General features: G+C 39.6%; 1 protein-coding gene, 2 long non-coding RNA genes and 1 other non-coding gene across 7 annotated transcripts in view; 1 reads left to right on the forward strand and 3 right to left on the reverse strand.

The window, feature by feature from the left end:
- Nucleotides 1-9,098: 9,098 nt before the first annotated feature.
- On the reverse strand, nt 9,099-31,003 carry LOC131216966 (uncharacterized). Its single transcript, XR_009157152.1, has 3 exons — nt 30,759-31,003; nt 12,619-12,750; nt 9,099-9,284 (listed from the first exon to the last, which is right to left on the reverse strand). It is a non-coding gene; the product is annotated as an uncharacterized LOC131216966 (long non-coding RNA).
- Nucleotides 31,004-55,172: 24,169 nt separating this feature from the next.
- Nucleotides 55,173-55,244, reverse strand: TRNAP-AGG (transfer RNA proline (anticodon AGG)). Its single transcript has one exon. It is a non-coding gene; the product is annotated as a tRNA-Pro (tRNA).
- Nucleotides 55,245-57,053: 1,809 nt separating this feature from the next.
- On the forward strand, nt 57,054-62,940 carry LOC131256314 (uncharacterized). 4 transcript variants are annotated; one of them, XR_009176749.1, is made up of 4 exons: nt 57,054-57,113; nt 57,568-57,615; nt 58,469-59,084; nt 62,176-62,940. It is a non-coding gene; the product is annotated as an uncharacterized LOC131256314 (long non-coding RNA). The 4 variants fall into 4 exon arrangements; XR_009176751.1 differs by having other exon boundaries at nt 57,054-57,102; XR_009176744.1 differs by lacking the exon at nt 57,054-57,113 and having other exon boundaries at nt 57,128-57,615; nt 58,469-59,583; nt 62,344-62,940.
- A 4,619-nt stretch (nt 62,941-67,559) lies between these two features.
- Nucleotides 67,560-72,089, reverse strand: part of LOC131256329 (SPX domain-containing protein 2-like) — a 6,991-nt gene continuing 2,461 nt past the window's right edge. Inside the window, exons 2-3 of the mRNA XM_058257283.1 lie at nt 70,163-70,289; nt 67,560-68,120 (exon numbers count right to left, since the gene is read on the reverse strand). Of these exons, the coding sequence (XP_058113266.1) occupies nt 67,675-68,120; nt 70,163-70,289 (573 nt within the window). The 3' untranslated portion in view covers nt 67,560-67,674. The remainder of the gene's footprint in view (nt 68,121-70,162; nt 70,290-72,089) is intronic.

The following is a 72,089-nucleotide window of genomic DNA, read 5'->3' on the forward strand; positions in this document are numbered from 1 at the left end:
ACTAGAATTTCGGTTATGGCGAGCGACTAACCTGAGATTAGGAGTTTACCACATTAAGTCTGACTATCCAAATTTAGGTATGAGACTGGTTTGGATGGAAGTCCCTTGTGATGGACCCCATAGCCTGCGATACTACGTATTATCATCCCAATTTCACACTCCAGCTTGGTCATTTCATTCGCACCGCATATTACATGACATTCGTGGCATACGACATTTTGGGTTATTGTGTCTCTGCATTTATATGGTCTAGGTACGGCTGACGCTATTTGTGTTACTTATCAGAAATGCATATTGTATTGCATCCTCTGCATCTGATATGGCTATCTATGATTTCTCATTTGCATAGTTGATTTGTATTACGTATTCTAATATTGGATAATTCCTGATCTTGTCAGTATTTCTACTTATTCCGATATTGTATGATTTATGGATTACCAGTATTTTCAGTATTGTATGATTATGGTATTGTATTGAATACTTGACACTTACCTTGTGCACACACTTACACCACCCTCTAAGCTTTCTATAAGCTTATGCACGATAGATGCGTGCAGGTGATGTTAGGTTACAGCAGTATTGAGCTTGGAGCGTACAGCGGTCTTTTGGAGCTTGATTTTTATTTATGTATTTCCTTCCAGCATTGTACTCAACTGATTATATTAGTGGATATGTGATGATAATGTTGCCTTTGTGAATTGGGTAATCTTGTGGTTATACTTATTGCGAGTTAAATGTACACAAAAAAAATCCTCCTTATAGGATCCCAGGATCGAAATCTGGCATATGGACACTAGGAGCCGAGAATGTGGTACTATGGAGGCTGTCAGCACCGGATTTGGCGATTGGGATTCCTGTGAATTCGATTTTTGGGTTTGGGGCGTGACAATTTAAAGGGTTGTAATTTATTTATTTATTTATTTTATCATCAATCAAATTATTTCAAATTTATTAAGAATTATTCTTGCTTTTATTCCTTGCGGATTTGAGGAAGCTCTATGAGGACTCCAAAGAGCTCCATAAATACGGATTAGTTATTTGTTGAGGAAGATTGTGATTGACCTCATCACGTCCTTCCCTATGCCACAATGGGCCAGTCGGCCCCACCTTATGGGGTGAAGACTTGGGCCCCTAAACTTAGATTGCGGGCTGGGTTCATGCTTGAAATCTAGGGCTCACATGTGGTCTAAACTAGCCAGTCCAATGAGGTCGGCCTTGGCAGGTCCTATCATAAAGGAGGCTAATATTATACTAAAAGAATGGATGTTTCACGGAGTTTGTGTGCCCTATCATAAAGGAGGCTAATATTATACTAAAAGGATGCATGTTTCACGGAGTTTGCGTGCCCTATCATAAAGGAGACTATTATTATACTAAACGAATGGATGTTTCACAGAATTTGTGTCCAATCATTATATATGTTTAGGATAAAGACCAGTTGGATTCAGATCCTAATTCAATGATCCAAACCGTTTATATATGATCAAACTCGTCACGATACTTAAATAATTTTCTTGGATGGGCTAGGGCTAGGGCCAACCTCTTTCTGGCCAGCTTGGCTCAGTTTGGTGAGCAGCTTGGGCCGAGTTTGAGCCAAGATCGAGCCGAGTTCACCATTGAGGCATTTTCACAAACACCTGGACTGCGCCTTCAAAATCTCATTGTATTTGAGATAGCAGCAATGGTTTTACAAGTATTTTATCAAACACCTTCTAAGCAATATAAAAATCAAGAAAAAAAAGGTGTTGGTTTCATATACATACCTTCCTCGCCACCAGCCATACTTCTTTAAGTCATTTTATTAAACACTTGGTGAGCAACATCAATATCAAAGTAACCGAGTCACTGAATTGGTTCTATCTGAGTTCGATTTGAGCTGGGTTCAATTTGAGTCGAGTCGAGCTGGGGCTAGCTCGAACTCGACTCGAACTCATTTTCGAGCTCAAAAAATCAGCTCGACTCGGCTCAAATTCAGCTTCGAATCGAGCGTTTTCGAGTCGAGTCGAGTTGAGCAAGCTAACCAAGCTAGCTCGGTTCGTGTACACCCCTAGTTGTGGATGGAAACCATTCCATGAAACTTGTTTCATTTACACTCGCAGACGTCCAAATCCAGCATCTAGACCATCCATTCGGTCTTGTCTCTGCTTCCTAAGATGCCTTGAAAAAATCATAGTAGTTGCATGATCCAAACCATCCAGTTTGTGCAATGCAGAAATGTATGAAGAAGACCGTTTTTAGAAGATTCACCCGTTCATATCCGAATTGGGTATTTTTGAACATCTTTGCACTGACAGGGCAATTGTTGAAATTGTCCTTAAATGTCCATAGAAATTTTATTGAGCACTTGGGGGAGACCTTTGCACTTTCTACTCTAAACATGGACTAGGTTTTTTTGGCTCACTGAAGGATGATGTGAAATACAAAGTATTTGATTTAAGTGTAATCATACCAATGCACATTGGTGATTCAAAGACATTATTTGTATTATATTACATATTGTGGATCACCAGTATTCATATTGGATGGGCGATACGCTAGATGACCCATACACGTTGCGGTTTGCTGATACTCATCGTGGCTCGTCAATACACAATGCAGATTGCTGATACATGCTATGGATCACCTATACTCAATTTGGATCACAGATAGTACACTGTATTGACAAACTGCAATGAGTATCGACAATTTACATTGTGTATTGGCGAACTACGGTGATAACGGTGATCCCCAATGTGTATCTGCGATCTAAAGTATCTTTGTATTGGAGCATTCTAAGCAAACACAAGGTTTTCTTATAATAAACAAGGATTTTGTAGTGCTTGAAAGACAAATAAATAAATTTATGTGTAATCACACTAATTCATATAAAGACACCATCCATAATTTATTAAATGCACAAGGATTGTGGATCGTCGATATTACATGTGGATCGCTGATAGTCACTGTGTATTAGTATGTCGGCGATCCACGGATCATATTGGTGAGCCGTTTTTAATATTGGCGATCCACAGTCCTTGTTGGTGACCACCAAACTCTCCACCATACATACATCATACATACAAACACCACATTCTCCTCCTTTGTACAAACTCAAACTTCAAACATGAAAAGGGCAAACATAAATAAAAACAAACAAACAAAAACACAAAAAATAACTATAATGGGGATCATGATATCACACTTTCCTCCCTTTCAAAAACTCTCACCATTGCTAGCCACCAATAATAACAAAAACAACATACAGACACAAAATTACCTTTGGGCGCCGGCGCCGTAACTTCTAGAGAATGTAGTCGGATAACTTCAAAATAAAAAAATAAAAAAAACCATTCTTTTTCACCCAAAACTTTCTTGTTGTTTCACGGAAATTGGTCAGAGTTTATCGTCGTCGCTGGGAGTGGGTTGTCCATCCGTATAACAACCAACCTTTAATAGTGATTCAACTCTTCATGGTGGTCCCCTCCTCTTCATGTACATGTGGTCCACTGCTCCGTAGAGAGAGAGAGAGAGAAGAAAATGCCAAAGTGGCATTTCATACCCAAGGGCTCCACCTATTGAACCCACTTGCATGTTTCAGAACAATTTCAAGATGTCCATGTGAAATGAATTTTAATTTCATGCCATAGGACGAAGTTTGAGCGCAGAACTCATGATGGGTGGACCACACTGGTGAAAATTGTCCGAAATTAGCGCACAATGATCATGCAGTTATGCGCCACATACAGCTTAAAAAGAATTGAAATGATCCTAACGTGGGTTCACGACTATCAAATTAAAGTGAACAAACTAGATCGGCCGATGGATGGCCTAAATAGTTGATTTATTGGAGCCCATGCCTCCTCCGACCCTCTTGACTTCAACACTATCATCAATTCGAAGGAACAATTGATAAAAGGACATTTTCATCCTTAAAAAATATAAAGAGTAACCAGGAGGCTAATAAATAATAACTTTGTATTCTGACGTTAGCGTTTTTATTAGGTCTTAATTGGAAATTATTTTAATTAAAACGCTCCTCTGAAATGCTAGTTGAAAGCAACATTGGCTGCTGTGGTCTCTCCTCATAGGTTACATGCCTACGTGACATATATGTGAGAGACCCAAGCCATTCATCATGCGGGGCCCACAGTGAAAAATTCCCAGCCCAAAGACCAAGCTGCTCAAAATGAGTCTTCCTTCCCAGGTGCACGGCACGTGACATTCACTGAGTTCAATATGATCTAGTAACCGAGTTCCTTAAAGGAAACAAAAAAAAAAAAAAAATCAATTAAAAATCCATTCATCCAACTAATATTTCAACCCCATAAGCAATCACAACCACACAACGCATCGGATGGCTAAACTATCACGAAGAAAAGCTCGATTGCATTGGAACGTTTAACATATAAAAGCATCCTACGAAACTCTACCATAATACGACGTAGAATAGTCATCGGTTAGCACACACCCACCTCGCTTGCAATATCTTCGCCCCGAGATACATTGATCTGATAATCCTAACCGTGTGATGAATTAGGAGCACCTCTCAGGGCTTCTCTGTCATTTGATTTTCCTCAAAAGCAATGGGCTCGGAGGCGGCTGAAGGGTTCGAGGTTATTAGTACCATTTACTAGCGGCATTCCTGTCATTTGATTTTTATCCAAAGCTAAGAAGAGATCTTCCATACTCTATCAGACGACATTTCTGTCACTTGATTTACCATATTCCCCCATGAGGGTGTGTAGCTAGGGTTATTACGAACATCTCCCAGGGGCATTCCTGTCATTTGGCTTTCCTCCGAAGTTGAGAACGGATCTTCCATATTTATATCGCAACTAAAGGATGGGAAATCAGCATTATTAGGATAATCTCCTTGGAGCATTTCTGTCATTTGAGGGAAAGTTCGAAACGAATCTTCCATATTCGCATCCCACCCAAAGGGTAGGAAATCAAGGTTATCAGGATCGTGTCCCAAGGGTATTTCTGTCATTTGGTTTTCCTCTGGTAGCATTTCTGTTATTTGATTTTCCTCCAAATCTTGTAACCAACCTGCTATATTCGCAACGAACTCAGAGGATAAGAAATCGGGGTTATTAGGACCAACTCTCAAGGGCATTTCTGTAATTTGGTTTTCCTCGGAAGCTGGTAACAGATCTCCCATGCTCGGATGGCACCCAAAGGATGGGGGATCGGGGTTATTAGGACCATCTCCTGGGTGCATTTCTGTCATTTGATTTTCATCGAAAGGTATGGACGTGGAGTCTTCGAGATTCTCCGTACCCCCATCCGAAACAGAGAAATTGGGACCATCTCCAATGGACATTTCTGTCACTTGTTCTTCCTCCCCTTGATTTTCGTCAGAAGCTATCTCGTTCTCATAAATCTTACAAAGAACAAAGCCCACCTGCAAATATAAAGTCGGATTAGTAAATAACCTGCAAAAAAGAAGTGTAATAATCTCTTACCCATCACAGACAAGGAGCAATGTGGTCCAGTGGATTAACAGCCCACATTCATACAGTCCTTCCACATGTTCAGTGGAGAGAGATCTATCATATTTTAGTCCAACCATTTTCACCATATCATTTTCCCGCATGAAAATGTAACCAATGGGTGCAATTTGGGTGGGTCCCAACCTGAACCCGACCTAAAGGAGCCTGAGGCCCGGTACTACCCCACCAGGACCTAGCGAGTGAAGGATGGTTCTATCTTTCTTTCTGGGAATTTGTGGGGCCCACCGTAGTGTATATGTTTTATACATGCTTTTCATTTATCTTTCATTTATCTTGACAAATCATTTTAAGGCATGTTTGGTTGCATGTAATTATATATAATTTCATGTAATATGCATCAAATCAAGTAATAAACATAAACTCTAAAACTTGGGTTTTCAGTTTTAATTAGGCGAGAAGTATCATGTTGGGAAGCACCTTCTGCAATCTCTTTTCTACATTTTACCGTATGGATTATACTGACCAGTGATTGCATGACAGTTGATTTCTTGCGCATTTATCATCTATGCTGTTTTATATTCAAACACTTTTAAAAATTCATAATTACGAATTTAACTTGTATCATTCTAATTAATATATATATAATTATAAGCAACCAAACAGGCCAACCGTGATGCATTTCGAACATCTACCCTATAGATGCATCATTCCATCGTGGGCCGAGGTCTCAAAAATCAAGTCAATCCGTGACTTGTATGGGCCACACCACATACAGTGGAGAGGGGCCGTGCACCATTAAAACATTCATAACCATTTTTGGGCCCACCGAGATGTGGTTTGCAAATCTAACCCATCCATTATGTGTGTCCCACTTGGATAAGGGTTCAGAACAAGTTTCAGCAGCATTCAAAACTCAGGTGGGCCCCACCAAGTGCTTTTATACTGACCAGTGATTGCATGACAATTGATTTCTTGTGCATTTATCATCTATGCTGTTTTATATTCAAACACTTTTAAAAATTCATAATTACGAATTTAACTTGTATCATTCTAAAATATATATATAATTATAAGCAACCAAACAGGCCAAGACATGAACTAAAAAAAAGAGGCAGATTGAACGCTAAGGTGGATCACACCATAGAAAGTGGTGGGGATTAAATTCTTACACTTGAAAATTTACTACGACCAACCAAAATGTTTATTTTTCATCCATCCAGATCACAAGGTCATGTATACTGTACGAGAATGCGACTTCAGTGGATCCCTAATTGTGGGGCCCACCAGGATCGATTTTCCTTTCATCCATGCTGTTCATCTGTTTTAAAAGATCATTTTATGGCATGATCTAAAAAATGAAACAGATATAAATATCAGGTGTACCAGACCATAGGAAACAGTGGTGATTAACCATTAAAAACTTCTCTAGGGTCACAAAAGTTTTGGATAAATATCAGGTGTACCACACCATAGGAAACAGTGGTGATTAACCATAAAAAACTTCTCTAGGGTCACAAAAGTTTTGGATAAAGATGATATTTATTTGGTCCTTGCATATGCGTCACCTAATATGTTTTTAATGGTGAATTGGGTTTTGTTTGCAAGTGCCCAAAAAAAAAAAAAAAAGGTGCCCAAAATCCAATCTACAATTGAGCATAGCAGAGAAAATCTATCGAAACCTACTTCGAATTGCAAGTGAGCTTAACACCGCAAAAAGCTAAATTGAGCACATTTCATTCAATGCAGAAATATTAATACATCCATAAATACCAAATTGTGAACTAAAAAATAACCTATCCTTGAACATTGTCATCTACATATGAACAAGGAAGTAAGTACATTATATTAAAAGAGATTAGTTGAGGGTGTGTTTTGTTAAAGTTAATATCATTATATTTCATGATTAATCAATCTAATTTAGTGCAAATCTCAGGAAATTTTATGATATTTGGTGCAACCAAATGAAGATATGGAAAACTGAACAAAGAAAAATGAAACGAGCATTAATCTCTTGCATGGCTTACTACAAAATTAGCATCTCATCTTTACTTGCCCCAAGCTAGAATGGCTACCTTACTGTTGAAACCTGTGTGATTTTTATACTGACCATTGAACTGGACTGCATTACTCTATCGAATATTGAAATGACCAGATTTTGATTTGTTTAGCATTCCATATAGAACATCGTTCTAACTTTACATCATGTGACTTTCATGTTGGACATTAAATAAAAAATATCTGCAATCTGAGTGCTACTAAGCCATATGTTTGCAATGCAATTCACTAGTCAATCCAAACACAGCCTAAATCAGCTCTATAAGTTGGAACGGGGACGTTTGATTCCTAGGTTGGCTCCACATGCTAAAACGAGACCTAAAAATTTCATTCTGGCCAAAAGTAATCTAGTCCATTCTAGTAAATTTGCCCTCATGCATTGCAATGTGAAAAAGGTATGTTTGAATGTACCCTAATCACAATCTTAGTGAATATGAGAATTGAGGTCACCCTCAAATCAGTCAGCATTGTGTTTGGGGTTGAACAGAAAAATCCAAATTAGATTATATAGTTTTTTATTTCTCACCCTTTCTTACCCACATGGTTATTGTAATTTCCAGCAAAAAACAATGCCATGAAAATGAAGCCTTCCACAGTTATCAGCTACACTAGATTGATACAAGTATTTCACTGAACAAAACCAGGTAATGCCTTCACAAATTGTAATGTAGGACGTGGATCAAGCACGTTCCTAGTACACATGAACCAAAAGAAGCTCAATAAGCAATTGATAAAATTTAGCATAGCTCGACCAGTCGATAGGTCAAAATTTCGCTAGAAATTTCAGATTGGTTGCTAGACAATTTTTGTTTATTTCGACATGTCGACAGATCTTATCGATAGGTCAAAGTACTGTTCAACAAGTCAACAAATTGGGTTGACAGGTCGAAATTTACATAATTTTAGCTTTAAGTCTCTAGACATTTTTTAGTCTATTCGATTGATCGACTCATCGACTACTCAACTCGACTGGTTGACGATAAGTTGATAAATAGTGAAAATTTAAACGCTTTCAGAATTTATTTCCTTATTTAATTAAAACTCTTTTAGTTATGTTTTAGAATTTATTTAGATTTATTTAAGTATGTAAATTAAAAATCTTTTTTTTTTCAAATTCATTCTATTATTCAATTAATTAAAAATTCTTAGAAACTTTATTATACTCCGTGGATTCAAGAGTTTTCTCTTGTAGATTCAAGGTGTTTATCGATTAAGGAAGACGGTGATCGACCTTATCACATCCTTCCCCATGTCACATTGACACTTAATTCATGCATTTCTTGGGATGGTTCGAAGGGATGAAAAGGATCCACCAAGCATTATTTGCAAAACCTAGAAGCTACTTTCAAACAAATGATTTTCAAAGAAAATTAAGCAAATTGATAATGGTAAAGGCATCAATTAAGCTATATATGAAGAAGATGAAGAACAACCACAATATCAACTTAAAGAGAAGAAAAATTAACCAACTAATAACAAAGGTTGAAATAAAAATCTTGAAATGCTTTCATTATTTTCTTACCTTTTTCATTTCAGCACCCTCATAACTTGTTGGATCTATTAATGAACTTTCCTTCATCACCCAATTTGTTTTTTCCAGTTTTGGTTGATATTTGAAAAAATTAAAGGTCCTCTTTTCACCAATGACTACATGATCTTGGTCTCTTACTTTTTCAATATTTCCAGTTGACCTCCAAAAACCGTAACCATTTTCCACATTGCGCGACATCCTATATTTTGTCAAATCTCTTGTGACAAAGAAGTACAACTCGTTGCCCTTCCCATAGCAGAAATTTCCTGGAAATCAAGAACAATTCAGTCCAATTTAACAAGAAGTGGGTGAGAAAATCAAAGAGAGAAGAGACCTAACGTAGCTTAAAAAATGAGAATGAATAAATTATCAATAACCATCGAGCACTTACAATTTTATCACACTATATATAATGCATGAGATATAGTCTAAGGAAATGGTCAAACAGCAACCGACCTGGAGCTGGAGGCAATGGTCAAACAGGATTGGTAAGCTGAAGCATAGAGGGCAATTTTCTTTTGGCCATGTCCTCAGATAAGGGAGTGCTACGGCGGATGGGATGCCCTGATTGGGTACTGAGCGTCAAACATTTTCCTTTTCCAGGCAGGTCTCGGACCTCCCACCTCAGATCTGGGGCCTAATTTTGCTAGACAAAGTAGGGTTGGGTTCCATTAGGAAATTCAGGAAGGATGCCTTAGGTTATTGTCATATATAGGCTGCCCTTTTTTAGGCGTTATGATAGGCCTCCTTAGGATCTTGTCACATGGGGGAAGCCCAAATTGTCTAGGTTCTGTACAACTTATACATGGAATGAAATCTCCAATTTAATTTAAAAGAAACTACAAAAAAGCTAAGGGAAAAAGAATGAAAGAACATATTGAACCCACTAAGAGAGAAGGGAATGAAGCATTATGAAAGAAAGTTGATGGTAATTTTATCTTTTAGAAAAGTAAGAAGCGGTTAATTGTTACCCATTCTTCAGCCAAGGATAAATATTGTTCTAGGAGCATGGTATAAGTAAAATTATTTAGCTTCACTCTCTTTTGTTCAATCTTGGCATGGAGATGATGACTCCTACGCATTTGCAACATGATAATCAAGTAGCTATTTATATTATGTCCAACCTCATGTTTGATGAGCAAACAAAGTATATTGAGGATTATTATTATTTTGTTTAAGAAAAGTTATTGATTATTGCTATAAGTTTCGTTGATCAAGGATATAGAAACAATATCAATATTGTTAATAATATTGTTAATTTTCATAAATGCGGGGTAACATTGGGAAAACATGGGGAAAATGATGGAATTTTTCAATAAACTTCAGAAGATGCTAAAATACACATCTTTGCAAAAAGAATGCACAGCTAATAATTTTTCATTTAATGGGGCCTAAATGTATGTATTGTAGCAAGAGATTAGTACTCCAATAGTGATACAACAAATACAATCACTTAAATCTCATTCAACCAACTAGCAAGCAAACAAATCCATGATGCGCACATTCACACATTATATATCCACATATAAATAAACATATAAACAGTTAAACACAATTAACATACATGCTATATTTAACCATCTAACCATCCATCCATACATTTAATCATCCCTCCATGCATCAAACCATCCCATCCAATCATCCAAACGTCCATCTATCTAAACACCCATCCATCCATCCCATCTATCCATCCAGTCATCCCATCCATCCATACATTTTTAATAAACAAATTTTTTTTTTAATTTTTAATTTTTTTATGATATTGATACATTGGTTATACATTAGTGATAATATCGAAATATCACCAATACACTGATGATACAAGCAACACCTGAAATTTACACAGTAAAAAATATTAACAATACATTGGCGATACAAGTGATGCCTGGAATTTACACAGGCGAAAATGTTGGTGATATCAATACATCGGTGATACTTAGAAATATATTGCTGATACCTAAAATTTCTAATACTACTAGTGTTATCGGTATCGCTATCAGTGTTATTGGTATCACTGAGTTAGAGATACAAATAATATCAAAATATTAGGGATATTCTAAACAATGGGCCCACATCATTTTACTCTTCATCTTACATCTAAGGATTAGCCGACTAAAGGTTGTTCAAGCATCTCATCTGTCAACTATTTTATCAAAGTTGGGCATGCATGATATTTGTGCTCCATCTTGAGGGTAAGTGCGGGTGTAGATTGTCCCATTTTGGGTGTGCATGAATTATTTGTAGTCCCATAGGTCTTATGATTTTAAACTTATAAATCTAAGGGTTGGACAGGGTTTTCTCTCTAATCTAATTTTACCTAATAACAAGGTATACGAAGAGATTATTAGCAAGTGTAAAAGAGAATAATGGAATAAAAGACAAAGGAAATAGAACTTGTTCTTGGAATAAATAAGTTCTTACGTACTAATAATTAAATTTTGATTTGATACACTAATAAGAAAGAAAACAAAAGAAGCTTCACTGAAAAATTGTTGCGACAAGGAGCTAGTTTATAAAGAGACTTCTTTTTGAATCGAGAAAGCACTTGCTAATGGAAACAATTAGTCCTCTATACCCATAAGGGAAAATAAGAAGAATTTCCCTAGCTAATCGTGATCATCTTTTCATCAACCATGATCAACTGGATCACATATGATCACAATGGAAAGAATTGTAAACAAGATAAAGAAAACAAAATAGAACAATGACAAACCTAAAATTATAAGACCAAACTAAAGTATAAACAAAGATAAATATACTGAATTATTACAAAGAAGAATGATATGAATCAAACCAATTCCATATTAGTTTTACATACAGGAAACTAATTATCCATTTTCTTGAATTGTTCCACAGAGATTCTAGAGACCAATGCTGTTGGCAGCATTGCTCCTGAGACAATCTTCCATCCCCTTCTCCTAATCTCTGTGTGAATGTTTACGCTCATGGATTTGCTTGTCTTTGTGTCAACTGGGGAGCCTCTGTTGTTATTATTATTATTATTATTATTTTTGAAGAGGCTCCTTTTGTATAAAGCTGTTATAATTAGGGGTTGGGCTAAGCTTTTGCTACCACAGGTGGTGTACTCCCACCTTTCTCAGAATATATATATATATATATATATATATATATATATATATATATATATATATATATATATATATATATATATATTATATTGCTACCCTCGTCAGGTGAAAATTTTACTTTTATTAACAAAATCACAGGTGGTGTACTCCCACCTTTCTCAGAATATACCACACACACACACACACACACTCGACTTTCTGTAGCTATGGATCAATGCACAAGTGAATCGAATGAAGTAGCCCTCAATTTGAAAGTAATCTAGTTGCAATTTGGAGCCTAGACAGCTCAATGTGAATGCTAATGAAATTACAATTTGGTCATGAAGGCTTTATCAGAAGAATAAATATTGCAATTTAATTTGATAGAGCATCCTAACTAACCCTAAAGAAACAAGATAGAGAAAGCAAAGGTGCAGATAGAGAAACAGGAATAAAAGATCCCGAAAGAAGAATAAAAAGAATGATTGAAAATGCTAAAACCAACCCTAGAACCGCACCGGTTCTTACTTACGTGGCAGTCGATCCGGGCGACATTTATAGATATTATATTCATGGATCAAATCGATTGGCTGTGGAAGCCCATGATTCTTGTTCTTGAGATAAACCAGCAGTAATACCTGATCGGGAGGCGTGAAACGAATGCCTACAGGAAAGTTTTGGGGGTTAATTTTAGCCATAGTTTAGGAACTCTCTCTCAAATAACTTAGCTGAATGCTGGAGATCGAAGTAGTGGAATTTAAATAGAGAGAGGGGATGAAAAAACCCATACCCAGTGTACAAGGGAAAGGGAAATTTCAACCAAGTGAAAAAGAAATAATGGAAATAGAATCATACGACGTATATCCATTATTGGACGTTACGCGGGAAATTTCAAAAACATGCCTACTAATTGCTTTGTTTTTGTTATGTTGGGACGGTAGCTGTTGGATTTGGGTCTTTTTACGATGATCTAAACTGTTTATATGATGGCCATCACCGTGGATGGGGATGGACGATAGAATTTTCAGGTCATGCCACCCGTTTATCTTGAGCCTGTCTCATGTACGGCCCATATTACCCACGTGTAGCCGGTTGCAGGGTAATTAGGGAGAACATGGCCAGGAGTAATATAATAACAGGGACCGATGATTTTCTGGGGGGGAATTTACGACTGTACGTCCCATTTATGGCCCAATTAGGAGACTAAGCCCACCTTATTTTCCCTTGCGAGGATACGCCCCAGCTGTACGGATGGCTTGCCAAAGGTCGAAAATGCCCCTGCTTGTTCCTTCAAGCGGATCGGCCGCTGCTCGAAGACGAGCGCTGACGCTCCTCGAACTACGGGTTATACGAACGATTCAAAAGAGATCAACGTGACATGGGACCCACAGTTATGTATTTATTATATCCACAACGTTCATCCATATTTCGAGATCATTTCGGAGCATTATCCAAGCAAAAAAAATCATATCCAAAGAGCAACTGGACCACACCACAAAGAGCAGCAGAAAATTGATTTTCACCGTCAAAACTTTTGTAGGGCCCACCATAACATTTATTTTCCATCCAATCTATTCATAATGTCACAAAGACCTGGATGAAGAGGAAAAACAAATTTCGTAATGATCCAAAACTTCTGGCACCCCTAAAAGGGTTTCAATGGTAGACGTTCAATCTTCCACTGCCTTTTACAGTGTGGTCCACTTGATAACTAAATCAATTTTATTTTTCTTCCTAAGCATTAGTACGAGTTCACCAAATAGATGGACGGTTTGGATATAACATATACCTCATAAAAGGACCCACTGGTATCTATGGCTACAGATTATAACCGTAGAGATAACCGCAGCCAATGCTTTTTCAATATGTCGTCTACTATGTATCGAAGGTCTTTCGATATGTACTTCGATATATCGAATGTCTTTCGATTAATCGAAAAAGGTCCAAAACTATCCAGTAACTTTGCATAAAAAATCCTGCAATTTTCAATTAATCGAAGTCTATTCGATATGTATCGAAGATATAGCTACAGATTATAGCCGTAGCCATAATTGCAGTCTGTAAAAATCTATGCAAATTTTTTTATTTTTTATTTTTTATTTTTTATTTTTTACATGGAGAACTTTATTCTACCTATAATTTTCTCTAATACATATTTATATAAACATGTATATATAAGCATATAAAAAAAAATCTCTCTTTTTTTCATTTATTTCTCTATTCATTTAACAAGAATATCTTCTAAACCAAAATTAGTTACTTGATGTACCCTATATGATTTTGGGGTAGGAGAAGCTACTTTAGCCAACTAACCTAGTTATTTTCCAAGATTCCATCAGGTCGATGGTCGAAAATCCATTTCATTCACTTTGCAGTCAATTTCAATCAGTTCGTGGTCATTTCCATGCATTTCACCGTCAATTCCCTCCACTTCACGGACAATTCCATGCATTTCATGGTCATCCCAAACTATTCTGTGTTGATTCACGGTCATTGAGAGGCATTTCACAGTCAATTCCCTTCACTTCACGGTCATTTATATACATTTCACAGTCAATTCGCTTAGTGAATTGACCGCAAAATGCATGCAAATGACCGTGAAGTGAAGGGAATTGACTGCAAAATGCCTCGAAACGACCGTGAATCAACACGGAATTGTTTGGGACGACCGTGAAGTGCATGGGAATGATCATGGTTTGAAGCGAATTAACCACGAAATGCCTCGAAACGACCGTGAATCAACACGGAATTGTTTGGGATGACCGTGAAATGCATGGGAATGATCATGGTTTGAAGCGATTTGACCGCGAAATGCATGCAAATGATCGTGAAGTGAAGGGAATTGACCGCGAAATGCTTCGAAACGACCGTGAATTAACACGGAATTGTTTGGGACGACCGTGAAATGCATGGCAATGATCATGGTTTGAAGCGAATTGACCGCGAAATGCATACAAATGACCGTGAAGTGAAGGGAATTGACCGCGAAATGCCTCGAAACGACCGTGAATCGACACGGAATTGTTTGGGACGACCGTGAAGTGCATGGGAATAATCATGGTTTGAAGCGAATTGACCGCGAAATGCATACAATTTCCAGTGAAGTGAAGGAATTGCGAAATACCGAAAGAACGTGAATCAACACGGAATTGTTTGGGACGACCGTGAAATGCATGGGAATGATCATGGTTTGAAGCTATTTGACCGCGAAATGCATGCAAATGACCGTGGAGTGAAGGGAATTGACCGCGAAATGCCTCAAAACGACCGTGAATCAATACGGAATTGTTTGGGACGACCGTGAAATGCATAGGAATGATCATGGTTTGAAGCGATTTGACCACGAAATGCATGCAACTGACCGTGAAGTGAAGGGAATTGACCGCGAAATGCCTCGAAACGACCGTGAATCAACACAGAATTGTTTGGGACGACCGTGAAATGCATGGGAATGATCATGGTTTGAAGTAATTTGACCGCGAAATGCATGCAAATGACCGTGGAGTGAAGGGAATTGACCGTGAAATGCCTCGAAATGACCGTGAATCAACACGGAATAGTTTGGGATGGCCGTGAAATGCATGGGAATGATCATGAATTGAAGCGAATTGATCGTGAAATGCATGCAAATGATCGTGAAGTGAAGGGAATTGACCGTGAAATGCCTCGAAATGACTGTGAATCAACACGGAATAGTTTGGCATGATCGTGAAATGCATGGGAATGATCATGAATTGAAGCGAATTAACCGTGAAATGCATGGAAATGACCGTGAAGTGAAGGGAATTGACCATGAAATGCATGGAAATGACCGTGAATCAAAATAGAGTCGCTAGGATTGACCGTGAAATGCATGGAATTGATCGCAAAGTAAATGAAATGAATGAAATTGACCGCGAACTGATTGAAATTGACCGCGAAGTGAATGAAATGGATTTTCAACCATAGATCTAATGGAATCTTGAAAAATAACCAGGTTGGTTGGCTAAAGTAGCTTCTCCTACCCCAAAATCATATAGGGTACGTCAAGTAACTAATTTTGGTTTAGGAGATATTCTCGTTAAATGAATAAAGAAATAAATGAAAAAAAAGAGAGAAATTTTTTTTTATATGCTTATATATACATATTTATATAAATATGTATTAGAGAAAATTGTAGGTAGAATAAATTTATCCATGTAAAAAAAATTAAAAAAAAATTCATAAACTGGCACAGACCACAGTTATGGCTACGGTTATAATCCGTAGCTATTGGTCATATCACCTTCGATACACATCGAAGAGTTTGATATGTATCGAAAATTGCAGGATTTTTGAGGCAAACTCGTTGGATAGTTCTGGACCTTTTTCGATTAATCGAAAGACCTTCGATACATATAAAAGGACATATCGAAACGGCAGGGGCTATGGCTATGGCTACGGTTATAATCCGTAGCTATAGAAAACACTGTAGCCATAAGTTCCCGGCCTATTTATTTATTATTATTTTATTTTTTTACTATTGTAATCCCCACCGCTTTTTGTGGGTCCTATTATGAGGTATGTGTTATATCCAAACCGTCCATATATTCGATGATCTTGTATTAAGGCTTGAGGCAAAAAATAAGACAGATCTAGCTATCAAGTGGACCACACTGTAAAAGGCTGTGGAGGATTGAACGTCTACCATTGAAACCCTTTTAGGGGTCACAGAAGTTTTGGATCATTATGAAAAATTTTTCCCCTCTTCATCCAGGCTTTTGTGACCTCATGAATAGATTAGATGGAAAATAAATGTAATGGTGGGCCCTACAAAATTTTTAACGGTGAAAATCAATTTTCCCGTTGCTCTTTGTGGTGTGGTCCAGTTGATCTTTGCGTAACTGTGGGCCCATGTAACTTTGATATCTTTTGAACCGTTCGTACAACTCGGAGTTCGAGGAGTGTCAGCGCTCGTCTTCGTGCACCACCTATCCGCTTGAGGGAACCAGCAGGGGCATTTTCGACCTTTAGCAAGCCATCCGTACAGCTAGGGCGTATTCTCGCAAGGGAAAATAAGGTGGGCTTGGTCTCGTAAATAGGGCCATAAATGGTTCGTACAGTCACAAATTTCCCTTTTCTGGGAAACGGATTGGCTACTCCCCCGGACACCAGCCCCGTGGCTTGTGGTCGGTGCTCTGTGGGCCCCACCATGATGTATGTATTTCATCCATTATGTTCATCCATTTTTAAATATCATTTTAGGGATCAATTCCATAAATGAGAGGTATATAAATCTCAGGTGGACCACACCGCATGAAAAAAAATAGTGATTAGATATCCATCATTAAAATCCTCCTAAGGCCCACTGTACTGTTTATTTGACATCCAATTTATTTATTAGGTCATACAGGCCTAGATGAAGGGGAAAAACAAAAATCATCTCGATCCAAAACTTTTATGGCCCCTAAAATGTTTTTAATGGTTAATGCACACTATTTCTTGTAATGTGGTCCATTTCAGATTGGGATATACCTCATTTTCATTGTTATGCCGTAATATGATCTTTAAAAATAGATGGATGGCATGGATGAAACACGCACATCATGGTGGGGCCCAGAGAGCACCGACCACCAGCCATTGGCTGGTATAGGGGGAGTAGTCAATCCGTTCCCCATTTTCTGATACCCTGGCGGAGTTTGGAAGGTTCACACTCATGAACTTTGCAGTCTTATAGCGTTTTATAGCCTTTTTTTTTAAATGTAAATATGGGTCTCACGCAGACAGTTGGACGATGGGGTGATCATCCAACCAGTGCTTAATTACCCACGTGTCATGTGTGTACCACATCTAACCGACGCGGATTCCCTGCTAAAGCCTTTCACAGGAAGTTCCTGCCGAAGGATGCTGGGTGGGCCCAACATAATGTTTTTGGGAAATATACTGTGTTTATCCGTTTTGCGAGATAATTTTAGGAAAATTAACAAAAAATGAGGTGGATCCAAGACTCAAGTGGGCCACACGAGAGGAAACAGTAAGGATTCAATGAGAATCGTTTAAACATTCTTATGACCATAAAAGTTTTGTTTCATGTTAAATTTTTTGTATTCTCACTTCATATGTGTTAATGACCTTATAAACGGTTTGGATGGCATATAAAATCAAGGTGGAGCCCAGAAAGGTTCCAATGGTAGGTATTTCTTTCCCCAAATTTTCCTCTTGTGTGACCCATTTTAGTTTTGAATCCACCTCATTTTTGGTCGATTTTCCTAAAATGAGTTCACCAAACGGCGGGGCCCAACGGGCCGGGCAGCTCGTTTTCTACCGTTTTCAGTAGTTTTTCGTCCAATGTCGAAAAATCATATCTCCCTCGTTATAATTCCGATTTAAGTGATTCAAAAGCTAAATTGAAGCTTGATAAGTCTCGTTTCATATAAAAATAAGTAAAAAATATAATAAAAATTTTAATATAGTTAAATATAGGTCGTTGTGACAACTGTCTAAAAATTATTCGTTTGGACAGCCGCTGCTTGTAGAATTTTTAAAATTTTTCTACAATATGAAACCTAATGAAATTTAGTAGAGATAAAGTAGACTTTATTGTAAACTACTAAAAAAATAATTAAAATATTATACTAATTAAAAGTTCCAGAAAGGGGCGTAGAACTGCCCTAGGACCTTATTCTGTCGTAATTAGAGCATAATTTAATTAAGTACTAAACTGAATAATCAGTAGAATTAGATTGAACCACTTTAAATATGAACCGCAAGACCCAAAATGAGTAGAACCGCTAATGCTACGTTACCTAGAAATCTAGGATCAATCTCTAAATCCAGTTACTCCCAGGAGCACTTTGAAACTCCATATCAGACCTAGACTGCGCGTCGAAAGTTCGATCACCGCGAAACTATACGGTTATGACCACCTTACTGGGCTTGACTACTATCTCGAAAATCAAGTCTAGGTAGTATCCAGAAACGCACAACTTGAGCCCGAAGCGAAGTGTGTGAGAAACGTGAATATCTTTAGGAAATGTACTGAAACTTAAGTGAATTGAGTTGTTTCACTTGTAGGCCAAATTTAAGGATTCAAACCATCAGAATTTGACCCAATTACACCCTCGGATCAGGAAAAACTTCCAACACATGTCAGTGCACTTGTGACCCTGATCGAGTACCGGTGACCGTTGAACTAAAACTGGTCCGCCACGGTCGATCTGTAAGTCTGATCGGACCAGAAACTTAATTCGACCTAGATCTAATGTCAGAGAGCTTAAGTTCAACCGCATGCAGAAAAGGGGTCTCCAGATGTGCCCCGTTGAGCCGAAACAGACGGCTTTTGGCTATAACCCAATTATACCATGGCCCTGGGGCCATTCTCATCAGTTCTGGGCCTATATAAGGACCTTAAACCCACCCCTCTCTCCTTCGTACGAATTTCTCTAACCTTAGGAGAGAGAAGAGAGAAAAGAGAAGGAAAGAGGAAGGAGAAGAGAGAGTGAGTGAGAGATCGTTGCCGGGATTCGTTCCTGCCACTCCACGGGCTGAATCCCTTCTCCTGTGTCGTTACACCGTTGTTTCAACTCCATTTTTGGATAAAAAATCCTAACCCTAATCTGATTTAGGAATCCAAATAGTAGAATTGGCAAAATAGCTAACTTATGTCGTGATTCAGGTAGCCGTTGTGTTGTAGGCGAAGACTTAGTGTACAAACCGAGTTCGATGCTTATTTACCGGTGAAAGGTGCGGACTATGAACATTTAGGTTATGGTTTTCAAGGCTTTTAATGTCACTAATGGTTTATGACTGACTTGATTGCTGTCACATGTGCTTAGATACAATGTTTTCCCTATATTACATATAGATATAAACTATGTTGAGTATAATGTGTTCTATGTGTTTGTTGAAATGTCTGAACGACTATGAAAATATGATTTGTGCTTGTCATGCTTGTAAATTGAGAATATATGATCGTTGTGTGAGTGACAGCTCCTTTGTGAAAGGATTTATCCTCATGTTTGTTGAAACTAATATATTAAATATGTAGTTTAAGTGTTTGACAAAATGCATGTATGAGTAATTGGTTGATGCTTTGTATTTACGAGGGTTGTTGAGATAGGATTCTCAACTACCTTAGCTATATGTATACTTTTCTTCAAGTAGCTTTAATTTCAAGTGCATGTTTTGTGTAGCAAATGTACATGTAGAATATCATGTTATAAGTATTGAATAATATATTGAAATGATATTTACGTTGTAATTGGTTGTTAAATGCCGTATGACTATCATGTATGCTTACTTCTTGCATTTGACTGTGATTGGGACTGCGACGTAGTCCAGGCAATCGGTAACAATTCTTGTTTGAGTGGTCGAGCTAGTCTCGCCACATAAGACACGTTCGATGAATCCACGTGGTACGATGGTTGTCTACAGTGGTACCATACCGATTAATTTAACATACGCTCGTACTAATCGAACTTGTCAAGTAACCCGATTGGCCTACTGTGTGTTTACCATGTATGGACACTACTGCTTGAACCTAAGATACCCCTTACCAATGTAAAGACCCGTTTAACCTTGGTACCAAGATCCACTAAAACTCATAAGCCAGGCATGGTGGTATGGGACACCGTGGTCGAGCTGTCGCCCTACACTGGGGCGACAAGCCTCCCCGTAGTGACCAGTGAGTAACCCAAAACTCGCAAGCTGAATACGATAGTATGGGACACTGTATTCGAGCTGTCGGCCTACACTAGTGCAGCCTGGCTGTGGTCCCCAGTCATGTTGGTGACAAGCCTTCGAAAATATACTGTCAGTTAGTAGGGCATTGTTGGAGTGACCTCGAGTATGAAATGGGCCTACCCAGGCGCAGCCTGACTGTGGTCCCTAGTCGGGTTGGTGACGAGCCTTAGAAAATAGACTGCCAGTTGGTAGAGCGTTGGCGGTAGTGACCTAAACTTGCCTATCGTATGTGATTAACTAGGATTGATGACCCTAGATGGATCATCGTTTGGGTAAATGATATAAAAGGAGGTACCTTAGCTTCCCAAACCTACTGTATGAATAAGTCTAATTAAGAACTTGGCTAATCATATACATGCACCGCATTTACATGTGCCTTTGACGTTGGAGTTGAGCACAGAGGAAGGGGTGCATGCCGCGATCGTGAGATGATGTCACAGAGGGAGTGCAAGCGAGGGCATGCATCATTAACTCATATCATCTTTGCATTAACCAGAGGACCTAGAAATGCTTGTTGTATTGCTTTATCATTACTGCTTAACTGAATTGATAACATGTTAACCTTTGCCTCATAACTCCACTGAGTTGATCACTCACTCCCACGTTCTGGGACTGTGTTTTAAAACACCAACCAGACTCTGTTTTAGTTGCAGATGGTGGCGATGCTTATGAAGCGGAGCCTGACTTTTACGATGACGAGGAGTTCTCCTATATGCAACTCTCTGGTGGGTCTATGTAGACCTGGAGTTTCGCTGACGAGGCTACAGGGTTTTGGATAGAGAACATTACATATTCTAATTTTGTAATTTTGAATTAAACTTGTAATTATTTAACCTAGTGACATTCATACTCTGAGGGCTTGCTATTACTTTTGTACAGTTTATATACACATCACAGTCTTCCACTAGCGTACTTTAATTTCCTCTGGAATATGATATGTTGTTTTGGTATAATCTCATTTATGTTTAAGGCACTAATACAGACAACATTTAATCATCATTATCAATGTTGCATAAGTGATGCGTTGGAACTCGGGAGTTGAGTCTATACTCAACCCCCGATTTTCAAGGTATTACAAGTTGGTATCAGAGAATGATTTGGATTAAACTGGACCTGGGTTATGGTAACATGACGCATACTGACGCACTCTAATTTAGGAAGGGGGCGATGGAATTAGAGACGACATTAGGATCCCAAGGTTTCGCCGACAGGCGAGACCAAATACTGTAACTTAGGCTACAACGTATCTTCGATCACGTGAATCGACCTAGGTCGCCTCTAGGCCGTCAGTCGACAGGTTTGAGTCGTTAGTTGACGAATTTCAAACTTGAAACGGATCCGAATGACGCGAATAGGGGCGCGTAAGACCACAAAAATGGACCCAAACCAAGAATTTCAAAGCGAAGTAATAAGATAACTAGGACCTTGGGGATGAGGATTATATAAAAATTTGACAGTATAGAAAACCCAATAAATTAATAACATGAACCCTAGGATATCTCTAGCTGGTATGGGCATTTGTGAAGTGCTCGAGCGCAGTTAAATTTAAGTTCGGGCAACTCAATTCCAATCAGACAATTTTTGACCCTAAGCGATAAAACAATTCTTTGTATTAGAAATGGTACAAAATCATCTAGCGTATGAGCATAGACTTTGGATTACGACTATTGGATTACCGCTACTCCTAACTTAAGACTAGGCTACTGGTTATACTAGGGAACGTAAAAGACTGATTATGTTAAGATGATTGAAAAATAATTGAAAGAGTGACTGGTTGGGCTTTATCTAGTGATGAACTACCTGTTGGATGCTGGATGGGGTACCATATTTGAGGGCAAGACATGTGCAAATGAGAGCACTGTCTGAGCCTTCTACGCCCATATACACGATCTACTGCTGGAGCCTCTACAGTTCTCTAGCTATCCCCGTGGGAAGGCTGGAAGCTGTTGTTGACGTAGACTTGATAGCCCAAGTCATGGGGATGTCGCATGGAGAGGTGCATGCTAGCGATAAGAACCTCAGGAGTGTGCGTGAAAGAGATCGCCGCACGCGATTCCTTTGTGGCTGACTGGTCCACCGGAATCGAAGCAATTGCCTCTTGGCGTCCGAGATGACTCATGACTTCCGCCTGCTCCACCATATCTTCACATACAATGTGTATCCCTGATGGAGCAATCGTAGTGACTGCACGCGTCTGATGGTAGACTTTCTGTACCGAGCTGGGCAGGGAGACAAGCTGTGCCTTCCTACGTATGTACTACTACAGATAGTTTATACCGCATGCTCTCTTAGGACAACCATTTCACTCCCATTTGACCGACTTATATGCAAGCTTGCCCGTGAATTCGGCTACAGATTGGGCGTAGAAATTCCTACGCCAATCCATTTCATCAATGACACCACTCTCAACAACATGAATATTAGGTCACGACAATGTCAAGCCCGACTCGATGAGAGTAAGGATGAGACGGAATGTGAAGAGGAAGAGAATGATGAAGAAGGTGGAAATGAAATAGAGGAAGAAAGCGTGGAAGAGGAAGAGGAGGAAGAGGAGGCCCAAGACACTGATGAGGGCTCTCCTCCTGCTACACATGAGCGCGACAGTAATCGGGCTACTTTAGAAGCTCGTTTGGCTCAGATTGAGGAGGGTCAAGTTACCCTGCGACAGGAGGTTAGAGAAACCCGGGCCAAGCTTGAAGAAAGTCCGGGCCTTCGTGAAGCACAAATTCAAGAAGTTGTCTCGCACCGTGAAGGCTATCCTGTGCTGCATGCAGGATAAGGGTGCACCTCCTCCATCACCGGACTCGGATGATTAGACATGTGTAGTTGTCCCTAATGTGTTTTTGTAATAGCCTTCTTTTGGATTAGCCTGTGTGGGCTTGAATGTTGGATAGTATGTTCTGGTGTTTAAAGGCTTTTTAGGGTAGTTACATGCATTCTCAATCATGATTCATGTAAGACTGTATCTCTCATGTATTGTGACAATTTTGCTTAGATGAATGCATAGAGATTCCCTGATGCTATGAGATGTATGTGTATCGTTTGGAATGTGAGTGATGTGTGGATGTACATTGGTACTTATTCTAACTCTGACACGGGTTGCTCCCTATATTGTATATAGGGAATGCCACCTAAAGCTACGAGGAGTACGGCACGTCTCCCACTTGGTGACTCGGTTAATGGGGCATCTCCCCTAAGCGATAGCCATATGGACCCCAGTTCAGGCCCGACTCACGTTGACACTATGCTGGACTCTCAGCCGGCCACTAGCCCCACTAATGGGCTGACACCCGTGGCATCACCTGTGGCACCACCCATTGTACCACCGGTTCCAGAGCAGAACCGCACGTCTACCTCGACACCATACGTGCCTCAATCGGCTCCTCCTCCTGATAGGTTGGAGCAGATGATGCTCTTGATGTAGCAGCAGTAATAGTTTTTCACCACCATAACAGGGGCCCTTACCCAGAACGTGAGTGTGGTTAAGCCTGCACCACCTACGCACCCTGCTGGGAACATGAATACCAGCGAACTTTTTGAGCGCTTTCAGTGTTTCCATCCTCCCACTTTTGCGGGTACTCACAGACCCGAGGAGGCTGATTGCTGGTTAGATGTTGAAGCCGCTACACTGCACTGAGGGAGAACACGTTGAGCTAGCCACATATATGTTAGAGAAGGAGGCTGGTTTATGGTGGAACAGCATCCTATGTACAGCTCCCTCAGGACACGTGTGGACCTGGGATGCATTTAAGACACGCTTCCATGGGAAGTACTTCCCCCTCACTTACCATGATGAAAAGGAGGGTGAGTTCATTTGCCTTCGACAGGGAGGGATGACTGTGTAAGAAGATGAGAACAAATTCACGGAGCTAGCCAGATACGCTCCTTTGATACTAACAGATGAATCGATGAAAATGCGGCGTTTTTCAGATAGGTTGCGGCCCGATATCTGCACTAAGACGTGTTGCTCTAGCATTCCCAATTACCCCGAGCTAGTCAACGTGTCTCTACGAGCTGAATAAGATGGAGACAGAGTTTCTTAGACACGTATACCAATGGGCCCGAGGCCTCAGCCCGAATCACAAGACCAGCCAGTCCTAGGTAAGAGGCCACATGTAAACTCACCTCCCAGGCTCGCGGCCACATGTAAACTCACCTCCCAGGCTCGCGGCAAAGGTGAGCGAAACGTTGGTGTACATATTGCGACAAGGGCGGACACACTGACCCCTTCTGTTTCACCAAGATGAAAGACAACGATGTCACACCACCTCAGAAGATCGACCGTCAGCCACCACATGGTATAACAACTCCACCCCTACGATCTGCACCACCAGCACAGCCATATTACCGACCACTTGTACCTCAGAATAGGCCACCTCAATGACCTATGGCAGCGCAACCAAACCATCTTCAACAAGCACGTGTACATGCACTAACGGCTGGAGCATCTGATAAAGCAACTGCAGCACCCTTAGCCTTTGGAGACACTACCTACATTCAAGGTACCAATGCCATAGTACACATCATCGATAAAAGGAAGACTAATGTATTGATAGGTCGTTTCCCATTTCATGTCAAGGATAGGTCCTAAATTACACATTGGTCCGACATACGGATCGAGACATAGATTCTTGAGCCTTGAGAAACTAATTTCTAAGGGGGGTAGAAAAGTTATGAATTCAGTCGAGTTAGGTAGGTATACTCGTCTACCCACTCATAAGCGCAACGGAAGCTTGGTGGGCTAATAGCCCACTGGCCCAGGATCGAAGAAAACTGATCCAGGTTAGACAAAAGGTTAGGTCACAAAAGGGTCACTAAATAGGAGCTGAACCTTCCTTAGAATGTCAATAATGAAGTTACTAGAAGGAAAGTAATTAGGATTCAAGTAGTTAACCAATTCGCATTAAAGAAAGGGCCTAACAATGGGTATGAGTGGAATTACAATAGTCGAGGTTAGTGTATCCACAAATCCACTCACTAAATACGAATTTAATAGAAGCCTTAGCCAATTCTATACTATTAGAAACTTTTTTTTTCTTTTGGATGATCTATAAGATATTTATTAACTCCTACCATGGACAAAAATTAAGACAAGGACTCTCTTAGACCAAGACCTAAAGGACAACCTTATAGATAGGAAATTTGAACCTCTCAGTGATGGGCATTCCCTAAGTTTTTAGAGTAATCGGATTACGGAGTTACTAAAATATACAACTGCGAAGCATTCGCGGCTTTATCCAATTCTCAATCTTGGGCGACTACCAATGGACTCACTGCTTTGTCGGAGCAGAAGACCAGGATCTACCAGGACTAGGAAGGGATATGATGAGCCTTCGAAAATAGACTGCCAGCTGTCAAGGAGGTGGGTTGCCTGTCCCACATCGGAAAGGGAATGCCTAAAGATCTGGGCTATATGTGGGGCTTCGGCCTTCAAGAGTAAGACACGTTTTGCGGGTCATTTGCTAACCGCTTCCACCTGCGAGAACAAAGCCGTGAGGTGGACATTGTACCAGTCAAAGCGGATAATTTCTTACCGTTGGGATTGGGGTGTACAGGATCTTAGATACAACTTCGATCTGCTCTACAATGTATTCACGGATATTGCCTTTTCTGTCGTAGTATGAGTGAGTCAATTTATTCAAAAGAATGCCCACTTCAGATTTATCAGATTTCTTGAATCATTTTTCAATTTTAGTCAGAAAAACTTTGGCCTTATCTATTTCAGGCATGGCGCTCTTCATAGATTCAGAAATCGAATACTTTATGACCTTCAGGCATGTATCATTTGATCTAAACCATGCAACTCATCGATTATATTCAGCTTTAGTGGCATTATCAGATGGTTCTGGTGGTTCTGGTGTTATTAGGGTCATATCTAATTGAAGACAACCCAATAAAACTTCAGTGGTGTTCTTCCATTGAGCATAATTAGATCCATTTGGGGCATGGACTTGATTCTGATTAGTTGGAATTGAGACTAAAATAAAAGAGATACATATATACTTACATTAGTTCATAATTTCACAAAACAATTTCATGAATGTAAACAAATATCAGGCAAAGTTAATCAATTCAGTTGCTAAGTGAGGCATCAACTGAATTATCCAAGATGAAAAATGGGCCCAACCATCACATCCTAGTGAGGATCTGTTACATCATCATCATTCCTCCTGTGGGTGGTAATAATAACATGTCAGTGATCCTCCTGAACATGAAGCTAAGCGATGTCAGTCATGTAAAACTGAGACACTCAATACTTGTTGGTGAAATGAGTCTTTCAACTTTACATTGCCAACACCATTTATTTCACGCGTTCACGTGACTACCAAACGGTAATCGTCTGTATTTTCGTTACCATACGCATGAAAATGTGAACGCAACTGTATGCAATCCGCATATCCCAATGTTACAAGTCTATACGTGTAATATTTTCATCGATTGAGGTCACTATAGTGGCTAACACAACCGAATCCAAAACTACAAATAAAGACAGGATTGCGATTATAATCCTGTCTCAATGGATTATGTCTTAATTAGTCTTGATACGGCTCACAAGGTCATTGGTATTGATTATTGGAAAATAAATTAACCTCAGATGAATATGTATAATTCTCTATGTTCTAACAGTCTATATCAATTCTTTAAAGATGGGTAATGGGCCTATAATGAAACCAAATCAAGACTGCATGATAAATGAACATTACAAGTCTGACGCTTGACATTTACAGATAGAACGTTGGTCATAAGAACATTACAAGGTTGTATTGGAATGTTTATCTAGTGGAATTGTGTATGTTCAATAGTTTGGAATTAAAATAGGATCTCTATATGTACAATCACCTTGCCTTGATTGGGCCCAAAGATTGCTGGAGTGTGCCCACAATTTTGATCTGAAATTGATTAGCCCTCAAAAGTTTGGGCCCAGTTAAAGACTTACACCATATGGTGATCAGACCCAAGATCCTGTACAGGTCCAAAGTCCAGGGCCATGTATACCTGAATAAGCCCTAATCGAAAAATAAAAATTGTGCAACTGAGGTGCACATGTATGGCCTTTAGATGAGGGCCACTGCGTTTATGAAGGACACTATAGAGTGGGCCAAGGAGTGCCGAACGGGCCCATAACAGAATTCAGGCCCATCAGTCCAATAAAACATGGCAGGAATCACGTTATCGGGTCCAGAAGGCAGACCCAAATGGATTTCAATCGAGTCCACTTACTCGTCAGTTAAAACGGGAGAGAACCCGTCTATTTCTCTTTAACAGGGCAGTAAGCCCTAGGCTCAAGCTCGTCTCCAAAAAATTCTCTCACTGCAGGAGAGAGAGAGAGAGAGAGAGAGAGAGAAGATGCTCTCCCTATCCGCCCGACGTATCTCGAAGGAGATCAAGTCCTTTGATCTGTTGTGTGTCTTGCAGTCGTAGAAACCGAAGATGACATTGGAAGCATCGGCTGCGACCGTGGGTGCGGCTGCCATTGATGAGTGTGAAGGCTCAAGACGCTGATGATGGCTCCGGATAGAGGAAGAAAAAGGTGGTGAGCCATCACCTTCGTCCGCTTGTACAAGGTCCGTCAATGGCTGCCAGTATGAAGGACCAAGGTAAGAGGCCGGTAAGGGGTTCTTAAGTCCCTGATGATGAATGGGATTTTCAGGGATCTCCAGCAATGGATTCGAGAATGGAAATCCCCAATTGTGCAACTGGATTTGGGGGTTTTCAAAATCCCTTATGAATGATCGGATTTAGGGCTGTTGGAACTGAAATCCCTAATCTGGATTTAGGTTTGAAATCCTTAATCTGTTGTGCTGGATTTGGATTCGAGAATCCCTAATTAACGGATTTGGGGATTCCGAATCTGAAATCCATAATTTCCTAATTTGGGAATTCAGATCTAAAATTCCTAATTTCAAACAAAATTCGAAATCCCAATTTGCCTGATTTAGGAATTCGAGTATTTGATTTAGAATATGAATCTTTAATGTATGAATCTGAATCTGATCAATTCATGCCTCTGCACAGTGGCTCTGATACCAACTGTAATCCTCTTATCTGGATGCGGAAATTTCAGAGATCGGATGTGCACAGGTCACGAAGATCAAGGGTTCGGATGGCTTACCTAGATGAGACGCTGCCATGGAAGCCGGATAAGAATACCAGAATACCAGAATTCCTATAGAGCTTAGGATCTTCCTCTCCTTCACACTCTTTCTGCAATTCACAAGATGGGACTCGAATTTTGTCGTGGTGTAGGATCGGGGACCCAACTCTTTTATATAGAGTCTATGGAGAAGGAGTTTGAAACCTATCACAACTCTCTCTCCCACGCTCCACATTGTAGCATCTTAGTTCAACTCAAATTGCTGTTTATGTAAGACAGTTATAGCATTCCAGCCCTAGTATGCAAAGTTGTGTAAATAGACTGCGCAGCACATCACCTGAAGTGGGGCCTACTAGTCTACTTAATCATCCAGTCCAACTGAATGACAGTCCAGACCATTGATCAATAAAGCCCACTAAATAGAGTTCTTACATCGCTTACTTCGGATCAGATTCGGATCAGATTGGTGCTTGTCCATTGCTTTCAACGGTAGTACCCACTTGATTATGAGCAGCTCAAGAGACCTGCTTTTTCGTATCAGGTATTCTGAGTGGTCGGCCCACTTTTTAAACATTTGGATGCGGTACTCTCATGAAGTTATGACATTAGGCACTAATTGGACGATCACCTTATGGATCCAACTCAGGTTAAACAATTCCCTCACTTGAAGTAGATCCGAACCAATCATCAGATGGACCATGCCAATGATCATACTGACCAAACCATCAAGCTCATTGTCTTGAAGGACTTCCGTGATAATTAAGAACAGTGAACAAAAGTTCCTTTGGCTGTTGCCATCTCAGGTGAAACAGACTACAGATTGGTTGAAAATCCTAACCTTTGATTTTAAAAAATGACCATTAACCACAATTTTATCTGTAGATAGATCAATGGTTTGGATTGTTTGTTAAAAAATCATAATTTTCGCTATTCATGGTAGCAGCTACCCACTTGAATCAATGGCCCACCATGCAATGGTCAAGAAGAAGGTCCATATTCAACGACCAAACATTAATAATAAAATTGATTTCACACACACACACACACACTAATAGAAGAGTTTTGTTGCCGGTTATCCTTCATCGACAGTGGTGATCATCTTTTAAACGGTTTGGATCACCGAACATGTCCCCAGATCCAACGGTTATAGTCCTCACATATTCTTTTGCAATACTTCTGGATGTATTTTTTGAGAAAAAAAAAAAAAAAAAGAACGAAAATGTGTACGCATCCATAGAAATAAGCAATCGCTCCTCGCTCGTGCAAGATTGCAATTCTAATTGCTGGCACATCGGCCTCCGGGGTATACATGTGCGAGATTCAGGTCGTTCATTAGACGGGTGCCCTAGAGTCAAAATTAGGATTTCTAACCAGCTGAGCTATACAAGTGATAAAAAGAGCTGGAAACATTGACCCAGAGTCATACCCTAGCTGATGAGTGGGCTAGATTTTTTTATTTTTTTATTTTTTTTTTGTGGACCACAGTACCCAAAAGTCAGAACCATATGATGAACGGCCCGTAGCTCACACGGGGTAGTCAGGTTTGACTTGCTCCCGTCAGGAGCAAAGGTGTATAACGGAGAAAAATGGGAATAAGATTGGAAATATTGCTTATATCTTCTTCCTCAAAAATCAGACAATTTCACACATCCGTGGGCCACGGCATATGAAACAAGTAGAATATTTGTATGTTGTGACCTACCTGAGCAGTAGAATGGCATGAGTTTTAGGCTAGATGGAAAGCTCAGATCTCGCACACGTGTTGCATATGGGAACATTTGTTTGCGTGTGGCTGGGCAAGGGCTCCACACGCGTGTGAAAGTGAAAATAGCAAAGCTTAGCTTGGAAGAAGAAAACGAAAAGAACAATTGAAGCACCTGTGATGGGAGGCAGATCTCAGTTTCGGAGGGTGATGAAATTCCCGGCAGAGATGGAAGTAGAAGCCCTCCATGAGAGGGCTTATTTTCCTTCTTCTTTTGAATTGAAACACTCTTTTACTCGAAAGAAGAGAATCCATGTCTTGCATTCGTCTCCTCTCCAGAGAGAACCTGATGTATGTAGAGAGAGAGAGAGACAGAGAGAGAGAGAGAGAGACTCTCCTGAGAAAACCTGATGTATGTAGAGAGAGAGAGAGAGAGAGAGAGAGAGAGAGAGACTCTCCTGAGAAAACCTGATGTATGTAGAGAGAGAGAGAGAGAGAGAGAGAGAGAGAGAGAGAGAGAGACCTGCAGATGAGCATCTCCTGAGAAAACCTGATGTATGTAGAGAGAGGGAGCCTCTCCCGAGAAAACCTGATTTATGTAGTTGAGAGAATCTTGAGCATGATTCAAGCAGCCCACTCATATGAGAGGTCTGGATCAATGAACGTGGCCCCACTTTGCGTGAATCCATCAGCATCGCGTACTTCAATAATCACCTGCATTTTTTCTTCCGGCCACAGTATTTTGTTTATACTACTTTTCATGGGGTGCGACCCTGATTGTGGGGCCCACTTCGATACATGTGTTGTATATCCACGCGGTCTATCCGTTTTTCCAGACCATTTATGGCATGGTCCCAAAAATGAAACAGATCCAATTCTCAGATAGACCACACCAGAGGAAAACAGTGGTGGTTGAACGCTCACCATTAAAGAATTCGCAGGCCCCACCGTAATCTGTATTTTACATCCAACGTGTTGATTAGGTCACACTGGCCTTGATTAAGGGAAACATAAATAGCAGCTTGATCCAAAACTTTTGTGGCCCAAGAAATTCTAAATGGTGGGAATTCAATCCCTAGTGTGTGGTCCACCGAGTATGATGATACGCATGCACTGTACACGTGGCATAAATTAACTCAATAAACCGTTGAATTTGTGAAAACGTTTGTCATAAAGTCACGGTTCTAAAAATCAGGTTGATTGAATAATCCTAGCTTCTGATTCATTTGTTGAAATGTAACCATTATTTTTCATTTTTAACCCGTCCAGTAAATGTCCACCAATCCGGCCATGAGATTTTAAAAATAATAATAAATAAATAAATAAAATGTTACATCTAAACTGGGATGCCTAATTTGGACAGTTCAATATAAGTTACATATATGTCATGTACGCAATTTCAAAATAATTTCCATGTGCCTGATGCCCCGGGCAATCCTAACCGTTCTAATGGTGGAATTCAAGGGTTAGTGTTTTCCAATGGAGCCATTTCAACAAAACATGCCCACTCAGGTGTCGAAAACCTACTGGACCACATACTCCAGATTTAAGATGTATTGCAGTAGGTACTGGGGTCTCTAGCCATTGGATTGATCCAGACCATTTATATCATTGGCCTCACTATTGAAGGGTTGATTATCTAAAGTTGATGGAGATCATTCAAAGAACTGGAAAAAGAAGAAGAATAAGAAAAAAAGAGCTAATGATTAATATTAGTACCGTGTTGTTGCAGAAATTTGGATGTCCTCCTTGGACCACTTAATACCTGCAAGAGAAGACAAAGATGGAGACTCTGGCTACAACAGGAGACCTTCTGATGCGAAAGTCAGATATGCAATATAGGTCTTATTGAACATAGAGTTTTTGGGTTTAGAATTGTATGTACCTTTTGCTATTGGGAGTGCTCCTATTTATAGTTGAAGAGTGGATGTGGCGTAGATAGTGATCTCCATGTTTAGTAGGAGCATATTATAAAGGGAATCGTATCCTAAACGTATCGCAGTTAGCTTTCGGGATCTTCGGCGGAGATCCTGAACAGATCTTCTTCAACAATATAGGAGTGATCGAAATCGGGAGAAACTTGTAGTAGGAGGCCGAGGTGGTCCACGTAACCATTTTGAGGAGTAATCCACCGTATTGGATTCTCTTATGTGTCGTGGCTGGGCTTAATGAGTAGATTGTCGGCTTGCCGACCTGCATCTGTGTGTCATGTTTGAGCATGGAGGCCGAGCTCCCTTCCTATATAGAATACAAGACAAAATCTGGGATGACCATCGTTTTTATCTTTATCATATGGTGCAGGGGTTTTTTGAGTGTAGTAGCTACCTCAGGAGCCCTTACCAAGAGATGTTTTGAGAGGCAGATAGAAAATGGATGGGACCATAGAAGGACTCGGCATCTGATGAAAGTGAAGATGCTTCATTTTCTAATAGCCAAACTCGTGGAGTAGGCTCTTTCCTTAGCAGTAGATTACTGTTTTTTGGCCATTGAGGGGCTCCTTAGTCGTGACTAATGTTGGTTAACCATACGAAGAGCACAGATGTCCGAGCTTACCTCATACTTATGACTAACTCATTTTTGCCCCTAACAATTCCAACGTTAAAATTTTTTGTTTTTTAATTATATCATATCTAAGATGAAGCCTATGAGTTAAATGATTTTGATTATTGAAAGATAGTCTCACATGTAAGAAACTAGGGTCCCAATGTATCCTCTTATAAAACAGCAAAATGCATCATAGCCTCCTAGTGCAGATCGCCAAGCAGAAATAATAAATATGGATGTGTGGATTAATGCAACAAGCTTTGTGAGCCCATTGTATGTATGAGTTTTATCTAACTATTCATCCATATCTAAGCTCATTTCAGGGCATGATTTCAAAATTGAAGTATTTCTAATGCTTAAGTAGACCATGTCAGAGGAAGCGGTGAAAATTAAACACTTACCATTAAAAACTTTTTATGGGCTATAAAAGTTTTTGATAAGCTGCTATTTGTGTTTTCCTTTTATTCGTATCTATATATTTTAATTAACAGGTTAAATGGAAAATAAACATCATTGGGCTCTAGGGACGTTTAAACTGTGGAGGTTAATATCCCCGAGTTTTCATGGGATGTGGTTAGCTTTTTTTTTTTTTTTTTTTTTTTTTTTTTTTTTTTTCATGGGATCTCACTGCGGGTCAAATCTATCTACGCATGGGTTCATGGGATGTGGTAATTGGAGCTTTGGATATGTCCAATTTTAAGCTGGTACCCTAAAATGAGCTGTAAAAATATTAGATGGAGCCCGGCGGTCTCTAGCCATGAATGGGTAGTCATGGGCGGGCTTGCCATGATTTATTTATTTATCATGCCGTTCAACCCTACTCTCTAACATCTGTGCCTAAAAATGAGGCAGATGGAACGCTAGAAAGGACCGCACCAACGATGACAATTGCATTCAATGCAACTTGCACTCATTGCTTTATGCATTCAATGCAACCCGAGCTTATTATTTGGTGTTGCCAACTTGAGCATCGGATCTAGCTCATTTTTTAGCACATACCTTAAAATGATTTGAGAAAAGGGATGGACGGCTTGGATAAACAGATGCATAACAGTGGACCCTCCGACAGAACTGCCCGTTCGTGGCCAGAGGGCAAGTGACTAGCGTTGACTTCATTTGTATCCTTGCTGTTCGTCTCTCATCATTACCTGCAAACGTGGCATACGCCTGGGATATCCCATCCGTCCATCATTCGGGTCTCACCCTTTGGATTCCCCTTATCAAAATTCAGGACAGTTTACTCGTGTTGTTGACCATCCATGTCTGTTAAATGTGAATCGTCAATCCATTTTTTAGAACCTTCCATTTCTTTTGTCCACGTGTGCCATCCTACCCGATAAGAAAACATGCCTGATTTTCGGATGAAGGCCTCTACATGTGGGGGCCCACATGATGAGAAATGCAGATCCCGTACTTTCGGTGCATTGACATGCATCAGTGGCTAATACCAAAGGATGGCACTCAGCTGATAGACCTATTTGATTAAAAATAATTTCCTTATTATGTAAATGAAAAATATAGTCATATCCCGCTCTTATTCAGTAACAAGATGGTCAACCAGGCATGTCCAGGGCACAAGAGAGATTTGATGCTAACAGTGAATTGTGCGACGAGTGGTGCACATTGCAAGTTGAATTATCATCGGGTCCATCCTTCTACTGGGCCATAATAAGGATATGTTGTAAAAGTGTTGTTTTTAATATATTTAAAAAAAAAAAAAAAAAAAGGTTTGCAAAATACATTTTACAAGTGTTATGGGAATAGTCGCACGTTGGAAAAAGAAGAGAAAATTCTTTAGTTTATATAAGAGAGGTGAAGTACCTTTATGTTTATTCATTTTTTCATGTCCCAGACTCGAAAACCGAGCTCACAAAATTTTCAATTGCCGAATTCGAAGCCAACAACCTCCATAATACTCCATTCTCGGCTCCCAGCACCTATACACTAGGTTTCGATTCTGAGATTCTACAATGAGGATTTTCAATGTGAATTTGATTTGTAGTAAGCGTAACCCACAAACAATAACCAATACACCATCACAAAATTGACTATGATAAAAAACTTTAAGGTACAATGTGTATAAAGGGAAATATAATGATAATAAAGCTAAAACTCTGGAAGCTCTGCAGCACGCTCCTACTCCTAAACAGCTACTGCCCAGCGTCACCTACACGCAACGGCCGTGCATAAGCTTATAAAAAGCTTAGAGAGTGGTGAAAGTGTATACATATGGTGGAAATGTAAGTTATAATATTAGAGTAATGTGGAAATGTCAATAAGTCCATGAATACCATCAATAATACTAAGACTATGCGGTGGAAGACATGAATGTTATCGACTATACCAAGGTCATATGATACAAGGCCTACATAGCCAATATCATGAATAAAAATGCAGCTCAAGCATACCAATCTGCACCATATATCAATACGGTTCCTCTGCATAATCACCGGGATCTAATACACTCTACACCACATCACCTCCCACTGGACGCGCAACAATGTAAGTGGAAGAGACCTCATTATCCGCCTAGCAATGTCGGCCCGGCCTGTCAATAGCAGACCCATTTACGAGCTGATCAGGCTCAGCCTAGTATTACCCCCTACCCTCGGGTGGATAAGGCCACATCCCTTTTCAACCGACCACGACACAATGGGAGATGCGGTCTAATGGTATACGACCCTCGTGCGCTCATGTATCCATTCGCTCTCGACTTGGAGTCATTCTCTGGTACCATCGAGTTTATGAATTTTCACCCAGGGACATCTATGGCGCCTCGATGATAGTAACAGTATTTTCGGTGTCCGATCTTGCCATGCACGATATGTCTATGGAGGCCACAGCTCTGATGTCGTTAGGGCATATAGTAATCACGTCATACGAATGCGAAGTGCATGAATCACACTATCAGTCATGCAGCAATTCTTCGCGTACCACGCACTCATGTAGGGCAACTCCGCCTATCAGGGAGCCCATAAACAATCTGCCCGAAGGCATATATTATGATCAGTCACTCCTCATATCAAGCATACATATGATGTGTATGAGCATGAATCATGGAACTATACTAAACATATTATATGGTGATGGACTCTATTCATAACGAAGATGGGCCTAGATGGCCTACACACAATAGGTATGGGCCTAACAATGGATCCTAGGGGGAGTTACAATGTGGACATTTAACCATCATTACTCTTACAATGTGGACGTCAAACCATCATTGCTCCCAAGGCATGACTCGCCATAAAGATCATTACATATATCATGATGGAATCACACATCGTAATGGACCTCATATACATCACATTCAGCCTCACACAAAGGCCTCACATACATGTCATTGGGCCTTACTCATGGTCCTTATATATCATATTGGACCTTTACCCATGGGCCTCAAATACATTAAGCGATCCGCATCAACGGGCCGCATCAATGGACCTCATATACATCAAATGGGCCGCACCAATGGGCCTCATGTACATCAAATGGGTCACATCAACGGGCCACACCAATGGGTCTCATATACATCAAATGGGCCGCATCAACGGGCCACACCAATGGGCCTCATATACATCAAATGGGCCGCATCATGTAGGCCTCAAATACATCACATGCAACACATTGGGCCTTACCCAAATGGGCCACATCATCTACACCATTTACCTAATTTAAAGGTCATTTTAAAGAATTTTCATAAATAAATCATATCGAAAGATCATCTGGACCATACCACAAATAACAATGGAGATAATGATTTTCACCGTTTAAATTCGCGGGGCCCACCATTTTATTTTTGTCCAACCTGATCAATAGGTCACATGGACTTGGATTAAGAGGAAAAATAAATTTCATATTGATTCAAACTTTTGTGACCCCAGAAAGGGTTTCAATGGTGGATGTTCACTCCACACTGTTTTCTACAGTGTGATCCACCTGATCACCAGTTCTGCTTCATTTTTTGTCCCAAGCCTTAAGATGAGCTAGCCAAATGGGTGGACGGTTTGGATGGAACACACCACATGACATAGTGGGCCCACAGAATTTGCTAACGTATACAGCAGTGGGACCCACAGAACTTGCTGACGTCAATACATCAGTTATAGGCTGGTGTGAGGTGGTCCAGCCAATCACCGTCCAGAGTTTGGACGGTGATGATACAGGGGTGGGTCTCACCCGTCTAGGGTGTTAAACGGTGTGGATTTAACACATACCTCATGTTAGGGCCCACATGACTGTCTAGGCATGGACGACCTGGATATGAAACACACATATCATGGTGGTCCCCACCAACTAGCTGACGTAAAGACAACAACTATCTACTAATGGCGTGGGTGCTCCAACGATTCAACCACAATAGGTGGGTCCTATGTGGGGCCCACCATAACATAATAATAATATTATATGTATATATATATAGTTGTTTGTTGTGTTTTCCCTTACACAGTCCAACAATAGAGGCTGTTGGACGTCCAATGTATGGATGCAATACATTCATCAAGGTGGGGTCCACGTACACATGGCCTACCAACCACATATATTGAGGTGGTCCCACTTATACGTGGTCCTTAGATGGACGGTGTGGATGTAATCCATTCATCACAGTCGGGTCCATACGTCCCAAAACGGACGGTATGGGTATAATACATAAATCATAAGTGGGCCACTCTCATCATCATCATCACCAAAAGAAAAGAGAGAGAGAGAGAGAGAGAGAGAGAGAGAGATGTAGTGGAGGGACCCCGCTACTATGGGCCGCTCATATGATTACAACACAGATCAAATTGGGTCCCATCACAAGTGGGCCATTAAATTGAAAATCAACAGTGGATCACCCACCTATTAGCCTTCTTCTTTAGCTCCTTAGACTCCTAGGCTCTTTGGCTTGCTCTTTGATGGTGGATGATGAAGATCGGATGGTGGAGATGAGAGATTGGGTGGTAAAGAAGTGGGCCACACTTGGGTTGCTTAGGAAGTTGGACGTTGGGTCTCTTGGTTGTTTGGGAAATTGTTTGAGAAATGAGGGAGAGAGAGAAGTGATGGGATGATAAGAGATGGGTGGAATGGATGTTGTAAGAAAGGGATGGTTAGGGTATGGGCTTGGTTGAATTTTGGGTGAGAGAGGAATGGGTGGAGAGAGAGAGAGAGAGAGAATTGACTTTGGGTAAGGTTGTGTAAGAGATGAATGGTTGCTTATACTTGTAATAGGATGTGTACTTGATTGATTAATTGATTGATTGATGGGATATGTTGTAGAGATTCTCTCAGAATTCGTACGAGCGGCGTTTTTCTCGAAATGAACACGGGCCCACATCTTTTAGCCTGGGTATTGAATTGGCGCGCGAGTTGCGGCGTTGGAACCGCAGCGATGGCGTAGTCGCTAGGATATAAGTTTCGAGTCGAGCCGACTTAAATTTACGGACTGCAACTTAGGGTTGCGCGCAAATATCAATTTCAGGTCGAGGATCGCCGGAATTCGACTGGGAGGACCGCGGAAGCCTCTGGAACAATATGGACTAAGATACGGGTCTTACAAACTTAGACCGAGGTGCATCGGACTTACATATTCCAGTGTACGCACGGGCTAACTTACGAGCTCGGTGCGAGGGGGTGGGCATGTGAGGCAGTGTGGTTGTAGAGGCGCTAGTGGCACACTTCACACGTCCACAGAGGGTCGCTCCTTCATGACCTTACTGAACCGACACGAGACGAGTGCAACGGAGAAGTATGACGAGTGTTTGGAAGTCTAGAGGACTGAATGAGGTTCCTTGACTTATATAGAGTCTGGAAGTAGAGTCGTTGCAGGGAGGTGTAACTCCTCATGCAATTGATTATTGACCATGCAGAAAATATTGTATATGGCTAGCCCACCAGCTAGAAACAGCTAGCCAGTGTCTCACAACAGTCTGCTAATAACAGCTAGTTTCTCCCAACAGCTAGAAATGGTCATTTGGATTAAATTCCCTAGACCATAACTCCTAGCAACCATAGCCTATATATATCAGGCCTGGATGGGTTTCCAAACCATCACAACACACTCCAACAGACTCATATCCTCTCATATAAACCATAAAGTTCCAGAAAGACTACAAGGTTCATGTGAACCATTGTCTAAAGAATGGACTAGCGGTATAGTCTAGAACGATTCATCTGAACCATTAGTTGAAGATAAGACCAGTGTAGTGGTCTAACACAAATTTTCTTCTTCTCCTTTTGGGTTTTTTCATTTTTTTTTTCTGCCAGAAATTATGTAACAGAGTTTCATTAGTGGGTTTTCGTGTTTGCTGAACGCAGATATACATTAGGCTTGTCGTATCCTAGAAGCGATTTGCTTATAACCTTTAAGCATACTCAATCTATTTGAGCAATGGCAAATTACACTTTAAAGACGGCGTTCTAATACGTGTTTCAGCCTATCCTGGTTTCAGAATATTTTCAATTTACAGTGTTCTAATACGTGTTTCAGCCTGTCCTGGTTTCAGAATATTTTCAATTTTCATATTTTACAGAAAATATTATTTCTATATAATTTCTCGACGGGATGCTTATATTTTAGAAATTAAACTTTTAGTATCGACGGATCCAGTTAGTAAGTAGATATGCTAAATTCACCACCGGTGGGTATTATGGCACTTGTAAGCACGTATCATTTACGTGGTTTGGTAGAATAAATTCAGAATTATTATGTTATGCTCCTGAGCTTTAGGCATTCAATCTACTTCTTTTTTCAATGATCCAAACCGTTTATGTAATTGGACATCCTATAGATATGTAGTTCTTTTTTCAACCCTTACATTAAGTGGTACACACTACATGAAATAGTAGGGATGGGAATGGCCACTATTGAAACTATCCCAGACCCACCATTATATTTATATGCCATCCAAACTGTTTATTAGGTCATTCTAAGTGGGATGAATTGAAAAGATAAATATTATCTTGATCCAAAACTTCTGTGTCCCTTTTAAAGTTTTGATGGTGAGGGTTGGATCCCCACCGTCTCCTATAATGTGGTCCACTTAAGTATAGGATCTGGCTCATTTTTTTGCATCAATTTCTAACATGAGTTGGAGAAACCGATGTTTGGGGTGGATTTCTCACAGACTTCTTGGTGGGTCCACGCAGCTTCCGACCGCAGAACTTGTGGGCAAGGTAGGTCGCAGGCGACACCCAGTGAAGCATTCGAGTATCATAAGCAATGAAATCCCACTACGGTGTGAGTGTGTGGAGGGTGTGTGTGCGTGTAAAAAAAACAAAAAAACAAAAATAAAGTAAATCTGTGCAAGCTTGACTAACAATATGGATCGTAACTATTGATCATGTAGGCCTCACCGTGATGTTTGTGTGAAATCTACTCCTTCCATCTGTTTTACCTGATCATTTTAGGATATGGACCCAAAAATTATGCAAATCCAAAACTCCGCACGACATGAAAATTAGGATAGGTAAATACCTACCATTGAAACCTTTTTAGGGTCCCCCTGTGATGTTTATATACCATCCATACTGTTCATAAGGTCGTTCCTACTAGGATGAACTGAAAACACAAAAAATAACCGGATACAAAATTCAAATGCTACAAAGGTGAGCATTCAATCCTCTGTCGTCCCACTTGAGTTTTAGATTTGAGTCATTTTTGGCCTCTACTAACATAATTTAACAAAACGGCCCACTTAAGTTTTAGATTGGAGTCATTTTGGGCCTTCTACTAACATAATCCAGCAAAACCAATGAAACAGGGCTGATATCCCACAAACATATAAAGGTGAGCCCATCTCCATCTCCCTTCCTGTCCTGAGAAAGGCTTTCGTAGGCAATCTGTGTCCACTATTTTCACTGCCATTGCAGTGAAATGCCTCCCACCCACGTGCTTGTCAAGTAACGTTTGGACTTGAAACCCAAACCTTTAGTGCTTAGCTCTTTTTGTCAAAAGCAACGGAATAAAAAAGGGCCCACTGATAGCCTTTCCCATTTGAAAAACTTCGATACTTGGGTAGAATGTAATTGATGATCGTACACAAGTTTTGAAATTGCTTACATGGCATGCAACTGAAATTAAACCATCCAATTTATGGCTCATCTGACTATAAGATTGATAAGCATTTATTGGACCATTAAAAATGAAAATATTCAAATCTCAACAAACAAATGTGCATGAATTGATTTCAACACAGTTATAATGGACCTATTGTACAATGGGCCTATTATTAAAGCGAACTAATTACCAACGGACGCGGATACCCAAAGCCTCTACAAGAACTTCCTGGGGAGGGAAAGCTAGGTGGGACCTACCGTGATATTTAAAGTAAATACACTCCGTCCATCCGTTACAAGATCATTTTTTAAGAAATGGCTCAAAAATTACACAAATCCAAAACTCCAGTGGGACGCACAGACACCGAAACGTGGGTAGGTAAATGCCTACCATTTAAATCTCTTTGGGGTCTATGGTGATGTCTATATATCATCCATACTGTTCATAAGGACATTCCTACCAGGGTGAATGGAAAACACAAAAATTAGCTTAATATGAAACTTCTATGGCCCACGAATGTTCCAATCCTCTGTTATGTGGCTCACTTGAGTTTTAGAATTGCATCATTTTGGGTCACTAATGTTAACATGATCTAGCGAAATGGATGGACCGAGTGGAATTCCCACAAACATAACGGTGAGCCCCAAATATCCTCCCGTCCTTTAAAAGGCTTTCCTAGGCACACTACTTTCACTGCTAGTGCCATGAAATGCCTTCCACCCCAAATAATTTTGAAAATAAAATAAATATTATTTATGCCGTGCTCGTCAAGCAACTTCTTGACTGGAAACACAAGCCTCTAGTGCTTAGCCGCCTTTGTCAAAAGCAACTGATGAAATTTCAAGAAAAAAACGAAAAAATAGGTCCGCTGAGAGTTTGTTCTGTGTGAAGAACTTTGATACTTGAGTAGAATGTAATTGATGATCATACAAAGGAGTTTAGAAATTACTTACACGGCATGTAACTGAAATTAAACTGTCCAATTTATGGGTCATCTCACCGTAGGATTGATAGGCATTTATTGAACTATTAAAAAATGAAAATATCCAATGGCCCGGTTGCAACAAACAAATGTGCACGAAGTGATTTCAACAAACAGTTATAATGGACCTGTCGTACAACGGGCCTTTTATTAAAGTGAACTAATTAACTATGGACGGGGATTCCCTAAGCCCATCATTACCAAGTCATTTTACAAAATGGCCAAAAAATTATGCAAATTCAAAACTCTAGTGGAATGCACAGACATGGAAATGTAGGTAGGTAAATGCCTACTATTGAAATACCATCCAAACTGTTCGCAAGGCCATTCCTACTGGGATGAAAAGAAAATATAAAAGTTATCTTGTTACGAAACTTTCGTGGCCACATGAATGTTTCAATGGCGAACATTCAATCCTCCGTTGTGAGGCCCACTTGAGTATGCATCATTATAAGCCCCTTATGTTAACATGATCTAGCAAAACGGATGGATCGGATGGATTTCTTACAAACATAACTGGTGAGCCCCAACTATCTTCCCGCCCTTTGAAAGGCTTTAGTAGGCAATCCCAGTCCACCCTTTTCACTGCACTAGCAATGGAATGCCTTCCACCACACATAATTTAGAAAATGACATAAACATTATTTATGTGTGCTCGTCAAGTAACCTCTAGTCTTTTTCTTTGCCAAAAGCAACCGACGAAATTTCAACGAAAAGAGGCCCACTGACAGTCTGTCCTCTGTGAAAAACTTTGATACTAGGGCAGAGTGTTATTGATGATCATACACAGGAGTTTAGAAATTACTTACGTGGCATGCAACTGAAATTAAACTGTCCAAGTTATGGGTTCTCTGACCATAAGATTGATAGGCATTTATTAGACAATTAAAAATGAAAATATCCAATGGCCTGATTTCAACAAACAAATGTGCACTAATCAGATTTTAGGATTGTTCAATCAATTTAATTTTTGGACCATGACTTGGTGACATTGGGCTCTACAATTTAGTCGGTTTAATTCGAGTTAATGTAAGTGAGTACACAATTTCTCACTGCCTGTGTATCAAGAATGTTACTCTGCCTGAGTATCATACAACTCTCCTCCGCATTGATAGTATGATACCCACTTACCGTGCATGGTCAACGAAGCCGGCTGATGCTCCGAAAGGGAAACAGTCATTGAAGGGGACTCTAGCCTTTGAACTGTGTCATATTTCAAAGATCCACAATGTTCATTCAACAAGTTTCACTTTGAAAAGTTTTAAAAAAAAAAAAAATGATGCTCTAAACCTTTTGATAATTTATCTCCTTTGTCTTGAACATGAACGGTCATGATTATCCCCACCTAACCAATACATAAGAGGAGGCCCACCGTGTAGATGATCCGGCCAAAATGCATTATCTTGTGCCCGTCAGGTAACCCAAAATGCTTTTCAGGCCCAGCCTATATAGCATTGTGGGACCCAAGTGTATGAAATCTAAACTATGTAACAGGTGCATCTTGCCGTGATGGTCAGACCGCCCAATTTGAAAATGTGTTTTCTTGCTTGAAATGAGCTGGACTACAATTGCAGCGGCTTGTATCTGACCAATCCAAACTATTAAAATATGGACCCCACCCTCAATGGAGAGTAGATCGAAAATTATGATTATTGGTAGAATTTTATGGGTTGGGTGGGTTTAGAAACTCAAGCCCATCTTGAGTGGGCCGCACTAGGGTCTACTTTGGTTAGATCCTTGAGTACTCCTAAATCTTTGCTGTGGCAGTGAGCCACCAGTCATCGTGACTCTTTTCTGGGGCCCATTCACATAAAACCACCTTATGAATGGCTCTGATCACTGATGGTGGGCTTCGTTTTAGGCGGAGGTAAAGGTGCAAATTGCATCGGGCTCAAGCTGAAAATAGAACCTATCAGGGTTAGGCTCGGGTTGAGGCCTCGTGCAATCTGAACCAACCGAACCGATCCTATGTCATAGGAGTTTTGTTAATACATTTTCTACTGTCCCTTTTTTACAAACAAGTGTCCACTAATCAGAGGTTAGGATTCTTTAGAAAAAGCTGATTTTGGGACTGTCGCTCAACGAAGGTGTGTCCCACAACAATTTAGAAATCGGATTGAGTAAACTCAGTTGGGCCTGCTGTTAATGCGGAAACAGTGGGAATAATGACTTCCACCGTTGAAACTTTGTTAGGCCCACAGTGATATTTATTTGTCATCTAACTTGTTAAATAACAGATTGATCCAAAAGTTCTGTGGCCCCCAAGAAACTTTCAACAGTAGAATTTCAATTCACATTGTTTCCGGTGGTGAGGTCCACTTGGGATTTGTATATACTTCGTTTTTGGACTACGACCTTCAAATTATTTGTTGAAATGGATGGACGGAGTGGATAAAATATGTAAATCATGGTGGACCCCACGGAGTTTACTCCGTACGATCACCCCGCTGAGTTACTCAGTACGCAATCCCAGGACTTTTATTTCCAGCTGTAAATGAGAAAACAAAAAGCATTGTTTGAAAAGAAGTGATTTACCATGTAATTTTTTCGAAATTAGGGGTGTACATGAACCGAGCTAGCTGCTCAACTCGGCTCGAAAAATCTCGATTTGACTTGGTTCAAAGCTGAGTTTGAGCCAAGTTGAGCTGATTTTTTGAGCTTGAAAATGAGTTCAAGCAGGCCCCAGCTCGACTTGATTCGCATCGAATTCAGCTTGAATCGAATTCGGATCGAACTAGTTCAGTGACTCGGTTACTTTGCCATTGATGTTGCTCACCAACTGTTTGATAAAATGACTTAACGAAATGTGGCTGGTGGCGTTGAAGGCATGTATATGAAACAAATACTCTTTTTCTCATTGTTTTTCTTGGTTTTTATATTGCTTAGAAGGTGTTTGATAAAATACTTGCAAAACCATTGCTTTTGTTTGTAAAACAGTGAGATTTTGAAGTTGCAGTTCAGGTGTTTGTGGAAATGCCTCAATGGCGAACTTGGCTCGATCTTGGCTCGAACTCAGCCCAAGCTGGCCTAAGTTGCTGACCGAGTCGAGCCGAGTTCAAGCTGAGGTCAGCCAGTGGCCGAGCCAAGTCGAGCTGAAGCCAGCTCGACTCGGTTCAACTCGATGTACACCCCTAGTGAAAGTAATCAGCAGAGAGATTGAAATTATGGCAGTATAATTTGTGAGTCCCATTGTTATGCATGTGTATGATCCACATCGTCTATCTGTTCTACGTGCCCATTATAGGGCATCAGCAAAAAAATGAGGCAGATACAAGCTTCAAGTGGACCACACCATAGAAAACAAAGAGAATTGTGAATGTCTACCATTGAAAGTAAAAATGAGCTAAGGGCCCATAGGGATGTGTACCTGTCATCCAACTCGTTCATAGCATCGCACAGACATGGATGAAGAAAAAGCACAAATATCAACTTGATCCAAAACTTCCGTGGCCACAAAGAAGAAATGAATGATAAACATTCAATTTCTCCTATCTCACATGGAGTGGTCCACTTGAGCTTTGGATCTACCTCATTTTTGGGCTCATGCCATAAAACGAGTGGGAAAAATGGATGGATGCCATGGATTAAACACATACATAACAATGGGCCCCATAAATTTTAACAAGAAAAACTTTCTTTACCTCTTTCAAATGTAGAAGCTTTTAAAACAAGCTTCCCATCAACATCATGTAAACATCAAACAAACTTTTCCAACAAGCTTCCCGTGAACATCTGGTGACCCAATCCGAACCGTAGCCAACTCGATCCGACTTGGTATATGTGACTAATTCAGACTCTATATGGATCAGCCCAGCCAAGATTTGGTTCAGATCGAGTTAGGTCCGCTAGACTTGGTGCCGAGTTGGATCAAGTTCGGGTCAGAGTTTTCACAATACCGGATCAAGTCGAGTTGGACCTAACTTGGTCCGACTCGACTCGATGCCCACCTCTAGCCACACACACAACCGATTTCAGTGGAGTGTTGATGTCACTAGTTCCGTGAGCCCCACCATGATGCACATGTTATATCCAAACCGTCCGCCCATTTAGCAAGATAGCTTTAAGGTGTGAGTCCAAAAAAGAGAGAAATCCAAAGCTCAAGTGGACCACACTCACATCCACATTTTTTAGGGAAATGATATTTGCATCCGCATTTTACCACATGCATCTTTCCTTTCTGGCATGACTTACTCTATAAAAAACCGACCACTTCAAGGGTACCGTATGTAGGTTATGCACAAATATAGTTTATTTTACCTTGTTTCTTACCTAACTCTTTGGAGCCCATCATGATGTATATGTTTTATTCACACCATCTACCTATTTTTACAAATCATTTTAAGTCATGAGCCATAAAAGGAGGTAGATTGAAGGCTTGAGGACCATACCATAGAAAACAGTGAGGATTGAACTCTTATTATTGAAAACATTTTGGGGGCCCAAGGTGATGTTTATTTGCCATCCAACATGTTCACAAGGTCACATAGACATGTACGAAGGGAAAAGGTAAATATCAACTTGATCTAAAACTTCTGTGGCCCTCAAGAAGTTTTTAACAATGAGTTTTAAATCTCCATTGCTTCCTGTGGTGTGGTCCACTTAAGCCTTTAAATCTGCCTTCTTTTTGGGCTCATCCATAAAATGATATTTTAAAATGGATGGATGACGTAGATAAAAAAATATACACCATGGTGGGCACTATAGAGCCCTTGACAGGACAATCTGTTTCTACTTAGGTCCTGGTGGGGTAAGTAACCGACGCCCTAATCGGACGGACTTAAACCGGATGAGAATGGACCAACCATTAAATCTTACATTAAATTTTCTTTTACTATTTCTCTAAGTAATATATTATCGACAACTTCTGAACATAGATCAATGGTTTCAATTGTTTGTAAAAATTATTATTTAACTCTTGCCTATCCATGGCAGTAGCTAGGACTTCAATGGCTCTGATCATCCAATCACATGAGCAAGTAGCCGGTTACGATTTCATTGCAGTAGTCCGCAATCTACGTAAGGCGGGCCTCAAAAAAACAAGAAAAAAAGAAAAAATAGGCTATTAGAAATTAGAGGGCATTAGATTGCAAGTTACAATTTTTTATTTTTTATTTTTTATTTTTTTTATTTTTTTATTTTTTTTATTTTTTTTAAATTTTTGTTAAACACATGCACATGACACACCCACACACTCACACTACAACTAGTGTGGTTTTTCTCCACAATGATCACCCGAACCCATGACTTCTTGTTGAAACTCTCATGAGTCTACCACTAAAGCACGAGTAACGACCCAATCTTAAGTTACTTATTCCTTAAGTGGTTTATCTTGGTTTCTACTTATTAAGTTAAAGTTATCTTTAAATATAAAAAATTTACTCATAATTAATCTCTCTCTCTCTCTCTCTCTCTCTCTCTCTCTGAGTTAGCTTATTAGTACACACCTTACTATTAGCCATACCCTAACCTTAAAACCAAACTTATCTCAAATAAGTTACTTATCTATGGCTTGCGGTAGAAAAAGTGACTTATTTGGTGATATCCAAAAAGACCCTTTGGTCCATGGGATTAAATTATATGAAATTGTTTTAGATGGATTGACATCATAATTGCATAATGATTGCATGTCTATAAATATCATGGTTTTTTTGCCAACCAACCCCCATATTTGGGATAAAATTCTTGTTATAGAAAAAACAATGGATTAAGAAAAATTCAATTTGGTGAACCAAGATATTATACTGAACGAACCAAATTCATAACAGCTATGTCCAAATTCACAACAGCTATGTCAATCACTTGTACGCATATAAGCAAACCATCATGTGTAAAATGTGTATATGATGGACAGCATCAATAAGACACATGCGTTAATGTGGGAGTCACATATAGCGGATTTTGAAATCCACATAAATCCCATCCGGAAACGAATACATTTTCATCCCACTTAATTCCAACCCTTCCCATCCTCTACAAGAACCAGTTAAAATTGGCACGGACCAAATGCAGATCCATCCACGTAATCTCAAATAACACCGTGTGCCAAACACCCCCTTAGAATACAAGGCAAAGTATTATGTAGGATTCGTTGGTCTATAGCCATTAGATCTGCAATAGTATTTAGCGATTCAAACTGTTAGGTATAATATTTAGTGATCCAAACCGTTGATCAGATGAAATACAACGAGGAATGTGGCTTCCTCAAAAATCATCAAGATTGCAAAATCCTTGGTTTGAGAATCAATGGTCCACAATGCAATATCCAAGAAGATGGACCATATTCAATGACAGGCTTAATAACGAAATTGATAAAATATTCTAATAAAAGAGTTTCAGTATTAGTTACCCTTCAAAAAGGGTGGAGATCATCTTTAAACGGTTTGGATCACTGAACATATATGTCCCCAGATCCAACAGTTATAATCGCATGTATACTTTTACAATATGTCATGATCAAGTCTTTCATTATATACATCCCAGTTTCTTATTAAATTAACTTTTCATTAACCTACCTCATTAATCAAGATAATTGTCAAAAGGGCTACTTCTGTCAAATTTCTCTCATCTCTGTTCTATGTTTTCATAAAATGATAAAAATGGCCATCAGATAAATAATGCTTAATTAGTTAAATGTACTATTTAGCATATATATATATATATATATATATATATATATATATATATATATAGATATAAAATCATCTTTCCCACCTCTGCCATAAGAGTAGAGTAGCCAGTGCTATGTGAGCCCCACAGTGATGTATGTGTCTTATCCATGCCATTCATCCATTTTTTCCATATCATTTTATGCGATGGGCTTAAAAATGAGTTAGATCCAAATCTCAAGTGGACCACATCATAGGAAATTTTGGTCGATAATTGTCATTTAAAACTTCTAAGGGGAAATAAAAGTTTTAAGTCAAGCTGATATTTGTGTTTTCTCTTCATCCATGTCTGTGTGATTTGATCAACTGGTTAGATGGCAAACAAACAATACATCAACACTGGAAAGTTTTTAATGGTGGGCATTCAATCATCATTGTTTTCCCATGGGTACTCCACCCGAGACTAGGCCGTGTTTGTTAATGCTGAATTTTTGCACTTAACGCGGAATGGGGAAAATTTCCGTGTTTAGTGGTGTTTGTTAATGCGTTGTTAATGCGGAAGACGGAAAGCGCTAAGTGGTTTTTCACTGAATTCTTTCCGTGATAGGAGTTTGGCTTAATGGTGAACGCTGAATGCGCTCCATGATTTTTCATTAAACAAAATTTTTTTGCTTCCAAAAGTACCCCTTTTCAAGTTACTATGGAAAGTTTTTCTTTTCAATTGTTCGCGCAATACAAAATCAACTGAAACTTCTTTATGCCCCATCATGATTTATGTGTTTGATCCACATCGTCCATCAACTTTTTCAGATAATTTAACGTGTGATCCAATAAAAGAAGCAAGTCCAATGATTAATTGGACCATAAGGTGGGGATTAAACGTCCACTGTTAAAAACTTCTTGAGAGCTGGAGAAGTTTCAGATCAAGCTGATATTTGTGTTTTCACTTCATCCATGTCTACATGACCTAATGAATAGGTTGGATGGTAAAAAAACATCACAGTGGCCTATGTAACTTTGATCTCTTTGAATCGTTTGGAGTTAGATTGCGTACTACCCTTGCCAGTGCCTAGCTCGGAACGGGCAGTTCTGTGGGCGGGCCCACCGTGATGTATCTGTACATCCAAACCCTATATCCCTTTTCTCATATTATTTAAAAGCAGTATAACAAAAATGAGTCAAATCCAACGATCAAATGGACCACATCACAGATGACTCTTGCATTTAATGCAACTGGTGCATTTTAATGCAACCAAGATTATTATTTGGTGTGGTCCACTTGAGCGTTGGATCTGCCTCATTTTTGTGTTCATGCCTTAAAATAATGTGAGAAAAGGGATTGGCGGTTTGGATGTACATATACATCACGGTGGGCCCGCCCACAGAACTGCCCGTTCGGAGCCAGGTACAGGCAGGGTTAGTACACTAGTACACAATCCGCGTCCTCGTTAAACACGGACGCAAATTTCCTGCGAAAGCCTTTGCAGGAAGCTCCTGCGTAGGGAATCTGGATGGGGCCCACTGAGATGTTTTTGAGAAAGCCACACCGTCCATCCGATTTTAGAGATCATTTTAGGATATACAACCAAAAATAAGGTATATTCAAAACTCGAATTGACCACACGAGAGGAAACAGTGGAGATTTAGTGACCACCATTGAAACATTTATATGGCCACGAAGGTTTTGTCTCAGTCTAATTTTTGATATTTTCACTTCATCCCAGTGAAAATGACCTTATAAACGGCTTGGATGGAATATAAACATCAAGGTGGAGCCTAGGAAGGTTTGTGGACATTCCTTTCCCACTGTTTCATCTTGTATGGCCCACTTGAGTCTTATATCCTCCTAATTTTTAGTCACATGTACTAAAATGAGCTAGAAAAACGGATGGACGGGTTAGATTTCTCATAAACATCACGATGGCCCCCACCATGCATTCCCAGATCAGGAACTTCCTGCCAAAGACTTTCGCCAGAAATCCTCGTCCGTTACGGGAACTGACTGGCTACTCCCACTGCCACTGGCCAGTGGCTGATGGTCGGTGCTCTGTGGGCCCTACCATGATGTATGTGTTTCATCCATGCCGTCCATCTATTTTTTTAGATCATTTCATGGTATGGGACAAAAAAACTAGATATATCAAGATCTCAAGTGGGCCACATTACAGGAAACAGTGTTGAATAGTGTCGACCATTAAAAACCTTTTGGGGACCATAAAAGTTTTGGATCAAGCTGATCTTTGTTTTTCCCCTTCATCTAGGCCTGTATGACCTAATTAAAATATTGGATGTCAAATAAACAGTACAATGGGCCTTAGGAGGATTTTAATGATGCATATCCAATCATTATTGTTTTCCTATGAAATTTGTTTTTCCTCTTCATCCAGATATTTTTGACCTTATGAATACATTAGATGGAAATAAATGTTATAGTGGGCCCTGTGAGATTTTTAACGGTGAAAATCATTATTCCACTGCTATTTTTGGTGTGGTACATTTGAGTTTTGGATATGATTCATTTTTTGGACAATGCTCTAAAATAATCTTGAAAATTTTATGAACGGTGCGGATATAATAAATACATTATTGTAGGGCCCATGTAACTTTGATCTCCTTTGAAACCTTCATACAAGGCGGACCTCGAGGAGCGTCTTCGCACGACACATATCCACATATCAACAGATTGGCTACTCCCCCCGCCACCAGCCTGGTGGGTGATGGTCAGTGCTGTTAGGCCCCATGATGTATGTGTTTCATTCGTTCAGTTCATTCATTTTTTACATATCATTTTAATTTCCAATTAAGTATTTTATAGTTTATTTGAATTAAGTAGAATAATTTTATTTTCATTTAATAAAAAATAATTTCTTTATAATGTAAAATATTTCCAAACAGGAGATAAGGGCAAATGTGTCAAATCAACATATTTCAGACAATTCATATGTTTGTTAACAAACATGTTGTTTCAAATTCAATACTTAATTTTCAGATTTCAGCCATAATTACCAAACAAGTTTTTTGACTTCAAATTTCAGATTCAGGCTTTAGATTTCAGATTCAACTTCAGATTTCAAATTCAGGCTTTAGACTTCAGATTTAACAAACGGGGCCTTAGATCTACTCATATTTGGGCCCTTGCCAGAAAACGAGTACGCATGCATGGAACTCTGCGGTTGCTGCTCGCTAGTGTAAGGGGGCGCGGATTGGCTACTGACAGGTTGAGCAGCGACACTGCTGCTGAAGGGACGTCACCAAGTTCTGTGGGCCCACCATGATATATGTTTTGTATCCACGCCGTCCATCCATCTAGAGAGATCATTTGAGTGTAAAATCCAAAGAATGAGTCACATCCAAAGTTCTAGTGGATCCCACCACAGAAAACAGTGGGGAGAGTGACACCACCATTAAAAACTTTTAAAGGCTGCAAAAGTTTTCGATCAAGCTTATATTTGTATTTTTTCTTTTTTAATGTCTTTGTTAACTTTTGAACAGGTTGGATTTCAAAAAAACATCATGGTGACCCTAGAAAGGTTTCAACGGTGGGCATTAATCTTCCTGCTGTTTTCTGTGGTGGGGTCCACTAAAGCTTTGGATCTTCGTCGTTCTCTGGGTCTTGCATTAAAATAATATCTCCAAATGAATGGACGTTGTGGATACAAAACATAAATCATAGTGGGGTCCACAGAACTTGGTGACCTCACTTTAGTAGCGAGTATCGCTACTCAACCTGTAAGTATCTGATCCGCGTCCCGTGTAAGGTTACAATTAGGGGTGTGCACAAACCGAGCTAGCTCAACTTCAAAAAGCTTGATTCGACTCAGTTCAAAGCTGAGTCCAAGCCAAGTCGAGTTGATTTTTTTCTCTGGAAAATGAGTTCGAGCTTGCCTCAGCTCAATTTGACTTGAATCGAACTCGGCTTGAATCGAACTCAGATCGTACTAGTTTGGTGACTTGGTTACTTTGATATTGATGTTGCTCACCAAGTGTTTGATGAAATGACTCAACGAAGTGTGGCTGATGGCAAAGAAGGTATGTATATGAAACAAATATTATTTCTTTCTCGGGTTTTGTGTTGCTTAGAAGATGTTTGCTAAAATACCTATAAGACTATTGCTGCTATTTTATGAACACTTGAATTTTGAACATGCAGTCCAGGTGTTTGTCGGCCCAATCTTGACTTGAACTTAGCTTCAATTGGCCAGAGTTGCTGACCGAACTGAAATAGTCAAGTTCGGACTGAGGCCACCTAGTGGCGGAGCCGAATCAAGCTGAGGCCAGCGTGACCCGGTTCCACTCGATGTACACCCCTGGTTGCAATTCTACCTACTGGCACATGGGAAGTGGATTGGCTGGTGTACCACGCACCAGCTATATATAGCTGGCGTAGGTACGTGTCCTGCGAACACGAGCGCTGACTCCTCGAGCTCCGAGTTATAGGAACGGTTCAAAGGAAATTAAAGTTACATGGGCCCCACAATGATGTATTTATTATATCCACACCGTTCATCTATTTTTTGAGATTATTTAAGAGCAACATTCAAAAAATAAATCATATCCAAAGATCAAATGTACCACACCACAGATAGCAGTGGAGATAATGATTTTCACCGTTAAAATTCTCATAGGGCCCATTATAATGTTTATTTTCTATCTAATCTGTTCATAAGGCCACAAAGACCTGGATGAAGAGGAAAAACAAACTTCGTATTGATCCAAAACTTCTGTTAACCCCAAAACGGTTTAAATGGTAGACGTTCAATCCCCCACTGCTTTTTGCATTGTGGTCCACCTGATCGTTAGATATGTCATATTTTTCATCTCAAGCCTTACCACGAGCTCGAAAAATGGATGAATGATTTGGATATAACATATACCTCATGATGGGACGCACAGAACTTGCTGACGTCAATACATCAGCTACATAGCTGATGTGTGGTACACCAGCCAATCCGAGTCCGGAACTTGGCCTCCGTGCTAAACGGATGCCGATTGCGTACTACTCCGCCCGTCTCTGGCAACGAACGGGCAGTTCCATGGGCGTGTCCGCTTTGATGTATCTGTTTATCCATGTGGTCCATCCCTTTTATAACATTGTTTTAAAGTATGAGGAAAAAAATAAGCAAATCAAACGCTCAATTAGGCCACATTATAGATTACATTCGCATTTAATGTAACCCAAGTGTATTATTTGGTGTGTACTATTCACATCAGATTGCCCCTTACAGTAAAGATTGTTAGGTCGTGTGTGCCTTCTAACAATGCAAGTATCAAATGGGCAATCCACGTTAGGAATTTATCCATGCCACGTCGTACATCAACCACATACGCAATCTTTTGGTACACCAACTTCGAATAAAATCGGACGATTGAGGAAAGACTTTCAAATGGGCTACTCTAGGCCAGAAGAAATGTACAGTCCAGATGCATCAGAACACCACGGTGTCGTGATTAAGGGAGGAAATTGGCGGAGCAGGCCAAGGTGAGGCATGAACAGCTCCAGTCGGCCTGCAAGCTAAGCATATTGGTCCAGGTCGAGCCCAACCTGCTAGACGAATACCCTGCCCCAAAAGCTTTATAGAAGTTTGGCCTCGCCATCTTTTACTTCCTTTATAAATAGCCAAGCTCAGGCCCACTTTCACCCCGTCCTAAGGGCTGGCAACCCGGTGGCCTGGCAGTGTAGGGTCAGTAGTTTGACCCCAGAAGTTGGCCCAAGGGCCAAGCCAGACCCATGCCAATGATGAATGCCCTAGCTTGGCTGGTTGGTTCTATTCAATCATCAAGTGAGGCCCATTACATAACAAGAAGGGATGGTTTAAGGACCAAAATGTGAGAAGTTTCCATTCAACAAACATAGAACCAGCCCAGTACTAGCTCAGCCCATTTACACCCCTACATTGTCCCAGGCCCATCGTATTGTGATCCAGACAGCAAATCCTATGGGTCCACAGTAATGAGGCGTTCCTTTAGGTTTTCCAATATTCTGAGAGTCCTACAAATGGACTGTTGGAGGACAAATACATCAACGGTACACAAGAAAGGCTATAAAATATTAGAGAGAATGCAAACTATGTGGTAGGCCTCCCACTTCCGGATCGAGGGTCTGGAGAGATTCACTTTAAAATTCTTCAGCAAGTGCGGACGTGAAAAGTTAACTTGTGGCACGTTATAGTACGCAAGGTGGCCGCCACCATAAAAATGCCCATGAGCAAAATCCGGTCCACTGATCTGGTGGGCCACCCCCTTCCACACTTGTAATACCATCAAAATGCTCATGAGCAAAATCTGGTCTACTCATCTCGTGGGCCACCCCCTTCCACACGTGAAATGCCATGAAAATGCCCATGAGCAAAATCTGGCCTATTCATCTGGTGGGCCACCCTCTTCTACATTTGTAGCGTGTGAAATAAATAAAAATTAAGAAATGGGGCATTCCGAGAATTGAACTCGGGACCTCTCGCACCCTAAGCGAGAATCATACCACTAGACCAAATGCCCATGATGCTTACATTTTCGAAATATTAAATATATATAATATAATATGACATATAGGATTGTGCATGAATGTAAGATCTAATCCGTACATTAGTTGGGATCCAAATTGATTTGTATAGATGGCCGAAGAAAAATATAGAATTTTCACTTTTTTTAATATATATATAAATACACCTTAATTCCTGTTGATGATTGGTCCTTTTGTATCTTTACGTCATCTCTCAATGTCTGGCCTACCTGATTAGCAGACGAGACCCATTTGTTCCAAGTTATCTGCAGCTGATGCGTGGATTGGATAATCAACGGCAAGTGTGCGGTGGCCACATTTGCATGGGTGCATGTATTCACCGCGTGTGAGAATAGCAGACATCCAGACGCTTTTATATGTTTAGAAACTATTAGTTGGCACCACTCACTATATTGTGGTAACACGACTACCGTAGTCATTATAGATAAATAACAATCAGGACCATTCAGATCGTGGGACCCATCATAGATGGAGCATAGCGAAAACATCAGATTGGTTAGGTGACAATGGACCCCATTAGCAATCCAAATCAGCATACGGGTAAGATGGTCTGATTCTCAGTTGGCCCACAATTGGGACGTTACATATGGAAAGGGATGGGCTACTCCCCTGCCACTGGCCAATGGCTAGTGGTCGGTGATCTGTGGGCCCCACCATGATGTATTTGTTTCATCCATGCCGTCCACCCATTCTTTCAGATCATTTTATAATATGAGCCCAAAAATGAGGTTCATCCAAATCTCAAGTAGACTGCAAAGTGTTGATTGAATGTCCACCGTTAAAAACCTCTCGAGGGCCACAAAAGTTTTGGATCGAGCTGATATATATTTTTTCCATTCATTTAAGTCTATATGACCTAATCAACAGGTTATATGTCAAATAACTATTACATGTGGGCCCTAAGAGGTTTTTAATGGTGGACATTCAATCACTAGTGTTTTCCCATGGTGTGGTTCACTTGAGATTGAGATCTACCTTATTTTTTGTATCATGCCCTAAAATTATCTTTCAGAATGGATGGACGGCCTGGATAAAACGCATATATCATGTTGGGGTCCACATAGCACCGACCACTAGCCACCTGGCTGGTGGCGGCATCACTAGCCAAACCGCGTCCTTACATACTGACGTGCTTGTATGCCACGTCTGTTTTGGATGAATAACCATCCTTACCGACAGTAACAAACACACACTGTAGTAGCTCGGGAACCATCTGAAATCGTAGTTCCAAAGGTCGCACATGGGCCCACCGTCTTTGTGTATGGCATGAAGGATTGCCCACTTTCAAAGTCGATACTTTAAAATTCACACCGATCCAACCATCATGTGGACCACCTCTTGAATTTTGGATGGCCATCAACTGATTTCTGTGGTATAGATCGTCTAATAATTGAAAAGGCCTAAGTTTCAGAGTATTCTATCATCATGGTATGATTCAATTGATGTGCAGGTTGGATGGAACACGCACGATACGGTGGGCCTTGCATGCCACAGGTGAAGCACTTTGAGAACCAGCTTGTGAAGAACAGGCTTAGAGTTTTCTCTTTATTGTGTGGTACGGACCGTACAATCTCTACCAACCCATACCAAACCCTTCCAGCTTCATGATCTGCTACCGACCTACCACACCTGCCACTGCTCTCATTCTTTATACATGCTTATCTACTTTACTCACTCTTGCTCTCTCTTTATATATATAGCCCTTCCCTTCAAACTTCTACAACCAGATGGGATAGGGCAACCAGATGGGGATAGAGAGATTTTGTTCTTTTGCTTGTTAGCTGATTGAAGATATGCCGCTGTTGCTTGAAACTTGCAGCTCGTTGAAACAATGTTTTGTTTCTGTACTTACCCTCTTATAATTGCAATTATTTTATTTTATTTTATTTTTAAATATTTATAGCCTGAAAAACTAATTCTTAACTTATAAGGGAGCTTCACGTCAGGTGGGCTTAAAAAATCAAACATGTGCATTTGAGACCCACCTGATGGTTGCTTACTTTCCCACCCATGTGTCACATTTGTAGGACCATCGATCACCTATATTTTGCAAACCTTGGGTATACAAATGACACATTGACAGAAAAGATTGATATAGATCTTTTAGTATGTCTCATTTCAAAATTTTAAAGGGAATGATTTTGGCAGGGGAAGTGGGCCCATGAGCAAGAATCCTAATAGTTACTTTTAAAATGGTCAAATATTAACATATTCTTCCATTATTAATCTTCAAATGGTGGAAGATAATTTAAATAACTCTGTGCAACATGCATTAACATCTATGTTTTTATAATGCAGGATATTCAACAAATGTTAAATATTGGGAATGAGTGGTGTTGGAAAAAGGTACGATAATTTCATAATTACAATAAAATGATAATTCCATTGATATTAGTGCCATTATTTATGGCTACGCACAAAATAATTGGAACTAAATACTGCGGAATCTTATATTTTACTTCTTTATCTTCATTGTTTCTTCCATGCTCACTGTAGTACACGAATCATTTATGGTCGCATATGATCGATTCCATTAATCATCATTTGAAACTATTGTTGCCAAATATCATTCAGTAGGATTTGCAAAGTCTATAAATGCCTGACAGGTATTTGTTGAAAAGAAAAGGAAAAAAAAAAGAAAAAGGAGCAGAGGTGTGCAAAAGTGTATAACAAAGATACAGAGTGGTACTGTATGTAGTTTATGCCATTTCTGAATCTAGACATTTGAAGTTTCCCAAGAGCTTCCACTAAATAAGTTTTGCATTTATTAGATACAAAGTCACATGTTAAATTCTGTAATAGTATTATGTATGATATGCTTCTTCTTAGATTTTTGAAAATGGTTTCTAACGTACTAAATAACTCCCACGTCATCGAACTAATATATAGATTCAAGTTTTCTAACTGATGTCATTCTTTGTTAGATGCATTACTATTAGGTTGGTCATATACTAGTTATGCAGTGTAAAATCATGCTTCATAAGTCCTGCATGTAACATCCTATTAAAAATCAGTGTGTCTCTCTTCGTCTTCTTCTTTAAAAATAAATAAATAAATAAATAAATAAAATCTCACATGAATTGGGGGCAATAAAACTCTAATCCTTAGACAGGTTAGAGTTTTCTTGCTTCTAAAAGTGTGTTTTTATGTTTTTCGTATTTTAACGTGCTAAATATAATCGATAATTGATGTATTGTAGATCAAGTGGAATGGCACGAGGAGCAGCGTCGAAATTGAGTGATGAAGTACAATGGAGGTTCATGGAAGGAGTGGAAGAAACTGTTGAATAAAGAACAATACAACCGATATTCGACTGATGAGGAACAAATCACTCGCTGTCCTCATTTGGAGCCGACACAAAAATCTATGGGTGGTTGTGGTTCTGGGGCAACTGGGAAATCATTCGCAATTGGTTCTATATTTTGACCAATTCTCATTCCCTCATCTGCAGGAGCATTGTGAAGTTGGAAGGGATTTTGGTTTGGGAATGGATCGGGGTGAGGTGGGTTGTGAAATGGGATTTCATCGGCCATCCCCTGCAAAAGAAAAAAGAAAGTTGATCATCAGTTTAACTATGCAAAGAGAGTGGGATTAAAAAGAATAAGAGTGATTCTTTTTTTGTGACTTTTGAATACATATACATACCTGTAGATGTGCAAGATTTTGTATGTCTTGTATGACGTTAAAATCTATGGGTAGTTGTGGTTCTGAGGCAACCAGGAAATCATTTGCAATTGGTTCTATATTTTGACCAATTCTCATTCCTTCATCTGCCACCAGCGGACACTTCATTGAGTCATTTCATTAAACACTTGGTGAGCAACATCAAAGAATACCCATTGCTTTGTTATCTGTTTTGCATTTACTTCAATTACACAGATTCATTTCTGGAATTCCTGCTGAAACATCAGAGAATACCCATTTCTTCTTCTTTTTCTGTTCTTTTACTTATACTGCCTAACCGAGTCAATTTGAGTCAATCCGGGTTCGAGCTATATATCAAACCGAGTCGAGTCGAGCTGGGGCCAACTCGAACTGGGCTCGAACTCATTTTCAAGCTCTAAAAACCAGCTCGACTCGGATCGAACTCAGCTTCGAACCGAGCCGATTCAAGCTTTTTCGAGCCGAGTAGAGCGAGTTGACCGAGCTATCTCGGTTCGTGTACACCCCTACTCAGCAGAGTCAGCTTGGTTTGGCTAAAAGCCTGTGCCAGACCCAACTCACACTGCTGCATGTAAACAATGCTCTATAGGGCTCGATGCATCCATCATGGGTGCTCAGCAAGATGTGAAGAAGATCAAAGTTCCACTTAAAGTATCTTAGTTTCTTTCTTTTTTCACAGGCTGTGTTGCTCTAATTAATTCAGGCCACTTGCAATTTTGTATGTTATAATATTGCTTCCACATTGAGATATCGAAACCTATGTATTTCAGCTGTCTGGAATTTGTGCCTCAAGTCATCTTGCTAAGGTTAGATTCCAGATTCAGAACACCTAATTGGATCTGTCAAGATTGAGCTGACAACTACTTTCAATATTTTGGAAAGAGCCCATAGACTCCTAACAACTATTGCTTCAGAAGATTCATTGTCATTTCGTTTTCTTAATCTTGGAAATGGAACATTTCCGTTCAGGATGAATGGGAACTCCTAACAACCTTTTTTTTATTTCTTCTTTCTTCACAAAATTGTTAAGCCTTTTTCTTAGGCTGAAGTAATACTCTAGGATTTCAACACATTAAAAAGAAGGAATGAAAAATCTAGGACTTCTGGTCAATTTATGTGAGAGTTCTTTTCACCAATTGAGAATGAAACTCCGTCCTTGAGAAACTAACACAGATTGCTTTCCATTGTCATATGATAGGTATGAATCATATGAATTTTAGCTGAATGAATCATCCTAAGAATTTGGGGAATGTTCGGTCAATTGTAGATGGGTGCTTCTCTGTGTTATATTTCAGGAGCTTTTGCTTGTGGAAGTCGTAACTCCTTGGAGAAACTAAGATGCACATGAATATACAAGTGAAATGACTTGTTAAAAAACACTTTAAGGAAGCAGAAATGAGAAGAAATGAGTATTGTTAATGATGTTTCCTGGAAGGAGCATAAATGCAGTTCGACCTTTTTGTTGGAATTCATCATGTGCCAAAAATGATCAGCAATTGTTTTCTTTCTGAATGTGAACCTTTGGTGTTCTTAAAAAATGCGATGGGGAGGCTGTGTTTTAGGTTTGGAGATTTCTCATCATCCTTCTCTTGTTATCATGTCTGTCGTGCTCTTTTTTATTGTTACACACACACACACACACACACACACACACACACACAAATATATATATATATATATATATATATATATATATATATATATATATATATATATATATATATATATAATTTTCTTAATTTCATAAAGTAGAACACATTCGTATTCTGATCTGTTTTTATTTTACTTCCATTGGAATTGATCAGAACCATGCTATACTGCTTTATAGTGTTTTTCTTTTCTGACACTATTAGAGGTTGCTACTCATATGTATACCAAGATGGGATTTGCTGGGAATGTTGAGCCATGCTTCATAATACCAACTGTCGTGGCCGTCAACTGTCGCTCAAGCAATACATACAATCTCAGCTACCATGTTCATTATGGTCAAGTAATTTGTTTATCCTGGAGAGGATTGATATGCTACTTGCCCTTTCATTTAACTCTTTAGGGATCAGATGTTTCACATGCACTCTTAATTTTTGTTGCAATTCCATTGGTATGCTGAATATACCGGTAGGGACTGCTACTCGATTTGAGGTGGTGGTTAGCATCATTTAATTTTCACGGATGATTGCAATCATGTTACTTTCAAGTTGAACTCGGGGTGAGTGCAATCGCAATTTGAGGACCACTAACTCTACAAATGCATTTGAAACTCAAGAACATGACTTCAAAGTCCATTAAGTCAGCTCGAGGATGGCTGAAAACTCAACTCAACTTGAAAGTAAAAAACTCGATGATTAATAATTGTTTGAAAGGAATTATTATAACTGCCAAGTTCTCGATCCTTGTGGGAAGCTCCTTCAAAAATGAATTGCCTGAGGTTGTCTTTCAAAAAAAAAAAAAAAACAGGAAGAAGAAGAAGAAGAAGAAGAAGAAGAAGAAACTTCACAGTGAAAAATGCAATTTTAGTTTCCAAAGGCAGATTCTGTTATTCTTCAGTCAATTTTATCTTTATTCATACCATAGAAGTACAATTACACATCAACTATTTTGTCTTTCCATTATCCCTAACTTTCATTTGTTTTTCAAATGTATTGTTTCTCATTTGTCTTTCCATTATCTTTCTATTTGGGCTTTCATTATATATCTTGGGATCTTTCAGTGTGGAATTTTGCTTTTAAAAAGCTGTATGTACATTTCAGATTTGTTGCAATTGGTTAGATTTTAATCCTAGTTGCATCATCTATCTTGGGATCTTCCATTGTGGAATTTTCCACATGCACACATTTTTCTCATATAAATGCCTGTGATCCAAAATACTTTGAGGAGAACCTTAGGGGTATCTTTTTGTCACTTGAGATGGGTGTTGAATTGTTTAGGCCCCTTTGGGTGAACTAATTAACATGAGCAGAATTGATGCATTTCTATCAAAGTTTGCAGTGTCTATGCTTCAGGTCCTTCCAGAAACATATTGTGATTAGGTCCAGACTAATAGCAAGATTTTTAAGTTCAATTTAAGAAAGATCTGGATCTGCCCCACTCCTAATTAGCTCAGACATTCAAACATGCCTTTAAGGATACATCTCTATGTAAACTATCAGGAAAGAATGACAATCTCAGTTACTTTTAACCTTCGTAAGCATGTGTAAGACACCTGTATTCCCGTCCTCATATAGTTTCCATTGGCATTTAAATCAGGTACTTGAATTCTTGAACCAAGGTTGATAATCGTCTTGTCTGAGATGCATCAATCCTTCATGCACTGTTGTTGATCTAATGCTGGCATCTAGGGTCTTGTGCAATTGTTTATCGTGGAGCACTTGCATGTCATGTACATTAACTCCAATTTTCCTTTTTGCCTTCTAGCTCCACAATGTCGAGTTGAGAGGAACTGCTTGCTCTTGACAGGTTGCTCAATTTGAACAGAAATGGTAGGCTTGAAAGGTTCTCCTCTAGTGTTTGCAGGCCCAGAGTTGATGAAGCAAAAATGAAAAATTGATGGGGAAATTAAAGGACCTACTCGAGTGTACCAGAGACGGAGACGATCACCCACATCAGCATAACTTTCTTTGTGGATGGGAGACGAGTTCCAGATGGGGCCCGCCGGGCCATTTTAAAGACCCCACATGTATTGGACATGCATCAGGAAGACCCCACTTTTGGATGATGTATGTGAGTTGTTTAGGAGACTATTCTAGTCATAGAATTTCTATTTCGTGTCAATCCGACCGTTGGATTTTGCCCAATCAGGCCATTGGGCACCAGATCTTTTTAGATCTGAGCCCCTTGGACTCCGACCTTGCTTTCTTTATATTTTTTATTATTTTTATGAGTTATTTGATGGTTGAGATTGATAATATATATTTTAGTTTTCTTATTTTAGACGATGGGCCACTTAAGTGAATGGCATAGTTGTAATTATGCTGAATTTTAATTCCGAATTTTTTAATTATAAAACCACAAGGGAAGAGTGGAGTTCCAACTCCCTTCCAATTAAATTGTAGAAGGGTAGAAGCGTGTTTGGTGGTGGATTCCAAGGTACATCCTTCATCTTCTTCTTCTTCGAAAGGTATTCTCTTCATCTCTTGTTTTTTTTCTTTTCCCTTCCATTACAACCTTCTAAACCATAGATCTTCAATTTCTTATTTTTCCCAATTTCTAAAAAACTTAATTCCAAAATCGCAAATTCCCAAGAACCTGAATTCTCCATATTTCAGATTTTTCCCTACCTAACCCTAATCATAAAACCTATTAGTCACGCCCTTGAGTTGAAATGTGCTTACGCTAGATTGAAAGTCCATACTTCCAAGTGGGCAACTCTTAAACTATTTTATATTTTCGTACACCGTGTATGTGAAAACCTAAGATCTTCATGTTATAAATCCGAATTTTTGAATCTATCTATTATGATGATATGCTTGATTTTACTTGTCGATTGTAGAAATTAATGTGTAATTGGTCACTCATCATGCATCCTAGGATAGTTTTCATCATCCCGCATCAAATTTGGTATCAAAGCCTAGGTCTAGCATAGGGTAGGTGTTTCACAAAATTCTCATACTCATAGTAGAGTATATAGGTCACATATAGCTTGTTGAGTTTTTTGATTTGACTTGCTGAATTTTCTGCTTTAGTGACTATAAGGCACGTAGTTGCTAAATTTTCAGTTTTAGCCTTATTAGAATTATTCTAGAGTTGTCATAGGATTTAAGGCACGTAGGGTCATCATACATAAAGTACATGTACATTATATAGTGTCACATTGGACATCATCAAATTTGATTTTCGTATCGCATTCATCATATAATACACACATATAGGTCGTCTCTCATTAGGGTCATTTAGTGTATGCAAATGCGAACAAGTCGTAGTTCTGGTGTATTTCACACCTTGAATCTGGATTATATTTCTGAGGCTCTTAAAAGGATCAACCGTCATTTGACGGCCATTGAGACGCATAATAAGACCACTGCTGCGAAATTGACTGTCAGCAACCAGCTTATCACGCTGCTAGATGCTATATCTCACGATACCCCCGTCACTGGGGAAGACCACCAGCCTCAGGCAGGAGAGCCAACAGAGCAGGTCTAGTCCCAATAAAACCTATTAGGGGTCGTGATAGGAACTTTGGTCTAGGAGTAGGTCATGTAGGACCGCGCGCTGATGCGCCCCGTGGAGAGTCCCATGATCGTTACGACTCTAAGGATATGGTTATGAAGAGCGTCAAAATCGATGCTCTCAATTTTGATGGTCGCTTGAACCCAAAGCATTTCCTTGATTGGCTAACTGACAATAGTGATTAAATATCCACCATTAAAATCCTCCTATGGCCCACTGTACTGTTTATTTGACATCCAATATGTTGATTAGGTCATACAGGCCCAAATGAAGGGAAAAAACAAAAATCAGCTTGATCCAAAACTTTTATGGCCCCCAAAATGTTTTTAATGGTCGACTCTCATTCAATGCTGTTTCTGTAATGTGGTCCACTTGAGATTGGGATATACCTCATTTTTCCTCTCATACCGCAAAATGATCTATAAAAATAGATGGACGGAATGGATGAAACACATACATCATGGTGGGGCCTACAGAGCACCAACCACCAGCCATTGGCTGGGGGTAGGGGGAGTAGCCAATCCGTTTCCGACGCTCCTCGCTCTCCGAGTTGTACGTACGAAAGGGTTCAAAGGAGATCAAAGTTACATGGCCTTACAGTGATGTATTTATTATATCCACACCATTTATCAAAATTTCGAGATTATTTTAGCGCATTAGCCAAAAAATGAATCATATCCACTTAAAACCGAAACTTCTGTGACCCTAAAAGGGTTTCAATGGTAAACGTTCAATCCCCCACTGCTTTTTGCAGTGTGGTCCGCTTTATCTCTGGATCTGTCTTATTTTTCGGCTCAAGACTTACGACGAGCTCAAAAAATTTATTGACGGTTTGGATATAACAAATACTCATGATGGGACCTCAGTACACCAGCTATAGCGGGTGTGGTACAATAGCCAATCCGTTGCCACCAGCCAATGGCTGGTGGTCGGTGCTGGTGGTCGGTGCTCTGTGGGCCCCAACATGGTGTATTTGCTTCATCCATGTCATCCATCTATTTTGCTAGATCATTTTATCGTATGAGACCAAAAATGAGGTATATCCTGATCTCAAGTGGACCACGTTACAAGAAACAAAAACAATATTGGATGAGCGTCTACCATTAAAAACTTTTTGGGGGCCATGACTTAGGCCCGTATGTTAAATCTAAAGTCTAAAGCCTGAATCTACAGTGTTGAATGAGCCACATGATAGGAAATAAGATGTATCTAAAACTTAAATGGGGTCACATGATAGAAAATAGTGGGGATTTTGTGACCACCGCATATGGCCACAAAAGCTTTGTATAGGTTTAAGTTTGCAGTGTTTTCATTTCATCTCAGTCAAAATGACCTTATAAACAGTTTTGATGGAATATAAACACAAGGTGGAGTCTAGGAAGGTTTCAACAGTAGGCATTCTTTTTCCCACTGTTTCATCTTGTATGACCTACTTGAGTTTTGGATACTCCTCATTTTGGTCGAATGTCCTAAAATGAGCTAGAAAAACGGATGGACGTGTTGGATTTCTCACAAACATCACAGTGGCCCCTGCCCAAAATCCTTGGGCTGGAACTTCGTGCAAAAGGCTTTAGTTAGGAAATTACGGACGGATTTACCGCTAAAGCCTCTTGCAGAATTCCCTGCGCTGGAAACGTAGGTGGGGCCCACATTCATGTCTGTGAGAAATCCACCTTGCCCATCGGTTTTGTGAGTTTATTTTAGAACATGGGACCGAAATAAAGGTGGATCCGATAATCAAGTGGGCCCAAAACGTGAGGATTGAACGTCCTAATTTGAAATATTCGTGGGACAACATAAGGAATTTTTTTTTTTTTTCTTTTTTTTTTAATGAATGTTGATATTTTATCCGTTTTTTAGGAATAATAATATTTTAATTTTCTCTTTAAGTACTTTAGTTTATTTGAATTAAATAGAATAATTTTATTCTCATTTAATAAAAAATAATTTCTTTATAATGTAAAACATTTCCAAATAGGAGATAGGGGCAAATGCTTCAAATTAATGTATTTCAGACATTTCATATGTTTGTTAACAAATAGGTTGTTTCAAATTCAGTACTTAATTTTCAGACTTCATCCATAATTACCAAACAAGTTTTTTGACTTCAGCTTTCAGATTCAGCCTGTAGATTTCAGATTCAGACTTTAACTTCAGATTTAACAAACTGGGCCTTAGTCAGATTAATTTACACTTATACATGCCATGCTACCATTTCCAAGTGCCTGCCTATCAAGCATTGCACAAGCCAAACCGACCATCAATCAGGGCCCACTATTTAAGGTGGCCAGACCCAACAATCATCAAGCATGCACACTTATTGTGTGGAACAAACTCTCCTTATAGTTATTGGTCTTACCATTTGTAGGAGCTAATGCTTCAAGAGCAAAGTTTGGAGTTTCTCAGCATTTGTATAAGTGAGAATCACGGTTCATCCAAACAGTTATGAAAATGGGCTGCCCCGTTGATAGTCTGTGCACCAAAACTCCTCACCATTGTCGGCTTTTAACTGTTGAGTTTTTCAGCCATATCCTGACTCAATGTGGACTGCTGTGGTATTTACTCTCTTAATCATCGATTTGTTGGCTGCCAATTGAAAGGTTAGGATTTTCCAACCTGGGAGATTCTTGATGCACCGTCCATTCAGATTGAAGCACAAAATGAAACCCTGAATGTTTACACGCACATTGAATAATGAGGTTTGCTCGAATACATCCTGATATTCAGACCATTCATCTAACAAGTGGGAGATTATATCTATTAGATCTGAGGTCTTTTTCAGCGATTCAAAGGTTGATGTCACAAAATACGATGATCAAGCAATCTGTTCCAAAATCTTCAAGATTAGGACATCATAGCCATGCTCAAGAAAATGGTCTTAATATTCAAAAAAAAAATAATAATAATAATAATAACCAAGGTGCTTAGGTATTCCAATCTGGGTGTTTCATTATAGAATTTTGTAGTTCCATCTACGGTGAGGTCCATCTTGTAAACAGTTTGGGTGATCAAACACGACCCAGATACAGTGGATATAGTCCTAAATCTAGCTTCATGATATATTTGGAATGTATACTTGGAGCAAACCAAGTGAATAATACCATGGGAGGTTTGATCTAATACATCGCAACTTATTACAAATAAGTTAACAGCAGGACTCTTGCGGCAGAATTTGTACCTTTTCCAATCAGACAACAGACTGTTTATTTGATAGGAGGGCCGGCCTTGAACGGGGATGACCAAAAGATCTCTCAGATTGTATATTTCAACTCATTGATTATACAAAGGTAATGGTCACCATTCATGTTCAAAGTAAAAGAGCCACATTAGCAAAAGGATTGAAATAATCCAATTGCAAGCTTTTCTTTTCTTTTTTTCTTTCCACTATACAAAGCAAGATTTGACCTTTCGATCATTGAAAGATGGGCCAGATTCAAAGGCTAACCCAACGATACATCAGAATGTATTCCAGCTAACCTCATACCACGTATATTAGGATAAATTACAAATAAAAGAAAATGTTCAAGCTTGTGATGGAGAGATCTTTAGCATATGAAATACAAAACAAGTTCATTTTCTTCATACAACTACATCTTCAGCTACTAGTTCTGACAGAGGAATATTACTCCAACTTCCCTCCAAGCCACTGCTCTGCAAGGGTGGCAATGAGAAAACACTAACTGTTGAGCTCCCACTCCTTATCTTCCTCAAAACCTGCAGTGCCGACACTGTACTCTTTAGGTAGAAGCTCTCCATGTTCTCAATCTCTGCCAACTCCTTTGGGCATTTGAGCAAACTGCTTTTCTCTGTTGTTGCAGGATTGGGCTGATGCTCCTCAACATGGGACACTGAGATTGCCGGCCCATTGGCAGGGAAAAGGCGGTCAAGCATAGTCTCACACTCTTTTATGAGCTTGTTAAGCACATCAGTGTTGTAGAAGGGCTGTTGTAAGATCTTTTGGATGAAGGGCAAGCGAATGGGAGCTCCAGTTCTCTTTTCATACTTCTTTAGTATCTTCAATAGGCCTGTTGTGAGAATGTATGTAAATAGGCCATTGGCATTACTAACCTTATGTTTAGAAATTGATTTTGTACCCTTGATCTATGTATCAAGGACAGCTTGTTGAGATTGGCATGCAAGCAGGATGGGCCAGGCCTGAACAAAGCTATAATTTTGAGATGGGCTTAGGACCAGTCCAATCATTTCAAAAGCAGTCTCAAAACCAACCCAGGCACACTATATGGCATCAAACCTATCCAGGAGGATCACCCCACCATGAGATTTGAATGCCCCAAAAATCAGACCAACCCAAACATTACGTGGGCTGCATGAATTTGGAGGTTTTTGGGTGATTGTCAATGCAGTCGAATAACTTTCAAAATGCAAGAGAATCATTTAGCTCCTTTTCTTCTTCTTTTAAAAAAATCTTTTGGTAGCCTAGGAGGATTCTACCTCCAAGCGAATAAGAGGGCTTGATGCCTAGTTATTCCTAGTTATTTGCCTGAGGGGAATAGTCTCTACCAGCTTGTCTAACCAGCTGGAGACAGGTGAATCACTTGGCTACTACAAGGACTTCGGCTGGTAAAGGAGAAAAAACAATAATTATGTAATGATGATTTCTATGAGAACTATTGAAACATGGATTCCTATTTCAAGTTCTCATTTGGATAGCAAGTGGAATCTCATATTCCTCTCACAATACTCGGCTTGTTTCCTATGCCAAGAATTCAAATTATGGAAAAGTGCAAATAGTTGCTTGGTGGAATACACCCTTTTGTTTGCTATCCAAACAACACAAATCGTCACATCAAAGAGAAACCATTTTCCTTTTCCATTGTTTGGCATGGAATCCATGGTTTCCAAACATGGATGCAGAGGAACCAGCCTCCTTATTTAATTTATAGATTTTGGTGTATTGGCATATTTCTTAGCAGAGATTTTCATGTTTGTACCGAAATGATCTAAGATTTGTGTAAGGCGGCGATATTTGCACCCTTTATTTTTTTTTTATATATGCATAGATTTTTCTGTTTGTGGAGTGCATGGCGCTCATAACAATGTATCTCAATACGTACTGGGATTTTTGGCCTTTTTCCTTTTTCCAGTGAAGCGTGTTCCTGAAGTGTTTGGTGTTGACAAAATGTAACAAAAGTAGAGGTGCAATTCACGGCATTCATCGTAAGGGTACCAACTTAAAATGAGCCATCCCAAGAGAAAAAAAAGAAAGAAAAAGAGCAACACCAATATTCTAACCCACCAATTGATTACTGCAAAGACATGGCTAAAAGAGAAGAAATTATTATTATTATTATTATTATTAGAAGGAGATACGGAACACACTCCATGCATGCCAAGGCCCAAATAGATGAATATACAGAGGTCCAGATCTTGATAACCTCCAAACAGTGTCAGGTAGAGGAACACCACCATTTATGCAAAGAAGCATCCAAAGTAGTCAAATGTATCCTAATCTGGACCATACAAATCATGGCCCCACGGATGGATCTTCACCAAAAATCAAGAACTTGGACAATCTAAGCCATTTGAGTTGACCACTTGAATTTGGACTGCTGGTCATTTTCTCTTTCAACTTTCCCTTTGGGGGCAGCACTGTCAGTGTGATTTTAGGACAATGCTTCCCCACCCCCGATGGGATCCATGATTTGCAGAGTCTGGATTGACAAGTATGGGCATGGGGTATGAGCTGACACCCTTTAGAATATAGCAGTGAACGTACACCCATAATCCCATAAACTAATTGACAATGAGCATATGTGAAAATTGGGCAGTCCCTCCATGTGGCACGTGTATAGAGATCCATGCCCTTCATCACATGGGTCACACCAAGAATGTGCTGTAGACTAAAAATCAGGCATTCAGTTATCATGAATGTGGAAAATGGATGGTTAAAAAGAACGGACCATGGCCAATGTTCGACATGCATATGCTGTCTGCCTGATGACAAAATATGCCTGATTCTCAGGTCACCCGATGAATGGCCAGGATCTCTCACAAGTATGCCACTGCCACAAATGGGGATTGGAAGATTGCGAATCATAGGATTAACCTGTGTAGTTGAATGCGCTGTAATTTTCCAAGAGAACCATCTCTCCATGAAAATCCACAATCTCCTTCCATATTCCCATGAGCTCCTCAATCGAGTCTGTTGCCTTAGCTGCTCGGTTTTGCAACTCCTGCAGTGATCACCGCAGACCATGGGAGTCAAAACAACTAACCTATGCACCTATGTGTAGATTACATTTAAGTTGAATAGACATAAAGGAGTAAGTTTTAAACAACGGGATAGACAATAGAGTTATAACCTCACATTGTAGATGGGCATTGCCTTTTATGTAATGCTAAGAACTGCTATCAAACCAAAAGAAAATGAGAAAATGGAAATTTGTCGGGCCTACGAAGCTTCTTTAATAACTTTAAACTTCTTTGTAAACTTTCAATGTCACAACAGCCCTTTCTGAAAATAATATATGCTTCTACCAAAAGCAGGATTGTATCTCATGACACAATGCCATTACATTTTAACATTTCCTGTCTAAACAGCCAACTTCAGTGCACCGAGCGTGCATCTCTCTCACCATTTAAAGATTTTTGGCAGGAATCTAGATCTTTCTTTTTCTTTTCTTTTTTCTTTTTTTTTTTCTTTTGGTTGAACAGTGAATCTAGTAGCATTTCAGAATTCAAATGATCAAAAATCCATTTCAAAATAAGGCAATTCCTGAATTTTTTGATTTCTAGCTTAACTGACTGATTCACCTACTCAATGATAAAACGATACTGGCCAATTGGCACAGACCCAGAGGGGAACCGATTCAACACCAAAGTTCAGCAGCCTATGGCCGATCCACATGGAATGGCTTCATAGCCAAACCATGTTCAAAACTTCAATAATCTAAAGTATAAACTACCAATTAAAAGATTAAACTTCCAGTAAAATTAGGGTTTTAAACAGGTAAACTAGGTGTTGACGGGTTTCTGATAGAAGGAAAAAAAAAAAAGGAAAATCACCAGGCAAAGGTCAAACCAACAACCTCTACTTGTAAACCACAAGCCCTAACCATTATGGCAACAGGAAATTGTTAGTTAATTTCTTTTTTACTTACTTTTTATTTTTATTTCGAAGTTGTTGCCACCCTGATTTGGGTTTCAAAAAATTGAGTAAAAAAGCTTCTAACTTAATACTTACAAGTAATACTTTAAAGATAAATGACCCCTGAGCACGGGTTATAAGAAAAATATGAATGATTCTTTGGGAACTTGGACAGCCCCAATGTATCAACCATCGCATTCTGCCAGAGTATCAGATAACTCACTAAACATATCTCATAGTTTAATTGGGAAACTTGGACAGCCACTATGTATCAACCATCGCATTCTGCCAGAGTATCACATAACTCCCTAAACATATCTCATAGTTTAATTGGGAAAGTTGGACAGCCCAACTGACCAAGTTGGGTTTCCATTTGGTCCCTCACACATTTCATGGGCTAATGTGTAAAATCGCATTGCTTGGACAATTCTAACAACCTAACAAATGGCCTATAACATGGATGGTCAAGATCACTTATTGAAAAATAGGCCTTATCAACAATTTGAGGCAACAATTAGTTGGGATCCATCATGGATTCTTATGGATGTAAAGAACCACGTCTTTCATAGAATCCTAACCATCCCATCCATGGCCTGGAAAATGGAGGACTATAAAGGAGAAGGCCAACTTCTGGATGGATTGGATATCAATTGATTAGTGCGATTTTCATGTTAAAGCCAGCTAATGGATGGATTGGATATCAATCGATCAACATGATTTTCGTGTTGTAACCCATAAAATGTATGATGAACCTAATCGACAGATAACAGATCTGATGCATTAACCATGTTGTCCAAGTGTCTATGCAACTACGAGCATGATAACTTATGATGCTCTGAGCGCACTGCATAACTCAGCATTATGTTTTGCCAGCTGTTGACCACTA

This window comes from Magnolia sinica, chromosome 1 (assembly GCF_029962835.1).
Source record: "Magnolia sinica isolate HGM2019 chromosome 1, MsV1, whole genome shotgun sequence".
In the NCBI taxonomy this organism is placed as follows: domain Eukaryota; kingdom Viridiplantae; phylum Streptophyta; class Magnoliopsida; order Magnoliales; family Magnoliaceae; genus Magnolia; species Magnolia sinica.